This window comes from Nerophis ophidion, linkage group LG15, assembly GCF_033978795.1.
Source record: "Nerophis ophidion isolate RoL-2023_Sa linkage group LG15, RoL_Noph_v1.0, whole genome shotgun sequence".
In the NCBI taxonomy this organism is placed as follows: Eukaryota; Metazoa; Chordata; class Actinopteri; order Syngnathiformes; family Syngnathidae; genus Nerophis; species Nerophis ophidion.
In genome coordinates this window covers 53,316,071-53,388,159 of record NC_084625.1, presented here as the reverse complement: position 1 = coordinate 53,388,159, position 72,089 = coordinate 53,316,071, and positions in this window count along the sequence as shown.

Below are 72,089 nucleotides of genomic sequence, written 5' to 3'. Positions count from 1 at the left end.
CCAAGAACTAAACACTTTGCAACATTTGGTGGTGACAGGTGGACATGATGAAGACTTTGATGTCTGGCAGCAGGTGAGTGACGTCAGTGAGTGTGCGGGTGGGCAAGCAAGTGAGAAAGCGGTCGCTGAGGGCGGGGGAGAAATACATTGGCATCAAACTTCGTAGCTTGCTAGCTTTCTGAGACTCTTATTTTGTTAGCACAGGCAGGATGAAACAGGTCTTTTATGGTGAAGACAGGAACTGTGCAGTCGGTCTTTAGGATGGTTTCGCTTGGGATGGTTTCCTGCTGGCTCCGCTGTGAACGGGACTCTCGCTGCTGTGTTGGATCCGCTTTGGACTGGACTCTCGCGACTGTGTTGGATCCATTATGGATTGAACTTTCACAGTATCATGTTAGACATCCATTGCTTTCCTCCTCTCCAAGGTTCTCATAGTCATCATTGTCACCAATGTCCCACTGGGTGTGAGTTTTCCTTGCCCTTATGTGGGCCTACCGAGGATGTCGCAGTGGTTTGTGCAGCCCTTTGAGACACTAGTGATTTAGGGCTACAAAGTAAACATTGATTGATTGATTGATAGAGTTTTGACAGTAGGTACGGAGTCTCTAGAAATAAAATGTGTTTCTCTGCGTCCGCCCTGTTAGTGATTTTTTTCTTGAATATGAGCTCGCAGCAGCCAGCGTCATCTCACAAGATCCTCGGGTGCCGAGAATGTCAAACAACTGACGAAAGTGAAGTCTTGGTATGATTGATGATTGCTCATTTTTATGTCTATTTTTTAATGCCCGGCTTGAGATCGACTGACACACCCTCCGAGATCGACCAGTCGATCGCGATCGACGTAATGCCCACCCCTGCCATAGACCCTAAAACCGCACCACGGTCCTGTGACGGACATAAGTTTCAGCCGAGGCCTTGAACAACTGACGGACTCCCTCGTCAAGGTCACAGGACTCTGTTTTCACTTCCATCTCTTCGACCTCTGTAGATGTTTTATGCGTGAAGGTCAGACCGGGGAAAAACAAAGAAGAGCTTGTGCATTGTTTATTTGTGCAGGAACGTCGGAGGAGCTGACAGCAATCCCCCCGTCCTGTGCGCACATTTCCAGACTCCAAACTATGTATGAACTCCCACCTGACAAACGGTGGACATTGAAGAATGTGTCTGTTATTTACACTCGCGGGGAAATGACATTTGCAGCAGGAAGGCTGTGAAGAGCCGTGGCTCCTTCAGGGAAGTCGGCATCGTCTTGAGGTCATTGGGACAACATGGAATAAGTCTTGATTAAAGCAGCAAGGCCACTAAGCGCCGCTCCACAGTACGTGCGAATCAAAGACCCGTTGGTATTCTCCGGCCGGACTCTGGAGGAATATGTTGGTAACGAGATCGTTTCACGCCGGAGTCCGGTTGCACATACATCCAGGACCCTGTCAGAGATTTACGCTGACCTCGGGAAAAGGAACCCCGAATTGGTACATGTCATGTATCAGCCTGGTGTCGGGTTCACGGGTGGTGTTTCACCAGAGTCAGCCTCCGGATCTTGCACCACATGTAGTCCCAAATACCAACTCAGGGCCTGATCTACTAAGATCCTGTCGATACTTGGACTATGAGGTGTTTTTTTTCCCCGAGATGTAAGTGAACTTGGACCAGAGATGGCGTGAAGGTAGAGACATCTTTTATTTTAACACTATAACTACTAAAATAACCAGGAACAAACAAAAGGGCGCTCACAAAGAGGTACAAAAACTTGGCAGTGAAAACAAAAATTTCATTAAGGCAAAACTATGAACATAAAACAAAAACTTGCACTATGGCATGAATAACAAAAAGCTTACTTGGAACAGAACAATAACGGGACATGGATCGTTGGCATGGTTCATTACAGGTGCTGGATCAGGGGTGTCAAACTAAAATATAGAGTGGGCCAAAATTTTAAACGGAACAAAGCCGCGGGCCAAGGTTGAACACATTAACCTTTTAATAGGGACCCAAACACGTTTTGCATGAAATATTTAACAAGCAAGGCTTATATAACTTTAGTGACAGTTTCAAATAATAATAATAATAATAATAATTGAAAAAAATATCAATGGCATATCAAATTAAATTTAAATAAAAATGTTAGGCCTTTTTTTTCAATTTGCAATCTTCTGAGGTATAAATCAATTTTTTTCCACAGGCTAATAATACATTTGAAAATAAAATAACAATAATGAATCAACTAAACATTCAAGCCTTGAAGTAGCAAAAGAAAATGCATGAATAAAACGTCAATTATTGGTGAGTTTGCTGGAAGTTTCCCGGAAGAGTTAGTGCTGCAAGGGTTTCTGGGTATTTCTTCTGTTGTGTTACGGAGCGGATGTTCACTCGAAATGTGTTTGTCATTCTTGTTTGGTGTGGGTTCACAGTGTGGCGCATGTTTGTAACAGTGCTAAAGTTCTTTATACGGCCACCCTCAGTGTGACCTGTATGGCTGTTGACCAAGTATGCCTTGCATTTACTTGTGCGTGTGTGTGTGTAAAAGCCACAAATATTATGTGACACGCTGTTAGTATGGAGGAAAAGCGGACGTGACGACAGGTTGTAGAGAACGCTAAAGGCAGTGCCTTAAATGCACGCCCCCAATATAGTTGTCCAGGTGGAAATCGGTAGAAATTCGGGAGAATGGTTCCCCCGGGAGATTTTCGGGAGGGGCACTGAACTTCGGGAGTCTACCGGAATAATTAGGAGGGTTGGCAAGTATGAGTATTAGCGGTGAATGCGGTGTTACAGCGGCACCGACGCTGTATAACACCGGCGGGCCAGCTCTAATGCTAAATTGATATTGCCTCAAGGGCCAAATTGAATTACACGGCAGGCCAGATTTGGCCCGCGGGCCAGAGTTTGACACCCATGTGCTAGATGGTGGTAGAAGGTGATGTTGCCAGGACGAACAACAGAAACAGACAGGCTTAAATAGCAGTGACATGATTAGTGAAAACCCGTGCGAGTGCAAAACGTGAGACGGGTGGGTGACATGAGGACAGGTGAAAACTAATGGGTCGTCATGGAAAGAAAATAAATAAGGAAGTGCAAAAACCGGAACCGAGTGTCCAAAAAACAAACAGAACATGACTAAAAGAAAACATGATCACACAGACATGACAAGATCCAATTACCACGGGCTAAACAGCGTGTGCACACTGCGGAATGAGAAGGTGTGTACAAACTTTTGGCCTGCACTTTATTTTTATTATCTTGTTTTGGGTTTTTTGTCTTATGGTTTTAATTTGAAAAGTAACTCTCCTCTGGTTTCAGGTCACTTGCCCTTCCTTTTGTGTCATCAGTCTGACGTCATCCCTGTTCTCTGATTGTTTCCAGCTGTTCCCTATTACCTTCATGTGTTTATAAGCTCACTCCTGCCAGATTGTCTGGTTTATTGGTGCTCTCTAGCGTCCACAACTCTAATGCTTAAAGGCCGTTGCTATAGTTATTATCAATTGTGCTGAAATTGTACTATCGTCTTGTATCAGTGTTTGTGTCCAGACCTGGCCTGCCGACTGCCAAGGGCGAACATCGAGTACCGTGACGCAGACAAAGCAGAGACAGGGCAATATCACAAGTGTCAGCACATTTGCATTTCTGAATAATCATATATTGTGTGTAACTGGGGCTGCTGAAATTACCCCACACCTTATTTTGCCACACCTAGGGGGGGGGGGTTGCCCACATCTGAGGTCCTCTCCAAGGTTTCTCATAGTCAGCATTGTCACTGGCGTCCCACTGGATGTGAATTCTCCCTGCCCACTGGGTGTGAGTTTTCCTTGCCCTTTTGTGGGTTCTTCTGTGGATGTTGTAGTCGTAATGATTTGTGCAGTCCTTTGAGACATTTGTGATTTGGGGCTATATAAATAAACATTGATTGATTGATTGATTGACCTAGTGTGTGTGTGACAATCATTGGTTCTTTAACTTTAAGTTGGAACTGTAACTGAGCGTACAGCCCAATTACGTCTCTCCTCATTGAGCCAAATTTAACTCTGTCTCTGCATGATTCCTTGCTTCTTGTCTGTTTAATAGATGTCACCGGTGTTTGAACCTGACAGAAACGAAGGTTCTTGAACGCTGAAGCGGGTCGACATCGTTGAAGAGGAAATGGCATGAAGCACGAGGGACTTCCTTGTGGAAGCTGGAGAGGTCAGATGTCCCGGTAGACTTCCTAAAAGATGAATCAGCACCCTTCCGTATAATCTACGTTTTCTTCATTGTTTTTACCCGGTACGATTCATAATGACTGACACACACACACACACACACACACACACACACACACACTGACCTCTGCTTTCTGACGTCCGACAATGAATCATAGCTTGTCTAAATCCATGCTTGAGCAGATGTCCACTGTGGTCACATCTGGAAAGTCAAGCAGTGCTTGCAATTTATGTTTCCGATCAACACGCTCCAGTTCCAAGTAGCAAAAAGAAAGCTGTCATCGTACGTGGAATTGCCAACGCTACTTCTCTTAAGGCAATCTGGAAGGACACTTTTTCTGGTCCGTGACTACTCGACGTCCTTGTCGCCAAAACCCAACCATAAAGACTGAAGGTGTTGTTGAAAAGCTGGAAAATAGTCCCAGATCCAGGCTACTGGATGAGGTACTCGGCACAGACGGACAGTTAGCCTGTGTGCTCGTATTGGATGTAGCAATAAAGTAGTAGTATCGTGCATTCATGAGAACCAAGGTACTATCTAGACCCGACAGAGATCTCTAGAAAAAAATCGGTCAATAGAAGACGTACATGCTTTGAAAGAAGACCCAAAGAAACAAAAAATTGGATGTAAAGTACAAAGATAAATGATTATGAAAGTATTGATTCATGTGTCTGACAAGAACTGTAAAAAATAAAATACAATTTTAAAAAATGTAGGCAACGACAGGAACAAGTCAATTTACAAAACTTGGATGACAAATAGGATTAAAAAAAATGCTTCAAACACCGGTGACATCTATTAAACAGACAAGAAGCAAGGAATCATGCAGAGACAGAGTTAGATTTGGCTCAATGAGGAGAGACGTATTGGGCTGAACACTCAGTTACAGTTCCGACCTAAAGTTAAAGTAAAGTACTAATGATTGTCACACACACACTAGGTGTGGCGAAATAAGGTGTGTGGTCATTTCAGCAGCCCCAGTTAGACACAATATATGATTATTCAGAAATGCAAATGTGCTGACACTTGTGATATTATGTTTGTATGGAACGTTTTTAAAATCAAGTATAAAAGATCCAGAAGAGAAGCACAACAAATATACAAACTACATGATATCGATTATGATAAAAAAACATAAAAATGAATAATACAGTCAATTGTTAGACAAAAATAAAGACGACATAAAAGGTACACACAAAACGTCTTCAGCTCTCTAGAAGTGTGTTCGCCTATCTTCACGTGCTGCGTATCGGTCGTTGTATCGCAATAAGTATTTCTGGTGAAGTTTGAATTAAACTAGAAGTAGCAAAATAATACATGGCAGTAAAGATATGTGTGGAGGGGGCGTGTTCGGCATGCCTCCTGTGAGAATGGAGTGTGAAGCCCAGCTGACTGGTGAGTAGATTGCCCAGCTGGGCCTAATTATCTAATCACCTGTCGCCTTTATCAGCAGAAGCTGCGGCCATGAGCGGATGAGAGAGCGGATGAGAGCAGAGTGCGCACACCCGACGACAGAAAGAACAATCGACCACGAGCACACGAGACTGAAAAGTCCTGCACCCTGGTGTACATGTAAATAAAAGACTTGTTCAAACCTGCTACCCGGGCTCGAGAAGATCCAATGACCCGCACAGAGTCCTTCACAATATGCTAATAGTCGCCTGAGTACAGATGAGGAAGTTTGAAATCATTTGTAAAGTTGCTGGGTTTTAAAAGCCAGACTGTCAATGTATTAGTTTCATGCGGTACGGTCAAACTGTCTGTCTGCAGTTTTCTGGAAATAGATGTGTGCTCATGCTCTCATACGTGATGAAATCCTTGGGAAATTCTTGGCATTTGCTTTTCTGCAGTGACCTGCAGGGCAATTCAGTGATGAGCACTTCCTGCCAACACAATGCCCGATACTTCTCGGGTCCTCGCCCTCGCTCGGATCCTGTGACCGCCTTCCACGGTGGTGATGTCAATAAACACGTGTCAGCGCCACGCTTCCTTCTGGTCGCTAAATGTTCGGCAAGACCGCCTTGTTAGGGTTGAAGCGTGCCACGGGTCCAACATTGTTTCCTCAAGTCCTAGGCTCGTCTACGTTTTCCCAGACGGTGGACAGAAATACAACTTCTGTGACAAGACATGGGACAATCAGAGATTTGACAGCCATGTCCTCACCTTCCGGTTAGACTTGGACTTCCTTTTATTGTCATTCAAATTTGAACTTTACAGTGCAGATAAGAAGGAAATGTTGTTGCATTAGCTCAATCAACCATCAGTCAATGTTTATTTATATAGCCCCAAATCACAAATGTCTCAAAGGACTGCACAAATCATTACGACTACGACATATCCGGTAGAACCCACAAAAGGGCAAGGAAAACTCACACCCATTGGGCAGGGAGAATTCACATCCAGTGGGACGCCAGTGACAATGCTGACTATGAGAAACCTTGGAGAGGACCTCAGATGTGGGCAACCCCCCCCCCTCTAGGGGACCGAAAGCAATGGATGTGGAGCGGGTCTAACATGATACTGTGAAAGTTCAATCCATAGTGGCTCCAACACAGCCGCGAGAGTTCAGTTCAAAGCGGATCCAAGACAGCAGCGAGAGTCCCGTCCACAGGAAACCATCTCAAGCGGAGGCGGATCAGCAGCGTAGAGATGTCCCCAACCGATACAGGCGAGCGGTCCATCCTGGGTCCCGACAAGCGGTCCATCCTGGGTCTCGACTCTGGACAGCCAGTACTTCATCCATGGTCATCGGACCGGACCCCCTCCACAAGGGAGGGGGGGACATAGGAGAAAGAAAAGAAGCGGCAGATCAACTGGTCTAAAAAGGAGGTCTATTTAAAGGCTAGAGTATACAGATTTGTTTTAAGGTGAGACTTAAATGCTTCTACTGAGGTAGCATCTCGAACTCTTACCAGGAGGGCATTCCAGAGTACTGGAGCCCCAATAGAAAACGCTCTATAGCCCGCAGACCTTTTTTGGGTTCTAGGAATCACTAATAAGCCGGAGTCTTTTGAAGGCAGATTTCTTGCCGGGACATATGGTACAATACAATCGGCAAGATAAGCTGGAGCTAGACCGTGTAGTATTTTATACGTAAGTAGTAAAACCTTAAAGTCACATCTTAAGTGCACAGGAAGCCAGTGCAGGTGAGCCAGTATAGGTATATATGTATGTATATATGTATATAAAGGTATATACAGTATAGGTATATATATATGTATATATGTATATAAAGGTATATACAGTATAGGTATATATGTATGTATATATGTATATAAAGGTATATACAGTATAGGTATATATGTATGTATATATGTATATAAAGGTACATACAGTATAGGTATATATGTATGTATATATGTATATAAAGGTATATACAGTATAGGTATATATGTATGTATATATGTATATAAAGGTATATACAGTACAGGCGTAATGTGATCAAACTTTCTTGTTCTTGTCAAAAGTCTAGCAGCCGCATTTTGTACCAACTGTAATCTTTTAATGCTAGACATGGGGAGACCCCAAAATAATACGTGGTAGCAAAAAGGTGCAGATATAAATACATAGATTACTGTACTTTTGCATATGCATGCAGATTTATACAGTAGATGTATGTTATATTGTCTTTATATTTCAGACACTTCATCCATTTTTAGGGGGAATTGAGGGGATTATTCTAAAGAAATCGAGAGTCCTGAGGGAAGAAGCTGTTACAGAACCGGGAGGTTCTGCTACGGAGCCTGCGGAACCTCTTTCTAGAGTCCAGCAGTGAAAAGAGTCCTTGTTGGGAGTGGGAGGAGTCTCTGCAGATTTTCTGAGCCCTGGTCAGGCAGCGGCTTTTTGCCATCTCCTGGATAGGAGGAAGAGGAGCCCTGGTGATCTTTTCCGCCGGTTAAAAGAATGTATTTGATGGCATTTAAATCAAACTGCATTGCTATAAATAATGATTAAATAAAGTAAGTTATGTAATGCTGACAAGATTGTTTTGTTTACTTATGTTCTGTTAGTTTGGGACTCCCTCAGTTCCTGTTTTCTGCACCTCTGGATTTGTTTTGGTTTCACGTGCCTCTGGTTAGTGGTCGGCAAGCTCACCTGCTGCCGAGCACTAATCAGAGAGCTTTGTATTCACGTTGCTCGCCACCCTTGCTCTGGCTTCATTGTTTGCGTCATGCAATAAGCATGTGGGGTTATTTCTAGTTTCTGTGTTTCTGGATTCCTGTGCTAATTTTGTACCTTCGCTTCATTGGCGTTATTTCCTGTTTTTTGTATGTTGTGATTTACGACGATTAAATCATGTTCCTACCTGCATGCTTTGTCCGGAGTGGTCTGTCTGCATCCCGAGAGAACAAACCCCCCTGGAAGATGCGACCCCCACGTGACAAAACCCAACCTTCGGGCTGATGATTTTAGCTTGTCCTGAAGAATTTGGAGGTAGTCCTCCTTTTTCATTGTCCCATTCAAAGCAGCAGTTCTATTGCCACCAAAACCGGCCCAGAGCATAATAGTCAAAGTTAGTTTGTGACGAACCCCAAGATGCAGAGAAGGAGGCAGGCATTTTGCAGGTAAACATGATTTAATCTTTAAATACTAAAACAAGAAAAAAAACCAAAAGGGTGCAAACAAAAAGCGGATAACAAACTTGGCTATGAACAAACAAACTTGGAAGCAGGGAACAAAAGACAGTAAGCTACACAAAGCTACCAAATATAGCTCACCGCTACGCTGCAACGACACGACAGGACAGGAGCGACAATACATGACAATAATCCAGCACGCAGAGTGCAGGACAAAGCAGGTCTAAAAATAGGAGCGGGCTGATTGACACCAGGTGTGGCTAGGTGCCAATCAGCCGCAGCTGAGGGGAAAGAGCGCCCAGGGAGAAACACGGGAAACAGACAAAATAAGAGCGCTGACAAGGAAATACTACGCACACAGAGGAAACAAAGACAAACGCAGAGGAAAAAACTAAAACATAGCCAAACTGTCAGGGACAAGCCTGACAATAATACTACTACCACCACGCCATGTTTATGATTTACGACGATTAAATCATGTTCCTACCTGCATTCTTTGTCCGGAGTGGTCTGTCTGCATCCCGAGAGAAAGAACCCCGCTGGAAGATGTGACCCCCACGTGACAAGACCCAACCTTCGGGCTGATGATTTTAGCTTGTCCTGAAGAATTTGGAAGTAGTCCTCCTTTTTCATTGTCCCATTCAAAGCAGCAGTTCTATTGGCAGCAAAACCGGCCCAGAGCATAATAGTCAAAGTTAGTTTGTGACGAACCCCAAGATGCAGAGAAGGAGGCAGGCATTTTGCAGGTAAACATGATTTAATCTTTAAATACTAAAACAAGAAAAAAACCCAAAAGGGTGCAAACAAAAAGCGGATAACAAACTTGGCTATGAACAAACAAACTTGGAAGCAGGGAACAAAAGACAGTAAGCTACACAAAGCTACCAAATATAGCTCACCGCTACGCTGCAACGGCACGACACGACAGGAGCGACAATACATGACAATAATCCAGCACGCAGAGTGCAGGACAAAGCAGGTCTAGAAATAGGAGCGGGCTGATTGACACCAGGTGTGGCCAGGTGCCAATCAGCTGCAGCTGAAGGGAAACAGTGCCCAGGAAGAAACACGGGAAACAGACAAAATAAGAGCCCTGACAAGGAAATACTACGCACACAGAGGAAACAAAGACAAATGCAGAGGAAAAAACTAAAACATAGCGAAACTGTCAGGGACAAGCCTGACTATAATACTACTACCACCACGCCATGTTTATGATTTACGACGATTAAATCATGTTCCTACCTGCATGCTTTGTCCGGAGTGGTCCGTCTGCATCCCGAGAGAACAAACCCCACTGGAAGATGCGACCCCCACGTGACAAGACCCAACCTTCGGGCTGATGATTTTAGCTTGTCCTGAAGAATTTGGAAGCAGTCGTCCTTTTTCATTGTCCCATTCAAAGCAGCAGTTCTATTGGCAGCAAAACCGGCCCAGAGCATAATAGTCAAAGTTAGTTTGTGACGAACCCCAAGATGCAGAGAAGAAGGCAGGCATTTTGCAGGTAAACATGATTTAATCTTTAAATACTAAAACAAGAAAAAAAAAAACAAAAGGGTGCAAACAAAAAGCGGATAACAAACTTGGCTATGAACAAACAAACTTGGAAGCAGGGAACAAAAGACAGTAAGCTACACAAAGCTACCAAATATAGCTCACCGCTACGCTGCAACGGCACGACACGACAGGAGCGACAATACATGACAATAATCCAGCACGCAGAGTGCAGGACAAAGCAGGTCTAAAAATAGGAGCGGGCTGATTGACACCAGGTGTGACCGGGTGCCATTCAGCCGCAGCTGAGGGGAAACAGCGCCCAGGGAGAAACACGGGAAACAGACAAAATAAGAGCGCTGACAAGGAAATACTACGCACACAGAGGAAACAAAGACAAATGCAGAGGAAAAAACTAAAACATAGCCAAACTGTCAGGGACAAGCCTGACAATAATACTACCACCACCATGCTTGACAGTAGGAATGATGTTATTAGGACAAAGAACATCCTGCCTAGTTCTAGACATATTATCTGGGTATTGTGACCTAACATCTCCATTTGTGTGTCATCTGTGGTCAAAGATAAGACCTTCTGGAGGACAGTTCTGTGGTACTCATTTGGTATTCTCTGCACCCATCCCTAGTCCCTACTTTCTTCCCGTCTGTAAGAGTTTGCTGTCCAAGTGTGTTTGTTTCCACATGTAAGACGACCGAAGCCATTCCCAAGTTGACCGCTGCATTACTGAAACCCAGTCCGGGGTTTTACTGTGCCAGGTGTCCGCACCGCATGCAGCACATTCCTGCCCGGCTGCGGACGGCCCAGGCGCCCGAAACACTGAAACACTTCCAGAGGTTTCATGTTTGCAGCAAACTACAAGTGGAGCGGAGAACCCAACCTGTTTTGTTGGCCCTCAGGGACCCGAGGGCCCCCCTTTTCAGCCCCCAGCCCTGGTGACTCACCTCAAGCCAGGCTAACACTACTGAAATGCCTCTTTATTTTACACTTTGTGCTTCTGGGACTCACCCATGTGAAGTGAGGCTGTTTACCCTCAAATGTGACATTCCAGGGGAGGTGAAGTGCTGTGCAGATATCTGGAGTCTCCTCCTTTGCTGATGTCAGCGTTTTTTCTTATTTGTTGCATGTGTGTCAACAAAGATTTGCATTAGCCTTTGATAGTAGGCTAATATTGCTAACATAGACACTTGCATCATGGGTTGCCTTCATTATAACACTTATATAAGACTTTTAAAGTCATTTTGATAGTAGGCTAATATAGACACTTACATCATGTGTTGTTTTCATTATAACACTTATATAAGACTTTTAAAGTCATTTTGATAGTAGGCTAATATAGACACTTACATCATGTGTTGTCTTCATTGTAACACTTATATAAGACTTATAAAGTCATTTTGATAGTAGGCTAATATAGACACTTACATCATGTGTTGTCTTCATTGTAACACTTATATAAGACTTATAAAGTCATTTTGATAGTAGGCTAATATAGACACTTACATCATGTGTTGTCTTCATTGTAACACTTATATAAGACTTTTAAAGTCATTTTGATAGTAGGCTAATATAGACACTTTCATCATGTGTTGTCTTCGTTATAACACTTATATAAGACTTTTTAAAGTCATTTTGATAGTAGGCTAATATAGACACTTTCATCATGTGTTGTCTTCATTATAACACTTATATAAGACTTTTAAAGTCATTTTGATAGTAGGCTAATATAGACACTTTCATCATGTGTTGTCTTCATTATAACACTTTTATAAGTCTTTTAAAGTCATTTTGATAGTAGGCTAATATAGACACTTACATCATGTGTTGTCTTCATTATAACACTTTTATAAGTCTTTTAAAGTAATTTTGATAGTAGGCTAATATAGACACTTACATCATGTGTTGTCTTCATTATAACACTTATATAAGACTTTTAAAGTCATTTTGATAGTAGGCTAATATAGACACTTTCATCATGTGTTGTCTTCATTATAACACTTATATAAGACTTTTAAAGTCATTTTGATAGTAGGCTAATATAGATACTTACATCATGTGTTGTCTTCATTATAACACTTATATAAGACTTTTAAAGTCATGTTGATAGTAGGCTAATATAGACACTTTCATCATGTGTTGTCTTCATTATAACACTTATATAAAACATTTGAATCTTAGGCTGCAGCCCCCGTGAACCGACCTCAGATAAGCGGAAGAAGATTGATGGATGGATTACCATTTCGCGGGCCATATAAAAAAACGGGCCTTGAGTTTGACACCTGTGGTTTATCAGTATCAGTATGTGGAATAAAATTATGGGATGTATGAGGCAAAGGAGTCAAACAATGAACTAGTATGATGAAGAAATTGTTTAAAATCATAAACATATTCAACCTTATCAATAAGTCGGCCATAATCCACCACCCACCGGCTATTTATTCACCAAATGATATTAATCAAAATTGATGATCTACTCCTGTGAACTTTATGGGTATTTATTCAGTTTGTTGTGTTTTGGATTGAAACAAGAGTGTTGGAAATTCTTACGAAATAAATAAATAGTTTTGTCTTCCTACTCTTTTTTCTAAACATGCTGCAAATGTGAACTTGTTGACGAGAGATGTTCCATGTTTTCCACCTTTGAATGAAATAAATACTAAATAAAGTAGATGCAAACTTTGCGAGCTGACATGAAAAAAACAAAGGTATTTTAAAATCACAAGTTTATTGTCGAGTTGTAATAATGAATGCTAGCTTGCAAAGTTACGCCTGAAAGGAAAACCTGAAGGGGACTGTTGTGCTTTGCTGGAGTTTCCCAACAATAAACTCGAACTATAACTAGTCCATAGTTCTGTTGTCTTGCTGAAATGTTGAAATATATATTTTCTTGCATTGAATCATGCTCTTTCTCGCCACTGCCCGATGTATTGATCGCCCGCCACCTCATTAGGACTCAGAAAGCTCCCCAGTAGATTGGTCAAAAGGGAGAAACCACATTTCTGGCAAGTTGGGCCGCGGCGTTTAAATCCATACAGGTCAGCTCCTCATTTCTAATCATCTGAAGTCAAATACGAGCTGGGAACCGAGCGCTCAGGCAAAAACGGGGAAGTCGCCGAGCCTTTCCTGTTTCCCCCCGACTCTGAGGGTCTGGTTCGATACCGTTGAAAGTGGTCATTATCATCAATGTGGACCTTGTGGCTGAGCCGGACAAGCAGATAAATGCGAGACTGGACTGACTTGACAGCAGTTTGACTTCTTGCTTATTCTCTGCAGGATTCATTCACCTTGTGCACAACAACTGACTGCAAAGATCCATTGTCTCCTGGCTCAGTTGTTTGGGGGCGGCAGTAACGTTAGAAGGCTGGCTGGAACTGGGTTTGGATGACACGGGGGTCTACCAATGTGGGTTTTCTTTTCTCGGACACAGGATGTCAGGTTCAGACACGGATGGCATCTATTAAACAGACAAGAAGCAAGGAATCATGCAGAGACAAAGATCAATTTAGCTCAATGAGGAGAGACGTATTGGGCTGTACACTCAGTTATGGTTCCATTCAGCTGCCTCTTAAACAGCTGCACGAGGAACGACGCAAGCTCCGCTCATGTCTACAGTAAAAGCTGACTTATTACCACAATTTTCTCACAGGTTGACATGTGGTCGAGAACCATGTTCGCTTGACCGCTCTGTTCCATAGTAAAGCTTCACCTTCGCGAATGTAAATAAGGAAACACCGGCTGTGTTTGTGTTGCTAAAGGCAGCCGCAATACACCGCTTCCCACCTACGTCTTTCTTCTTTGACGTCTCCATTATTAATTGAACAAATTGCCAAAGTTTCAGCAACACAGATGTCCAGAATACTGTGGAATTTTGCAATTAAAGCAGACTACTTATAGCTGGGATCGGGCAGGAAAAAAATGTCCGCTACAACCTGAGACACGTCATCATAATAATGTTTTGAACAGGATAATTCGCGCGAAATTTTAAAAAAAAGGCCGTATTGGCATGTGTTGCGATATTAATATTTTATTATTGATATATAAACTATCAGACTGCGTGGTCGCTAGTAGTGGCTTTCAGTAGGACTTTAAACTATTCTTACATTCATACTACATTCTGTCAGCATTTCACTTCAACTTCAGCATTGCAGCATTCAAATTTGGTTTATAATGCACTTTCTTTTTGATATCAAATCTCAAAGTGTTACATATTAAAAAAAACATAGCTGGAAAAGCATCCGGTTTTGCAAGTTTATGTGTTAAAAGGAGACGTGACAGAAACAATTGGATCTGTTGAAGGCTTTATAATAAGGCGTGTTTACTTTTTTCTCCTGTCTGTAGAAAACTTCCATCAATGGCCGGAACAAATGTGAGCAAGTGTAACAAAAGAGGAGTGAGCTTTATTTAGAAAAGCACTTATTGAATGTGCTCACATGACAAATGTAAAGCCATTCAGTTTCTAACTCTCAAAACAAGGTTGTTTCTTGGATACCAAGACCGTAAACAAAGTGAGGGACTCGGGTTTCATCCCCCGTCTTGTTGTGAAGTTTCCCAGGAAAAGGGCGAGTCTCCCAAAGAGTTCGGCGTCCCTTTGGTGCAAAGACCCAGCGAGCTTAGAGTTTGACAAAACGTAAAAGAGCTGAAACACAACAGGGTCAAAAGAGCAGATCCGCTCCTGTCTTCTCCTTCCTTTTATTGAGCTTTTCACCAGGTGAGCTGAGGTCTTCTTCACGCCGCAGTGAAAAGAAACTTCCTTTTCACAAAAACAGGTGTGTCTCAGATATAGTTTCCCTTTTTTCCCCGACAAAGGCCGCTCCCTCGCCGCCTGATCCGGGCGATTATTGGGATTTCAATGAGAAGTTCAGGTGATCTGCATCTCTTGTTGTGGTTTCCGTTTTTTCTTCACGCTGGTCTTCTGAAATTGTGTGGCTACTGAAATTGCCAAAAAGACATTCATCACCCAGGAAGATGAGCCGTACCTTTTTTTTTTTTTTTTTCACTGCCGTAACCTCACCTTCTGCTTAAAGGGGAACTGAACTTGTTTTTTTTTTTTTGCCTATCATTCACAATTAGTATGGCAGACAGTAACGAGAGAATATATATATTTATATACATATACCTTTTTATTTATTTATTTTTTTTTTCCGGACCATAAGGCGCATTAAAAAAGTCATATGATTATGATTTTTTTTGGAGATCTGACATTTTTCCAGCTGAATGTTAACACTGGTCTCCATCCTTCTTTCATAGTGATTGCAAACAATAGGCAGAATTCCCAATTAAAAGATATATTGTGACCACTAAAATTTGCCAAAAACTAATTACCATATTTTCCAGACCATAAGGCGCATTAAAGAAGTCATATTATTATGGGTTTTTTTTTAGATCTGACGTTTTTCCAGCCAAATGTTAACACTGGTCTCCATCCTTCTTTCATAGTGATTGCGAATAATAGGCAGAATTCCCCAAAAAAAGATATATTGTGACCACTAGATGTCGGCAAAAACAATTACCGTATTTTCCAGACCATAAGGCGCATTAAAGAAGTCATATTATTATGATTTTATTTTTAAGATCTGACGTTTTTCCAGCTGAATGTTAACACTGTTCTCCATCCTTCTTTCATAGTGATTGCATGATAGGCAGAATTCCAAAAAAAAGATATATTGTGACCACTAGATGTCGGCAAAAACAATTACCGTATTTTCCGGGCCATAAGGCGCATTAAAGGAGTCATATTATTATGATTTTTTTTTAGATCTGACGTTTTTCCAGCCAAATGTTAACACTGTTCTCCATCCTTCTTTCATAGTGATTGCGAATAATAGGCAGAATTCCAAAAAAATATATATATTGTGACCACTAAATGTCGACAAAAACAATTACCGTATTTTCCATCAAGCGCTGTGGCTTGATAGCTTACCAAAGTCCTACTCAAACATTTTGCTAGACTTTCAAGAACCATGTGTAATGTTCTATGTTTTCAAGGGGAACATATAACATGTTGGTGTTGTTTACTTGAGTCATCATGCAGTCTACACATATCTCTTATGTGTGAATGCCATCATATTGCAGTCTACACATATCTCTTATGTTTGCCTGCTTTCATATTGCATTCTACACGTATCTCCGAATTAAATAAAATAAAACAATAGTACCGGTATTTTACAGAGGCAGTATAGTACTTCTTTTAATTCATCAGTACCGCGGTACTTTATTAGTACCGATATACCGTGCAACTTTATCTCAAATACAGAATGTTCTGTCAGGACCAAAGGGACCTAAAAGCCCCCCTAAATTGAAATAATATTTAGGGACCTGAACATATTTATTTATCTGCACAAACCGTTATTACTTGATGCAGGCAGAAACAAGACCAGAGACACAAGACCAGAGAGACACAAGACCGGAGACACAAGACCAGAGAGACAAGACCAGAGACACAAGACCAGAGACACAAGACCAGAGACACAAGACCAGAGACACAAGACGAGAGACACAAGACCAGAGACACAATACCAGAGAGACAAGACCAGAGAGACCAGACCAGAGACACAAGACCAGAGACACAAGACCAGAGACACAAGACCAGAGACACAAGACCCGTCACGTCCAGCTGACTTTGTCTGACCCCCCACGGAACATGCGGACGTCTGTAAATAAACTTTGGCGAGGAAAGGACATCTCTAAATGTTTGTTCAGACTCTTATCTCAAACTGTACATTTCCTTTTGGGTTTCCTTTTTGCGCTAAATGAGTCGCAATGTTTAGACCCCCGGGTTTATGGATAGACTCAAAAGTCACTTCCCGTCAAGACCTCTGACAGCACAATACAAGCGCAGTCTATTAAGAACTACAATGGATTGTGTTCTACTTCCTGTATTTCATCACTTTTACACGAGCTTTGCGTGTACTAAAACATGTGCACACTATAATATTGCACGCACAGGTGATCTGCTAAGGACTGTCTCTTGAATCTTTGGCCTGTCTGTCTTCATGTGTATGCAGAATATCAGCTGATTATCAGAAGATGCCAATATAATCATTTGGCACCCTCAATGTGATTTATCAATACTCAACCTATTCTGCGGCAGCTGTTTTGTGTCTCTCTATTTAACATTTTTTGAATATAAGTGAAAACTGGCACAAGTTTGACACCTGCCACTCCCGTCCTTGCACGCTACACCGCTACAACAAAGATGACGGGGAGAAGACGCTGCTAAATAAGACTCGCCCACAAAAAGGCGCATTCTGAACAGACTGTCAGAGAGCGACTTGAAGATGTATAAAACATCATCTACGCAACATTTTGAGCAGAGAACCACCATCACATGTTATGTAGACCACAAGGAAGTCTTTCACATTTAGAAAATATTTATAATAATATGACTCCTTTAACCTCTTAAGGCCCAAGCTGATTCCTTACATGCTTTTTTTTTATTATTTCTCTTTGCTATTTGGGCTTATTGGACCATAATAAGAATAAAAACTAAGAATCATCTTTTGATATGATATACTTAGTCCATAAGTACACAAACGTGTACTTCATGTTGAGTGACATGCTGATTCTTATTTTTACACTTTTTTTTTCCAAATTCCATTGTATGTTATACTCTTCTGACACCACCAGATGGCAGTATGAGTGTCCACATAAGCGGCCTTAAGACCCCAATTCAGTAGTGTACACCATTTTGGAAATAAGAGCTAAAAGGTGCTGTCTACACATGTGGCCACTAAGCCTTTAAAAGGTTTTAATGCGCCTTATAATCCAGTGCGCTTTATATGTGGAAAAAGACCAACAATAAACCATTCATCTGCAGAGCGCCTTATAATTGAAAAAAGATCGACAATAGACTATTCATCGGCAGTGCGCTTTATAATCCGGTGTGCCTTGTATATAAAAAAGGATCGCCAATAGACCATTCATTGGCAGTGCGCCTTATGTATGAAAAAGACCGACAATAGACCATTCATCTGCGGTGCGCCTTATAATCCGGTGCGCCTTATATATGACAAAAACTGACAATAGACCATTCATCTGCAGTGCGCCTTATAATCCGGTGCGCCTTATATATGAAAAAAGATCGACAATAGACCATTCAACTGCAGTGCGCCTTATGTATAAAAAAAACCCACTAACAATAGACCATTCATCGGCAGTGCGCCTTATAATCCAGTGCGCCTTGTATATGAAACAAGATTGACAAAAGACTATTCATCGGCAGTGCGCTTTATAATCCGGTGTGCCTTGTATATAAAAAAGGATCGCCAATAGACCATTCATTGGCAGTGCGCCTTATGTATGAAAAAGACCGACAATAGACCATTCATCTGCGGTGCGCCTTATAATCCGGTGCGCCTTATATATGACAAAAACTGACAATAGGCCATTCATCTGCAGTGCGCCTTATAATCCGGTGCGCCTTATATATGAAAAAAGATCGACAATAGACCATTCATCGGCAGTGCGCCTTATAATCCAGTGCGCCTTGTATATGAAACAAGATTGACAAAAGACTATTCATCGGCAGTGCGCTTTATAATCCGGTGCACTTTATATATGAAAAAAGATCGACCATAGACCATCGACAGTGCGCCCTATAATCCGGTGCGCTTTAAATGAGAAAAAATATCGGCAATAGACTATTCATTGGCAGTGCGCCTTATATGTAGAAAAAGATCGACAATAGTACATTCATCGGCAGGGCGCCTTTTGTATGAAAAAAGACAGACAATAGACCATTCATCGGCAGTGCACTTTATAATCCGGTGCGCCTTATGTATGAAAAAATATCGGCATTAGACCATTCCTCGGCGGTGCGCCTTATAATTCGGTGCGCCTTATATGTGTAAGAAGATCGACAATAGTCCGTTCATCGGCAGTGCGCCTTTTATATGACAAAAGATCGACAATAGACCATTCATCGGCTGTGTACCTTATAATCTGGTGCGCCTTATATATGAAAAAAGATCAACAATAGACCATTCCTTGGCATTGCGCCTTATAACCCGGTGCGCCTTAAATGTGAAAAAAGATCGACCATAGACATTCATCGTCAGTGCGCCTTATATGTGAAAAAAGATTGACAATAGACCATTTGTAGGCAGTGCGCCTTATAATCTGGTGCGCCTCGTATCTGAAAAAAGATCGACAAAAGACTATTCATCGGCAGTGCGCCTTATAATTTGGTGCGCCCTATGGTCCGGAAAATACGGTAATGATTGTTTCTTCAGAGAGAAACACACTTTGAGACTGTTTTGTTATAATTTAGGGTTAAGCAGTTATTTTGAAACCTTGTTGATATTTCAGCAGTACTTTTGCTATTTAGTACTTGTTATTTGGATTTTAGTCGCTGGTATTTTCATCAAATGCACCGCAGAAACTGAAATCTAGGATTAAATATCTCAAATAAGGCTGATATTTGCTTATTTCCTGTCTGATAAGATCGTTCTTCTCACTAAGCAGATTTTAAGTTAGTGTGTTTTACTTGTTTTAAGTGTTTTGGTCCTAAATGATGTCAGTAAGATATTCCAGCTTGTTGCTGAGATGTGATGACATATGTTGAGTAAAAGATGCGTGAAAGTAGAATATCAAGTGTTGGAAAGCTGTGTCATCAACACTAACAAATATAAAACTACTTCTTTTAAAGTAATCATTTCTTATATCAAGGATGAAATAAAAAATCATGACTTTGACACAATTGTGTCTCATATTAAAACAGTCAAATGGACTTTGCTATTTTATTTTCAATAAAACATCACAAAATATGAACTCATATAGAAGTACAGTTGTTTGTCAGGCTTGCCCCTGACATTTTAGTTGTGTTTTAGCTTTTCCTCTGTGTTGGTTGTATTTCCTGTCAGTGCTCTTGTTTTGGTTCTGTTTCCTGTTTGTCTCCCTGAGTGCTGTGTCCCCTCCGCTGTAGCTGATTGGCACCTGGGCACACCTGGTGTCAATCAGCCAGAAACTATTTAAACCTGCTTTGTCCTCCAGTTGGCGTTGGAGTATTGTTGTGTGGTGTCGTTGCTAGCTGTATGCTGTAAACTATTCCCTGGATCCTGATACCTGTTCCCTGCTTCCAGTTTGTTTGTTCCTGGTTTGATTTTCTTCTTTATTTTTACATTTTTGGACATTAAATTATGTTTTCTCATTCAATGCCTGTCACTGTCTCTGCATCTTGGGGTTCGCCAAAAATTCAACCTGACAGTTGTTATTAGTGAGAATATACCTATTTTAAGGTATTTTATGGTTCATTGAGGTTAGCTAATTAGGGTCCTTGGCCCATGGCAAAGGACTTCACAGGAGTCTTTTGCCATGGGCCAAGGACCCTATTGAAACTGGTGCGTTTTATTATTATTCTTTCTTTCTTTCTTTATTCCGGACATATGCGCTGTAATTTGACCCCCTTAACATGCTTCAAAACTCACCAAATTTGACACACACATCGGTCTGGCATGCCTTCCCAACTTATTAGGCAGCCAAACCAGAAAAATCCAAATTGCGCTCTAGCGCCCCCTAGGAAAAAAAAAACAGACTGCTTGTAACTTCCGTCAGGAATGTAGTAGAGACATGAAACGAAAACCTCTATATAGGGCTGACTCAGACCTAGATTTCATAATTGTACCTTCTAGGGCAAAAATCAACAAAAATTTTGCAAAAACCCATTCAAAGCAAAATTGTCGCAAAAAATGCTATTTTTGCCTCTTTGAGCTGTAATTTGACCACCTTAAAATGCTTCAAAACTCACCAAACTTGGCACACTCATCAAGACTGGCAAAAATTGAGATCTAATGAAAAAAACAAACCCCAAAATCAAAAAATGCGCTCTAGCACAATTTTTTAATAAAACACAGAAAAAACTGTTTCCAGGAAGAAAACACAAATGAAACTGCTTGTAACTTCCGGTAGGAATGCCGGAAAGACATGAAACAAAAACTTCTATGTAGGTCTCACTTAGACCTACATTTAGATGATTGACATCCTTTGGCAAAAATCAACAGGAAGTTAAAGATTGCCCCTTCAAAATAAAAGTTTTGTAAAAACCCGTCACCTTTTTCAAATCGAAAATCCTCCCAGTGCGTTTGTCGTTTCGGCTTCAAACTCACACAGGAGAGAGATTGAACCCTTTTGATTAAAACAGTCCAACAAAGTTTTGATTACTGCTCCGGTTTGGATTTTACGTGCCTTCAAAGAACCCCTGGGCAAAGTTTCCTAAAAAATGTCATTTTTGCCTCTTAGAGCTGTAATTTGACCCCCTTAAAATGCTTCAAAGTGTAAGTTAAAGCTCTACTAAGCAAAGCGAAAGCCATTTATCAACAACATCCAGAAACGCTGATCTGTAATTTGACCCCCTTAACATGCTTCAAAACTCACCAAATTTTACACACACATCAGGACTGGCGAAAATTGCCATCTAATAAAAAAACCAAACCCCAAAAGTCAAAATTGCGCTCCAGCGCTCACTAGGAAAAAACCCAGACAAAACTGCTTATAACTTCTGTTAGGAATGTCGTAGAGACATGGAACAAAGACCTCTATGTAGGTCTGACTTCGACCAGGGCTTGGCAGCGGCCATAGGCGGACCCGACCAACGCTGCTTGCAGCTTTAATTTTACTTGTTTTGGAAAGTCTTGACAAGCCAAATTTTCTTGTTCTTTTGGCAAATCATGTTGTTTAGTTCAAATAAAATACGCCTAATTTGTGTATATTTTAATTAACATTTTTGAACACGGACTTTTTGCGGTGTGGAGTAAACATTGACACTTGGATGTCTATTTTGGAAATAAAAACACCACCGTGAGCGCCTGCCAATTTTAGACACTGACGTAAAGGACTATTTTTTTTATTTTATTACACTAGTCCCCCTAACTCAATCAGGACAAAGTAAGGCCGTGAAGTCACCACCAATGTGGGACTGTTGACATTACAAGCGCCACAGAAAGGTGTTTTCTATTAGTGGGGATAAACACTGCGAGCTTTGACTTACCCTGCTTCGTTTTTACCCAAAAAGATGGAGCTGATGGCCATAAAAGGCGAGCTGGATGTGTTTTAACGTAAATATTTCCAGTCCACGGTTACGTCATTGTTTGCTTATGCGGGACTGGAGCGGGGAAGGAATCTAATTAGAGGAGATGTAAACATGATGAGTGGAAGCCTCGCTGTCGTCTTCCAGGTGGCGAGGAACGCTCCCGCCTCGCCACTTTGCAGCCCAGCGTTGCAGCCTCAGTGACGTCCACACCTCCGGCCAGTTCTCTCCTCCTGCAAAAGGCGAGCTTTAATCACACCGTATCAAAGTCACATCCCATTTCCTCGAATCTAAAAAAAACACTTCTGCAATAATTGCTTCTTTTACTCGTGTTTTCCTAAAAAGATATTCCCTCATGTGGGCTTTTTTACATCTGCTGCGTTGCACACCTGATTGGACCCCCGGGACAAATATGGTTTCCATTTTTAACATATCTACCAGGAGTTGAGGAGCCCACACCCTCTGCATGTCCTGCAGCATTTGGACAGACAAAAGCCACAAAAGACCCTTTTCCACTAAAACTTGAGGAGCCGTCGGTTCCTGGAACTATGTGTTCCTGTGGACGTGTGTGGTGTGGGTCTCCACCACGTTCCACAGTCCAGGTAGTTTCTACAAATCAGGCTGATAGTATAATATTTAGCAGTGTGTTTCCCACCTAGGCCTTAAGTGATGTCCGACTTCATGATTTCCTCTCAAAATACCATGATTTATGTCCCCACATGACCGTTGCTGGAGAAATACTGAACAGAACCACATTTACTGGTCATAGAAACACCTCAACGGTGTACAAAATGGGCTATTTGTGACCCAATGCAAACAACCTTCCCTAGTCATGGTGCAAAAAAATATTACAAATTTAAATTCCAACCAACACAAAATGTCAACAGACATGGTCACACATAACACAACCTGCTCATTGAGCTTTGTGGATATTATATCAAATGTATATGCACCATTAAAAATTCTAAATTACACCCAATTAAATCAATTACGAAGCATTATGGGAAAAATGCAAAACACTTTCCACCCTTATCCATGTTTGGCGCCTTTTAGCTGCGTAATATTGCTGATTCACTGCAAAACTTTAAGAAAGTAAAGAAGTCAAACTTTCATGTACTCTTCACACCCAATTATATTATTTATTATTTCATATCCATTATATTAATACAATAGATACACACACACATAAAGTGTATATATATATGTGTATATATATATATATATATATATATATATATATATATATATATGTGCAAGTTCTCCCACTTCAAATGACGACAGAGGTGTGTAATTTTCATCATAGGTACACTTCAACTGTGAGAGACAGAATGTGAAAAAAAAAAATCCAGGAATTCACATTGCAGAAATTTTAAAGAATTTATTTGTAAATTATGGTGGAAAATAAATATTTGGTCAACCATTCAAAGCTCTCACTGATGGAAGGAGGTGTTGGCTCCAAATCTCAGGATACATGGCCCCATTCATTCTTTCCTTAACACGGATCAATCGTCCTGTCCCCTTAGCAGAAAAACAGCCCCAAAGCATGATGTTTCCAACCCCATGCTTCACAGTAGGTTTGGTGTTCTTGGGATGCAACTCAGTATTCTTCTTCCTCCAAACACGACCAGTTGAGTTGATACCAAAATGGATACATGGATGATACAGCAGAGGATTGGGAGAATGTCATGTGGTCAGATGAAACCAAAATAGAACTTTTTGGTACATACCGTACATACATACATACATATATACAGTATATATATACTGTATATATATATATATATATATATATATATATATATATATATATATATATATATATATATGTGTGTGTGTGTGTGTGTGGTAGCTAATTTCCTTCTGCAGTGCCCGGCAGGTTGATGGTGAGTCCATAAAAAGTTAAATTAGACAGCACATACATCAACAGCCCAATAAAATACAAAAACTCAGATATAACAATAACAAAGAGACTCAATACAGTATCATAGGTAAATAAAGTAATAAAAAAGTATTTTTAATTAATAAAAAAATAAAAAATAAAAAAAATAACTAAAGCTAACAAACACAGCTTCATTGAAACCCGCCAGATATTTAAAAACATTTTTTTGAGTAACGTATAAAATACTTCCCCTAGTAATTAATGACATTGATTAAAGGGTAATGTTGTTACTTTTTTGGTGAAGTAACAAATAACTATAATCAATAACTTATTAAAAGTGAGAAAAGTGTAACTATTAATGCCATCACATACTGTATATGACATACATATTGGTACTTAATTTCCTTGCATCAAAGACCAACAAGTGTTGCAGTGAAGCTTTGCATGTTGGCCCTCTATCCAGGGAGTCCTTAGCCAACACCTGTCTTTTCTTTCCGGTGGTTGGTGGGATCCGGCTGCACCGGGGGCCTTTTTTCCCCCAGCAGCCGCCAAGCTGCTCAGGACATTAGTCGATGTTTGGGATGATTTTCAAGCTCGGTGCCCTTAGGTCGTGTGGAGAGGATTGTTTTTTTGTTTGTTTTTTTTATTTCGAGGAAAACCGATTTCCCACACGTAATTGTGTCCTGTAAAAACATGTCCAGCAAAAGTTCGAGTTGATGGAAGTCTGAGCGACATTGAAATGACTTTCAAAAATTCAACAGTATTATGCATGAAAGACTTTAGCACCTGCCTTGAACAAAGTATAGGCACACAAATATAGGAATGTGGATGATATCGGGTCGGGTATATTAATCGTATTGGTATCAGTTCTATATTTTGTTTACATGCAGTAATGTATTATTAATGTTGACCTTTTTCCTCAAACAATTGTGTAAAGAGAATTATTTGTTTTTATTTATATGCTATCACCTTGTTTCAGGATGATGTACTTAATTAAAAAAAAAATTTGGCCTCTGATTTTTGGGGGCTTAAGGGGTCTGATTTTATGCTTTGACAATAGATTATACAACTGACAATGTTTCACAGCAAGTAACACATTCTTATCAAGTGTTAGAATAATTATGTGTAAGTTATCACACAACTCTTATGCTTAAGGGCCTTTGCTATAGTTATTATCAATTGTGCTCAAGTTGTACTTTTCTATTTATGCAAAGGGACAACTTGCAATATTGGACTGCGAGTTGTCTCGTATCAGTGTTTGTGTCCAGAACATCTAGTACAGTGACGCAGACAAAGCAGAGACAGGGCGATATCACGAGTGTCCTTCTTGAGACGTCAACAAAGTAAAGTAGCTTCTATATGAGGAGGTGATGACATAAATCATGGTCCCAATACAGAAACCTCCCATGAACCAGTGAGGACATAAACCATGGTCCTGATACAGAAAACCATTGCATTGAATAGAGAGCCAAATACCAGAGTCCGTGAACATTGCTCCAAAGTCAGGATTTTTGGTTGTGTGTGTGTGCGCGTTGTTGTATTTCTACCCTTCTTCCGACATCAAGAAGGAAACGTACCTCCGATGAACAAGTGAGGGCATAAATCCTGGGCCCAATAGAGAAAACCATTGTATCGAATAGAGAGCCAAATACTAAAGTCCGTGAATATTGCTCCAAAGTCAGGATTTTTGGTTGTGTGTGTGTGTGTTGTTGTATTTCTACCCCTTCTTCCGACATCAAGAAGGAAACGTACCTCCGATGAACAAGTGAGGGCATAAATCCTGGTCCCAAAAGAGAAAACCATTGTATCAAATAGAGAGCCAAATACTAAAGTCTGTGAATATTGCTCCAAAGTCAGGATTTTTGGTTGTGTGTGTGTGCGTTCCTTTATTTCAACCCTTTTTAAGACATCAAGAAGCAAAATTGAACTCTGTCTCTGCATGATTCCTTGCTTCTTGTCTGTTTAATAGATGTCATCAGTGTTTGAACCTGACATCAAGCTTATCATACTATAAGTAGAATTTGCTATTTTTGTTGTAAATAAGTGTAATAAACATACTAAATAAAAGCAAAAACTACTGTTGGTGTCATGTCTGTGTGATCATGTATTGTTTTAGTCATGTTCGGTTTTGTTTTTGGACTCTTTGTGCACTAGTGTTTGTTTTGTCACCATAGCAACCCATTAGTTTTAAGCTGTCGGGTCACGCACCTGTTTTCACTGATCACGCCACTGCTATTTAAGCCAGTCTGTTTCTGTTGTTCGTCCTGGTGACATTACCTCTCTTAACCCATCCATACTACCTCTGCTACCCATGAGATTTCTGTTTATTATAGTTCATGCTTCATGCTCAAAGTAAAGGAACTCAAAGTAAAGCCGCTGCTCCTCCACATGGAGAGGAGCCAGATGAGGTGGTTCGGGCATCTGGTCAGGATGCCACCCGAACGCCTCCCTAGGGAGGTGTTTAGGGCACGTCCAACCGGTAGGAGGCCACGGGGAAGACCCAGGACACGTTGGGAAGACTATGTCTTCTGGCTGGCCTGGGAATGCCTCAGGATCCCCCAGGAAGAGCTAGACGAAGTGGCTGGGGAAAGGGAAGTCTGGGCTTCCCTGCTTAGGCTGTTGCCCCCGCGACCCGACCGCGGATAAGCGGAAGAAGATGGATGGAGATGGATGGATGCTTCATGCCAGGCCACAGTAAGAGTTTTTTGTTTCGTGTTTATAGTTAATTACCTTTGTACTAGTCTTTTGTTTTTCATTAGTCGAGTTTGTTCTCCGCCATTGTGCGCGCCTTTTTATTGCTTCCTTTTTTGTAGTTTGTTAGTGTTAAAATAAATGATGTCCTTACCTTCACGCCGTCTCCGCTCCAATCACTTTGCACCTGGGGAAAACAACCCTCACCAAAGTCCACGCCTTGACAGTTGGCTCTTATTTAAATTGTTAGAATTTTGCTCTCAAAGCCTGTTTCTATAGCTTTTCTCCCTAACTTTGTAAAAGTTAGGGAGAAAATGCACCCTTCATTTTGTGCACCAGTAAAAAAAACATGGTAACACTTAAGTACGGGGAACATATTAACCATTGATTAGTTGCTTATTAACATGCAAATTAGTAACATATTGGCTCTTAACTAATCATTATTAAGTACTTATTAATGCCTTATTATAACCCTAACCCTCTAACCCAGTGGTTCTCAAATGGGGGTACTTGAAGGGATACCAAGGAGTACGTAAGATTTTTTAAAAATATTTCAAAGATAGCAACAATTAAAAAATAATTATTTATATTCAGCAAAATATGAATGTAAGTTCATAAACTGTGAAAACAAATACAATACATACATGTTATTGTAAATATTACTACATGACACATTTACTTACATTATGTATATATTACATGTTATTATGAATGTTACTAGATACTACATATATACTTACATCATGTATATATTACATGTTATTATGAATGTCACTACATGACATATATACTTACATCATGTATTTATTATATGTTATTAGGTATGTTACTAGATACTACATATATACTTACATCATGTATATATTACATGTTGTTATGAATGTTACTACACTACATATATACTTACATCATGTATATATTACATGTTATTATGAATGTTACTAGATACTACATATATACTTACATCATGTATATATTACATGTTATTATGAATGTTACTACATGACATATATACTTACATCATGTATTTATTATATGTTATTAGGTATGTTACTAGATACTACATATACACTTACATCATGTATATATTATATGTTATTATGAATGTTACTAGATACTACATATAAATACTTGAACCATGTATATATTAAATGTTATTATGAATGTTACTACATTACATATATACTTACATCGAGTATATATTACATGTTATTATGAATGTTATATTCACCATTAATTAGTTGCTTATTAACATGCAAATTAGTAACATATTGGCTCTTAACTAGTCATTATTAAGTACTTATTAATGCCTTATTCAGCATGGTCTTATTATAACTCTAACCCTCTAACCCAGTGGTTCTCAAATGGGGGTACGCGTACCCCTGGGGGTACTTGAAGGGATACCAAGGGGTAGGTAAGATTTTTAAAAAATATTTCAAAAATAGCAATTAAAAAATAATTTCTAAATATATTTATATTCAAAAAAATATGAATGTAAGTTCATAAACTGTGAAAACAAAAATACAACAATGCTATTAATATTCAGTGTTGACAGCTAGATTTTTTGTGGACATGTTCCATAAATATTGATGTTAAAGTTTTATTTTTTGTGAACAAATGTTTAGAATGAAGTTTATGAATCCAGATGGATCTCTATTACAATCCCCAAAGAGGGCTCTTTAAGTTGATGATTACTTCTATGTGGAGAAATCTTTATTTAGAATTGAATCACTTTTTTATTTTTCAACAAGTTTTTGGTTGTTTTTATGTATTTATTTCCAAGAAAGACCACAATATTTTGCACTGTTATACAATCAACCTTTCTATTATGTTGAGGGTCAATTTGACCCATTTCAATTTTTGTGTTTATCAAAGTACTGGTTATCCTTTCTTTTTCTTGCTGAAATTGGGTGGCTTTTCCTCATCTAGGTTCATGAACTGGTGTGTAAAATCTGGACACTTTGTTGAGTAGTGGAATATCTTGCAGAGTTTGTATACAAAGATGATGTTGGGGGTCATTTTGACCCGGACATTTTAATGTGGGTAAATAGTCAAAATAAACAAGTCTCTTTGATGTACTTTTTACTTTGATGTACAACTGTTTTTATTTTGATTGCCTCTGAGACCCAGAGCCAGGTGTGTGAAGAGAGGGAACTTTCTCAAACGTGTCCTTGTCACTGTCCTCATGTCATCTCTTTGACAAACTGACCAAAAATGAGCTCCAGAAGGATGACACCTGAGGAGACATGGACAAGTGTGAAAAAGTTCCCTCTCTTCACACACCTGGCTCTGGGTCTCAGAGACAATCAAAATACAAACAATTGTACATCAAAGTAAAAAATACATCAAGGAGACATGTTTATTTTTGGATATGAACAGCTATTTACCCACATTAAAGCGCCTGGGTCAAAATGACTCGCAACATCATCTTTGTATACAAACTCTGCACAAACATTCTACTACACAACAAAGTGTCCAGATTTACACACCAGTTCATGACCCTAGATGAGGAAAAGTCACCAGATTTCAGCAAGAAAAAGAGGGGATAACCTGTACGTTGATCAACACAAAAACTGAAATGGGTCAAATTGACCCTTAACATAATACAATTGGAATAAAAAATGTATTGTATGTCACTTTTCTAAATGTTTATATCACCTCAAATAAAATTGTTATTGGTTTAACCTGTTTGGCCCTGCGATGAGCTGGCGATTTGTCCAGGGTGTACCCCGCCTTCCGCCCGATTGTAGCTGAGATAGGCGCCGGCGCCCCCCGCGACCCCGAAAGGGAATAAGCGGTAGAAAATGGATGGATGGATGGGTTTAACCTGTTTTCGTGACTGTTTTGGGTGCATTTACACAGTCCGGGTCAAAAGGACCCGCAACATAACCAATGTAATTTTTTTCCAACATAATACAAGGGTTAAATAAATCCGAAACTGATGACATAGTGCTGTATTTTACTTCATTATCTCTTTCTTCCAACCAAAAATGCTTTGCTCTGATCATTGGGTACTTGAACTAAAAAGAAATGTTCACAGGGGGTACATCACTGGAAAAAGGTTGAGAACCACTGCTCTAACCTCATAATTTCATATCATTTCTTCATCATTAGGGGTCTCTCTGGGCCCCCCTCCATCATGGGCCCCTAGAATCCGTCTCCTTTACCCCCCCTTTGCCCCTGACCCTAACCCTAACCAAATAACTCTAAAATAAGTCTTTATGACTTAGAATATGTTCCCCTAGTGTCCAAATAACTCTAAATTAAGTCTTTGTTACTTTGAATATGTTCTCCATACTAAAGTGTTACCAAAAACATAAAACCTTGTCTTGAATTTGAAAAAAATATATATATTTTATTTTTCACTGGTGGGGTTCGGTACCTCCAACGAGGTTAAGAACCACTGGGCTGGAGCAAGAGAACTTCCAAGCCATGAAGTCAATCTGTCGCACGTTCTCTTGAGTAGCGATCCAGAACCCCCCGGCTGAGACGTTCCTAACATCCGAGGCCATGGAGAACCGGGTGAGGGGACTTCAAACCAAGCCTCCAGAGACCTCCTCCAGAGGAAGGTTCTTTGCACTGGATTGACAGTCTGTTTGACCACATGTGCACCTCTGCATCCACGCACACTTCCATGCCGAGCCGAGGAAGCAGAAGAACAAAAGAAGAGTGGAAGGAGAGAGAGAGAGCCAGCGTTGGAGATGAAGAGGATTCCAAGGCCGCTGCTGAGCAGAGTTCTGAGAGTTGCATCAGGTTTATGTTTTTTTCATAAACAAGCTGTCAGTGGAGGTGAGGCGGCTTACAATCTCTCTCTCTCTCTCTCTCTCTCTCTCTCTCAGCCCCGAAGCTCCCCACTGGGCTAAAAAATAGAAGCAACAATGATGTCCTCCACAACCGAGAAAAAGCAAGTCATCCGTCATCTAATTTCTTATTCAAGTTGGAGATGTAGAAGGCAGATTGCAATTTAGAAGGTTCTTCCACGGCTGACATCATCACGTCAGAGTTCTGCACCCAGAAACGGCTGAAATTCCTCCCCAAAATAGACAAAAGTTTCAGCACTTTGGGTTTCAAAATGTGGGCGTGTCTTTATCAGATTGATGACATCACCCACAGAAGAATGGAAACGTTTTTTTTTTCGTGTCAATGTGCATACAGTCACATTATTATTATTATTAATATTAATATAATTATTAGTAGTAGTATTATTATTACTGTTATTACTATTATTATTATTACTATTACTATTATTATTATTATTAATCAATCAATGTTCACTTATACAACACTAAATAACAAGTGTCTCAAAGGGCTGCACAAGTCACAACGATTATTATTATTATTATATTGTGTAAATGCCTAAACATTCACACAAATACAAATGTACACCAAAAGTCATCTGTTCATTATTATTATTATCATTATTATTATTATTATTATTATTATTATTATCATTATCATTATTATTATTATTATTATTACTATTATTGTGTAAATGTACAAAAAGTCACGCAAATACAATTTTACACCAAAACATTTTTATATTTATTATTATTATTATTATTATTAATATTATTATTATTACGTAAATGACATAAAAACAATTTTAAACCAAAAATGCATATTCTTCTTATTATTACTAGTAGTATTAATATTGTTATTATTACAACTAGTAATATTATCATAATTATTATTGTGTGACTGCCCAAACAGTCACACAAATACAATTCTACAACAAAACAATTGTCTATTTTTATCATTAACATTATTATTATTATTATTATTATTATTATTATTATTATACGTGTGAATGTCCGAGAATTCACATATACATGGTAATATGCTTATATTACATGTTCTTGTAAATGTTACTAGATAGTACATATATACTTACATCATGTATATATTACATGTTATCATGAATGTTATTAGATACTACATATATATTACATGTTATTATAAATGTTACTACATGACATATTTACTTACATCATGTATATATTACATGTTATTATGAATGTTACTACATGACATATATACTTACATCATGTGTATATTACATGTTATTATGAATGTTACTAGATACCACATATATATACTTGAACCATGTATATATTAAATGTTATTATGAATGTTACTACACTACATATATACTTACATCATGCATATATTACATGTTATTATGAATGTTACTAGATACTACATATATACTTACATCATGTATATATTACATGTTATTATGAATGTTACTACACTACATATATACTTACATCATGCATATATTACATGTTATTATGAATGTTACTAGATACTACATATATACCTACATCATGTATATATTACATGTTATTATGAATGTTACTACATGACATATATACTTACATCATGTGTATATTACATGTTATTATGAATGTTACTAGATACCACATATATATACTTGAACCATGTATATATTAAATGTTATTATGAATGTTACTACACTACATATATACTTACATCATGCATATATTACATGTTATTATGAATGTTACTAGATACTACATATATACTTACATCATGTATATATTACATGTTATTATGAATGTTACTACACTACATATATACTTACATCATGTATAAATTACATGTTATTATGAATGTTACTAGATACTACATATATACTTACATCATGTATAGAAAACCTTGATAGAGGTGTTTGGATGTTTTTTAAGGGCTTTTTAGGCTTTGTAAGCGGAGTTTTGATCGCATTTATCCAATATTTAGAATGCCAAAAATTAAATAACATCCATGCATTCATCCTGATTGTGAACGAAAGGCAACATTCCCAAAAAGTGCAGTTCCCCTGTGAGTGCTGATTATGTATATATGTGATGAAGACGTAGACGTACGACCGGAGCCGCAAAGGTCGGCGCTCACGTCCGCTGGGAAGGTCAAGAAGGCACATTTGGCTGAATTTAACTGCGAGACATCCATCAGCAGGGCCATACCTCACCGGGCTTCTCTTGGTCTCCGGCGATGAAAGACGGCGGATGTCGAGGTCTGGAGGCCCCCACCTCCCCCGCGTCCCCCCGCGTCCCCCCGGGTCCCCTCCACCCGCACCGCTCATGCGGGGGGAAAACTCTCCAAAAATGTTTGGACGTGAGCCCCCAGGCTATAAAAACATAATTGACCGTGCATTTCCTGTGTTTGTTTGGAGCCGCCCGTTCATTCATAACCAGATTATGACGGCTTATTTTGCACTCTGGATGCGTGCGGGAGTCAGGCGGCTCTTGTGTAAATAGAGCTGTCAGCCCGACTGTTACAGGCCGGGCTGGGAGTCGTCAGGAGGCCCTGGCAGCCTCCCGGTCCCTGGGCTCCGGGTGATTCATCGCTGGCTGCGGGACAGGGGGGGACTGGGGGGGACAGGGGGGGACAGGGGGGAGTCCAGGTCTGCCCCAATCCAAACACTGGAGAAGGAGCGAGGGATGGATTGGCAGTTGGTGGAAAAGACGACTGCAGCGGCAGTTTGGGATGGATGCAACTCCTCAGTCAGTCACTGTCACTCCCGTCATGGCGGCGGTTTATCCCGCCCTCATTAGACTCTCTTCCTGCACGTCTCCCTTCCCTCCGCCCCCACCCCAACATGTCGATTGGCACGGACCAATTTCTGGAACTTGAATTTGCTCTCAAGCCCGCGGAATGATAGCGGTGTTTGAATGATATCAACATTAGCTGGAGGTGAGGTTGGAATCCACCGCTGAAGATCCCTTTAATTGCAGCACAGCTGAGGTTTCTGGCTCCTAAATTATGATCAACTAGACTAGGGTTTTCAACCACTAGTTGAAAACTAGTTGTGGAGAGGCGGAGCCAACGGTCCGACAGAGCGGCAGGATGGCGGCGAGGAGGCGGAGATGGCGAGCGAGCGGCGAGGAGGGGCGTGCCGGGAGCGACGTCACAAGCGAGATCAGGTACGTGGATGGCGTACCTGGACACAATCATGCAATCCTCTCGCACTGGTTAAAAGGGCAGCAGCGGCGAACGTCGGGGGGAGAAACGTAGAGACGGGAAGGAGCAGGAGTGCAGCTGACGCAGAGAGAGAGAGGAGGAGAGCCGAAGACAGACAACGAACAAGCGAAAAAGTGGAGCGGAAAAGCGATCTGGACTGAGGTGTTTATTGAAAAATAAACAGAGTCAAACTGCTCGAAGTCATGCCCTTTCTTGGTGGTCCATGTAACCCACAAGGCGACGGTTTGAGACCGTCACACTAGTGTTTTTCAACCATTAGCTGAAAACTAGTGTTTTTCAACCATTAGTTGAAAACTAGTGTTTTTCAACCACTAGTTGAAAACTAGTGTTTTTCAACCATTAGTTGAAAACTAGTGTTTTTCAACCACTAGTGTGCCGAGTCAGCAAGACACTTCACCCTTGCTCCTGATGGGTGGTGGTTAGGGCCTTGCATGGCAGCTCCCTCCATCAGTGTGTGAATGTGTGTGTGAATGAGTGGAAATAGTGTCGAAGCACTTTGAGTACCTTGAAGGTAGAAAAGCGCTATACAAGTATAACCCATTTACCTTATTCGTTTTGGTATGAAATGCCACATTTATAGGTGTTTTGTATAATGTAAATATTTTGTATAGTAATTATCGTATTTTGTATTAGTGGTTACTACATTTAGAGGTGTTAGAATCGCCATGTAAAATCGCTAATGACTATCCAATGCATTCTTTTTTTGTTTGATAGTCACAGAAGTTTTGTGAGCTACTGACATGTTTAATTAATGTATTTGCAGTTCTGCAGGGTTTTCCAGCAAAGACCCATGGAGGCAATTTGTCATCCGTCTGCTAATCTTGAAGAAGAGACGTTAGCGGAACAGACGGCTTGCATCGGCGGACATCGTTTTTTTTTTGCTGATATCAGACCAATATCAATCCCCGACTCATCCCATATATGGAGTGATGGATGCAATTACCTCTCAGTTGGATGAGAAACGGTGCGAGGGCGGTTTGATGACGGCCAGTTTTGATTAATCAGCGAAGACCTGCGGAGACGGCCAGCGAGGCGTCTCGAGAGGCGAGAGGTTTGACTTCAATGCCTTCAGCCCGCATTTAAGAAGGCGAGAGGAAACGGCCAATCAGCACTTTATCTGCGAGAGCGAGGCAGGTGCCAGGTGTTCGCCGACACCGACCCCGCTGACCCGGCTCTTCACAGACTCTCCTTTTTATCATCCGAGTACGCGCTTTTTTGTTGTTTTTGTTCCTCGAAGGCCCAGCAGGAGGCGGTGTTGCGTGGTCGCCGGACTGGAAAATACCAGAACTATGATTTATTTGAAACCTTAAGAGCAACTTCTTAATTAGTAAGTGAGTACTTTTTGGCCGGAGCTGCAGTGAAGGCATCACTGCTTAACATTTCCAACAAGTGGTCGCCCACTTTGGTTCCCTTCCCTCTTTTTAAGCACACTAAACAAAAAAAAAGTGTGCAATTTGAAGGAAAAAACATCTCCAATGTTTGAACAAGTGCAAACAAGCGGCCATACCGCAGCATCTCAGGGTTTTATCCCGACAAAGGTCGGTCCAGCAGCGTCCTGCTGTGGTTTTAAGTCCCTGCAATAATACCCGCAGCCTCCTGGGCTATTTTCAGATTTCCCAGAGTGCATTGCTGGAATACAACACTTAGTGGTCAGAGCGCCGTCCTTCTCCTTCAGCCGTGTTTGTTTGTGCAGGTAACATCTGCTCAAATTAGACCTGCGTACATTTGTACTAAGCGTAAGGATGCTTTAAAAAGTCATCCGAGAAACACAAACTATGCTTGTGCAATAATAATAATAGTATTCTATTCCAAAACAGACGTGTGTGTGTTCTTGTATTTCTACCCTTCTTGAGACGTCAACAACGTAAAGTAGCTTCTATACGAACAAGTGATGACATAAATCATGGTCCCAATACAGAAACCCATTGCATTGAATAGAGAGCCAAATACTAGAGTCCGTGAACATTGCTCCAAAGTCAGGATTTTTGGTTGTGCGTGTGCGCGTTCTTGTATTTCTACCTTTCTTGAAACATCAAGAAGGAAAAGTACCTTCCATGAACAAGTGAGGACATAAACCATGGTCCTGATATAGAAAACCAATGCATTGAATAGAGAGCATAATACTAGAGTCTGTGAACATTTTTCTAAAGTCAGGATTTTTGGTTGTGTGTGTGTGCATTGTTGTATTTCTACCCTTCTTCCAACATCAAGAAGGAAATTTACCTCCGATGAAAAAGTGAGGACATAAACCAGGGTCCCGATAGAGAAAACCATTGTATCGAATAGAGAGCCAAATACTAGAGTCCGTGAATATTGCTCCAAAGTCAGGATTTTTGGTTGTGTGTGTGCGTTCCTTTCTTTCTACCCTTCATGAGACATCAAGAAGGAAAAGTACCTCCCAAGAACAAGTGAGGACATAAATCATGGTCCCAATAGGGAAAACAATTGCATCGAATAGAGAGCCAAATATTAGAGTCCGTGAATATTGCTCCAAAGCCAGGATTTTTGGTTGTGTGTGTGCGTTTGTTTCTTTCTACCCTTCTTGAGACATCAAGAAGGAATAGTACCTCCACTGAACAAGTGAGGACATAAACCAGGGTCCCGATACAGAAAACCATTGTATCGAATAGAGAGCCAAATACTAGAGTCCGTGAATATTGCTCCAAAGTCAGGATTTTTGGTTGTGCCTGTGCGCGTTCTTGTATTTCTAACTTTCTTGAAAGATCAAGAAGGAAAAGTACCTCCCATGAACAAGTGAGGACATAAACCATGGTCCTGATACAGAAAACCAATGCATTGAATAGAGAGCCAAATGCTAGAGTCCGTGAACATTGCTCCAAAGTCAGGATTTTTGGTTGTGTGTGTGCGTTGTTGTATTTCTACCCTTCTTCCGACATCAAGAAGGAAACATACCTCCAATGAACAAGTGAGGACATAAATCATGGTCCCAATACAGAAAACCATTGTATCGAATAGAGGGCCAAATACTAGAGTCCGTGAACATTGCTCCAAAGTCAGGATTTTTGGTTGTGTGTGTGCGTTCCTTTCTTTCTACCCTTCATGAGACATCAAGAAGGAAAAGTACCTCCCAAGAACAAGTGAGGACATAAATCATGGTCCCAATAGGGAAAACAATTGCATCGAATAGAGAGCCAAATACTAGAGTCCGTGAATATTGCTCCAAAGCCAGGATTTTTGGTTGTGTGTGTGCGTTTGTTTCTTTCTACCCTTCTTGAGACATCAAGAAGGAATAGTACCTCCAATGAACAAGTGAGGACATAAACCAGGGTCCCGATACAGAAAACCCTTGTATCGAATAGAGAGCCAAATACTAGAGTCCGTGAATATTGCTCCAAAGTCAGTATTTTTGGTTGTGCCTGTGCGCGTTCTTGTATTTCTAACTTTCTTGAAAGATCAAGAAGGAAAAGTACCTCCCATGAACAAGTGAGGACATAAACCATGGTCCTGATACAGAAAACCAATGCATTGAATAGAGAGCCAAATGCTAGAGTCCGTGAACATTGCTCCAAAGTCAGGATTTTTGGTTGTGTGTGTGCGTTGTTGTATTTCTACCCTTCTTCCGACATCAAGAAGGAAACGTACCTCCGATGAACAAGTGAGGACATAAATCCTGGTCCCAATACAGAAAACCATTGTATCGAATAGAGGGCCAAATACTAGAGTCCGTGAATATTGCTCCAAATTCAGGATTTTTGGTTGTGTGTGTACGTTCCTTTCCTTCTACCCTTCTTGAGACATCAAGAAGGAAAAGTACCTCCGATGAACAAGTGAGGACATCCCCCATTGGTCCACATATGAAATAACAAGTGTGTGTAAGAATTTGAAATGCGCCCACTTTGCCCAAAAATAATTTTAAAAAATGAATAAGTATGTAAATAGAAATATACTGTAATACCTTAAAGTAAATAATGAAGATTAAAAAACAATTACTAATAAAAAATAAATATATTTTAAAAATACCTAAAAGCAGTCTTTTTCTCACAATGTGTCAACTTTTTTCTTACAAAATTGGGAACAATGTATCATATTCTTTCTGTTTCTGTAATATTGCAATATTTTCTCGTAAAATTATTTTTTTATGTAAAATTATTACTTTTTCATGCAAAATGGTGACATTTGTCATGTACAATTCTGACTTTTATCACAATACTGCCAATTTGTTGTTGTCCTTGTAAAATACTGACATCTATGACTTTTGTCATAATTTTGCCAAGTAATATTCTGATTATTATTATAATATTGCCAAAATGTTAAAGCATTTATTTTTTTTATATAAAATTGTGACTTTTACCGAGTAAAAATACGACTCGTCTCAAAAATGCCAAAATTGTAAGCTTTTCTTGTAAAATTCTGACTGTTATTGAGTAAAATTCCAAGTTGTATCATAATACTGCACAAATGTTCAGTTTCTGGAACATTGCAATATTTTCTGGTAAAATTATTATATTTTTATGTAAACTCATACTCAATTTTTTGAGTAAAATTGTGACTTTTGTCATAATTTTGCCTGGTAAAATTCAGATTATTATTATAATATTGCCAACATGTTTAAGTTTTATTACAAATATTGTGACTTTTGTCAAGTAAAAATGTAATTGTTTATATATATATATATATATATATATATATATATATATATATATATATATATATGTATATATATATACATATATATATATATATATATATATATATATATATATATATATATATATATATATATATATATATATATATATATATGTAGGTGTGGGAAAAATCACAAGACTACTTCATCTCTACAGAACTGTTTCATGAGGGGTTCCCTCAATCATCAGGAGATTTTAATGGAAGCATTCACATACAATGGTTTATATAGGGCACAGAGTGGGTGGGTACAGGCAGGCGTAGGGGCGTGGTGATTGGCTCATGTGTTACCTAGTAGGTGTTTCCGTCTGTGGCGGCATGTTGAAATGATTTCATTGCGCTTGTTGAGGGTTGATAGCTCTGGATGATATATAATAAACAGTTTCTCTTTTAAGCATAGGTTGCATCTTTTATTACCAATGTTGTAAGGTGTGCTGGATGCAAGAATTTGCCATGTTATTGAATATTCAACATTATTGTCTTTGAGGTTCCAAATGTGTTTGCTGAGTTCCGTAGAATTCCGCAAAGTCTGGTTTCTAAAGGAGGCCTTGTGATTATTCCATCTTGTTTTGAACGCTCCTTCGGTTAATCCTACGTACGTGTCGGATGTGTTAATGTCCTTGCGTGTTACATTTGCTTGGTAAACGACTGATGTCTGTAAGCACCCTCCGTTGAGAGGGCAATCAAGATATATATATATATATATATATATATATATATATATATATATACATATATATATATATATATATATATATATATATATAGATAGATATCTATATATATATATAGATATATATCTATATATATATATATATAGAGAGAGAGAGATATATATATATCTATATATATATAGATATATATATATATATATATCTATATATATATAGATATATATATATCTATATATATATATTTATATAGGAAGTCCAGCTCCTGAAACAAGACCCTGGGCTTCGGTCGGCCCTCATCGCACAGGTGTGCCCACAAAAGCTCCGAAAGGATCGGACCGCTGACCCTTGTTAGAGGTCGCGTTCGACTCCAATCTAAATTCCTGTCGGACAAAGCCCACGGAAGGCCGTCAGAAAAGGCAGCAACGCGAGGCCTTGAAACGAGTCTTTAGCAAGTGAGTCTTTGGTCTAGACATGCGGAATGTGTTTCTCCGGGAAAAGGTGGAGCGCTGGGTTTAGGTTTTTTGGATGAACTGTGGTCTTAGCTACTGTACAGAAGGACTAGAGTGGTCTGAAAAAACCCAGAGGATTGTTTTGCCCTAAATTCTTTCTCAGAGGTGCCCTTAAGCCCCCCCTTGCAATTACTTTGGTATGCTCATTTATTGGATTCTAACGTTGGTTAAAAAAAAATTAAAAACTATGAAAAAGAATGTATAAATCCATATACTTGGTCAACTATACTACATAGATCACACAAAAACGTTTTTTTTTAGCATTTAAGAACATTTATACCAATATGACCCTCGCATACTTTGACAAGGTGGAAGATGCTTGGACAAACCTCAACTAAAGTATCAATATTTTGATTCGAGGATCAATATTATTGCTTAAAGATCTGGTATCACGGTATCAATACACAATACCAGATCTTTAAGCTACTTAGATACTGTACATAATGTACTGCAGGACTAGAGTTGTCTGAAAAACCCAGAGGATTGTTCTGCCCTAAATTCTGTCTGAGAAGCCCATAAGCCGCCCCTTGCAATTACTTTGGTACGCTTTGGTATCACCAATGTGCAGACTCCCCTCTCGGAGCCCTTGTCTTCCCCTCATCGCCACAGTCTCTCCTTCCCTCTTGCATCTCAGTCTCTCTTTGGCCTTCAGCGGTTTCGCCGCATGCAGAAAAGCGAGGAGCTGGCCAGAAGGTGTTTGGAGGGCTTGAGCCCTTTCAGTCCTTGACAAGCATGTCTGTGGAAATGCGGAGCTGTGACCTTGGCAACAGCTCTTATTCTGCTCCACTTCCAGGCGGAGGGGAGGGAATGTTGCTCTTCATTTGCAGACCTCTCCAACTCCTCCTAAAAAAAAAACGTAGAACACTTCCGAAACTCTGAAGGGTTCCCATATGGCAGCGTTAATCTTTGATTGAAATAGAATAAATTGATGTATGAAAGGAGTTGTATGCAGTGGAACCGGACTAAATCGTTTTTTTGTCGGCAATCCATCCATCGACCAATTTATTGAGTTCTGGTCCGCTGCGTTCTTCTCATTAAGTCCTTCCCAGATTCTACAGATTTTTTTTTTTTAACGATTAATCTCGTAAAATGTGTCAATCTGCTCCAGCTTTTTCAGAAAACTCGCAAAAACCCTGCGAAGACCCAAGTCTGCTCGTTCCATCTCAGGAACCGGGATGCGGACTGATCTCTTAACATCAAATGGTCTGGAACACCACTTGAGAACTGTACCAACCCTGTCTACCTTGGTGTAACCCTGGACCGCACCTTCTCCTTCGAAGAACGCATCAAAAACACCAAACTGAAAGTCAGCAGCCGAAACAACAGCTTACGGAAACTGACAAATTCCAAATGGGGAGCCACAGCACACAGACCAAGAAGTACTGCTTTGGCCCCGTGCTATTCCTCGGCGGAGTATTCATGTCCTGTCTGGGAGAGATCAATCCATGCCCAGAAACTCGACCCAGCGCTGAACAACACCTGCCGCTTGATCACTGGTTGCTTGAAGTCTACCAACCTGGACAACCTACACCTCCTCGCTGGCATTGCCCCTGCAGACATGAGACGGGAAGTTGCCAGCCGAGTAGAGTTCACAAAAGCTACCAGTGATGAACGCCACCTCCTCTGTGGACGTGAACGGATCAACCCATGCCAAGAAACTCGACCCAGCGCTGAACAACACCTGCCGCTTGATCACTGGTTGCTTGAAGTCTACCAACCTGGACAACCTACACCTCCTCGCTGGCATTGCCCCTGCAGACGTGAGACGGGAAGTTGCCAGCCGAGTAGAGTTCACAAAAGCTACCAGTGATGAACGCCACCTCCTCTGTGGACGTGAACGGATCAACCCATGCCAAGAAACTCGACCCAGCGCTGAACAACACCTGCCGCTTGATCACTGGTTGCTTGAAGTCTACCAACCTGGACAACCTACACCTCCTCGCTGGCATTGCCCCTGCAGACATGAGACGGGAAGTTGCCAGCCGAGTAGAGTTCACAAAAGCTACCAGTGATGAACGCCACCTCCTCTGTGGACGTGAACGGATCAACCCATGCCAAGAAACTCGACCCAGCGCTGAACAACACCTGCCGCTTGATCACTGGTTGCTTGAAGTCTACCAACCTGGACAACCTACACCTCCTCACTGGCATTGCCCCTGCAGACGTGAGACGGGAAGTTGCCAGCCGAGTAGAGTTCACAAAAGCTACCAGTGATGAACGCCACCTCCTCTGTGGACTCGAACCCTCAGCCCAACGTCTGGAGTCAAGGAGAAGCTTCCTCAGCAATGTCCAGCCCCAAACAACAGCTCAGGAAAAAAACAGACTCCAGCTTTGGACACAAAGACTAGAGAAAGACCCCCCTCCTTTTGACATGGGAATCCCCCCCTTCTGAAAACCTGCCCCCTGGGTCAGAAACACCATGGGTCCAGTGGAAGACACTAAGAGAACAGGGCAATCAAAAGATGAAATAGCCAGATGGGGCTACAAACCGAACCACCTGCGAATGCGGAGAAGAAGACCACAAGATGCAGCATCACCTGGTCTGTCCTCTGCTACACAACCAGTGCAGCTTAAAAGAACTCGCAGAGTTCAACGACAAAGCAAAATACTTTGTAAAGAAATGGGAAACTGTTAAATAACCACATGGTTCAAAGACACAAAATAAAGCCCCCTTTTAGACCAGTTGATCTGCCGTTTATTTTCTGCTCTGCCCCCCTCTCCTTCGTGGGGGCGGGGGCAGAGGTTCGGTAGCCACGGATGACGTGCTGGCTGTCCTTAGTCAGGACACGGGGTGGACTGCTCGTCTGTGCATCGGTTGGGGACGTCTCTGCCCTGCTGACCTGTCTCCGCTCTGGATGGTGACCCTGCTGGCCCCTCTATGGACTGGACTCTCACTATTATGTTAGATCCACTATGGACTGGACTCTCACTATTATGTTAGATCCACTATGGACTGGACTTTCACACTATTATCTTAGATCCACTATGGACTGGACTCTCACACTATTATGTTAGATCCACTATGGACTGGACTCTCACACTATCATGTTAGATCCACTATGGACTGGACTCTCACTATTATTTTAGATCCACCATGGACTGGACTCTCACAATATTATGCTAGATCCAATCGACGGTCATAGCACTGGTCGCTAAGGGGGGTTTCCACATCTGCGGTCCCCTCCAAGATTTCTTATTGTCCCATTGGGTTGAGTTTTTCCTTGCCCTGATATGGGATCTGAGCCAAGGATGTCGTTGTGGCTTGTCCAGCCCTTTGAGACACTCCTGATTTAGGGCTATTTAAGTAAACGATTGATTGATTGATTGATTGGTTTGAGGCTTATTATTTTCAGTCAAATCGAGCCTAATTGGGACTTTAGGAATTTGCTATCAATATTTCAAGTGGTCTTTGTAACTCTGACCTCGAAAAACACATAATTGTTCATACCAAATTGATGTTTTACTCGTTTTATATCACTTTTATAGTAAACACTATGTTCATACTACAAGGTCAGATGTCCAAATAGTTAGTTTTTTTTGTCAAATCTGATCTTTTTAGTGGCCGTTCACTTTACCAAAAATAACGCGGTTTCTAATGTGAATGCAATCCGACCCGCATGCGGACCTTCAGCTCCAGTCGCTGTCAGTACAGGCACATTTGTGGCAATTTTGAGTATTTTCTGCAATCAAAGTCAACATTTTCCCAACCAAATTATTGCGCGTAGAGGATTAAAAGTATTTTGGCTGGGATAATTTGCTTTGATGTCTGTGGGCGAGCAGTCGGGAACAGGAGTGGTTCTCTGCTTCTGACTTTATAACCGTCTATTTTGGCAAATTATATTATATTTTGATGACGTTCTGGGCGGATGAATGTGATCGGAGAGCGGGAGTGTCCACATTGAGGACATGTCTTGCATACATCCGATTTTTTTGCCGGATGTGAAAAATCTATGAAAATTTCGGAATTGCACTGTTCACACATTTTACAATCAAAAAGTCCGGTTTCATATGTGGTAAAAATGGCGGACTATTGAATGGACATACCAATATTTGACTAACTTAGTCCCACCACCAAGTTCCACCACCAAGTCCCACCACCATGTCCCACCACCAAGTCCCCCGCTCTGTTGACTCTAGGGATGATCTCGACTCCCAGAAAAGTCCTTAAAGCAGCTGGCCACAAACCTTGAGCTTGCATACAACATCTCCCTCCAGCCCCGAGGTTGTTTTTCTTTGTCCTCCTCCGATTCCTTCCCTCTCCTTGCTGCACTTGTCCAGCGAGCCAACATATCTGGGAGCAAAAAGAAGGATTTGGAAGGGCAAGAACGTGCCAAGATCAACAGACCTCCTATCTGCAGCCAATGGGACCCAAGTCCCTGGGACCTGTGCGGGCCCCAAAGTGAGAACTGCATGTGAGCATTTCAGGTTTTAAGGGGGAACAAATAAAGTCAAGTTGTCCACATTGATCTCACCTTGAGAGAGTTGGTTTTGGTCCACCATCTTGTTTATTTGTGGTTTCCTTCTCTCTCAACCACAAACAACATATTGCAGGAGTGCACTGGTTCTTGGACACAGGATTCGGTTTTTGACAAATTTGCCTCGGTTTTCAAATCACTTTTTGGTTATTGTACAGCCAAAAACTGCACAGCTAAACTTATGAATGTTCTCATTCATCAGGTCTTTGTCATCTCAGGGCCTTCAATCCTTCAAAACTGAACTGTTTGGTTTGTCTTGGAAGATGTTTGGACTCTCAACTGAGTAGACTTCATAATCATAGACTTAGTTTGCTACATCCAGTCTTAGACTTATTTTGCTACATCTAGTTTTAGGCTTAGGTTCTTCATATCTAGTCTTAGATTCGTCACATCTAGTCTTAGATTGGTCACATCTAGTCTTTGACTTAGTTTGCTACATCTAGTCTTTGACTTAGATTGGTTACATGTAGTCTTAGTCTTAGATTGGTCACATCTAGTCTTTGACTTAGATTGGTCACATCTAGTCTTTGACTTAGTTTGCTACATCTAGTCTTGGATTTATTTTGCTACATCTAGTTTTAGGCTTAGGTTTGTCATATTGAGTCTTAGATTGGTCACATCTAGTCTTAGATTGGTCACATCTAGTCTTTGACTTAATTTGCTACATCTAGTTTTAGGCTTAGGTTTGTCACATCTAGTCTTAGATTGGTCACATCTAGTCTTTGACTTAGTTTGCTACATCTAGTCTTTGACTTAGATTGGTCACATCTAGTCTTTGACTTAGTTTGCTACATCTAGTCTTGGATTTATTTTGCTACATCTAGTTTTAGGCTTAGGTTTGTCATATCGAGTCTTAGATTGGTCACATCTAGTCTTAGATTGGTCACATCTAGTCTTTGACTTAGTTTGCTACATCTAGTTTTAGGCTTAGGTTTGTCACATCTAGTCTTAGATTGGTCACATCTAGTCTTTGACTTAGTTTGCTACATCTAGTCTTTGACTTAGATTGGTCACATCTAGTCTTTGACTTAGTTTGCTACATCTAGTCTTGGATTTATTTTGCTACATCTAGTTTTAGGCTTAGGTTTGTCATATCGAATCTTAGATTGGTCACATCTAGTCTTAGATTGGTCACATCTAGTCTTTGACTTAGTTTGCTACATCTAGTTTTAGGCTTAGGTTTGTCACATCTAGTCTTAGATTGGTCACATCTAGTCTTTGACTTAGTTTGCTACATCTAGTCTTTGACTTAGATTGGTCACATCTAGTCTTTGACTTAGTTTGCTACATCTAGTCTTGGTCTTATTTTGCTACATCTAGTTTTAGGCTTAGGTTTGTCATATCTAGTCTTAGATTGGTCACATCTAGTCTTTGACTTAGTTTGCTACATCTAGTTTTAGGCTTAGGTTTGTCACATCTAGTCTTAGATTGGTCACATCTAGTCTTTGACTTAGTTTGCTACATCTAGTCTTTGACTTAGATTGGTCACATCTAGTCTTTGACTTAGTTTGCTACATCTAGTTTTAGGCTTAGGTTTGTCACATCTAGTCTTAGATTGGTCACATCTAGTCTTTGACTTAGTTTGCTACATCTAGTCTCTGACTTAGATTGGTCACATCTAGTCTTTGACTTAGTTTGCTACATCTAGTCTTGGATTTATTTTGCTACATCTAGTTTTAGGCTTAGGTTTGTCATATCGAGTCTTAGATTGGTCACATCTAGTCTTAGATTGGTCACATCTAGTCCTTGACTTAGTTTGCTACATCTAGTTTCAGGCTTAGGTTTGTCACATCTAGTCTTAGATTGGTCACATCTAGTCTTTGACTTAGTTTGCTACATCTAGTCTTTGACTTAGATTGGTCACATCTAGTCTTTGACTTAGTTTGCTACATCTAGTCTTGGATTTATTTTGCTACATCTAGTTTTAGGCTTAGGTTTGTCATATCGAGTCTTAGATTGGTCACATCTAGTCTTAGATTGGTCACATCTAGTCTTTGACTTAGTTTGCTACATCTAGTTTTAGGCTTAGGTTTGTCACATCTAGTCTTAGATTGGTCACATCTAGTCTTTGACTTAGTTTGCTACATCTAGTCTTTGACTTAGATTGGTCACATCTAGTCTTTGACTTAGTTTGCTACATCTAGTCTTGGTCTTATTTTGCTACATCTAGTTTTAGGCTTAGGTTTGTCATATCTAGTCTTAGATTGGTCACATCTAGTCTTTGACTTAGTTTGCTACATCTAGTTTTAGGCTTAGGTTTGTCACATCTAGTCTTAGATTGGTCACATCTAGTCTTTGACTTAGTTTGCTACATCTAGTCTTTGACTTAGATTGGTCACATCTAGTCTTTGACTTAGTTTGCTACATCTAGTTTTAGGCTTAGGTTTGTCACATCTAGTCTTAGATTGGTCACATCTAGTCTTTGACTTAGTTTGCTACATCTAGTCTCTGACTTAGATTGGTCACATCTAGTCTTTGACTTAGTTTGCTACATCTAGTCTTGGATTTATTTTGCTACATCTAGTTTTAGGCTTAGGTTTGTCATATCGAGTCTTAGATTGGTCACATCTAGTCTTAGATTGGTCACATCTAGTCCTTGACTTAGTTTGCTACATCTAGTTTCAGGCTTAGGTTTGTCACATCTAGTCTTAGATTGGTCACATCTAGTCTTTGACTTAGTTTGCTACATCTAGTCTTTGACTTAGATTGGTCACATCTAGTCTTTGACTTAGTTTGCTACATCTAGTCTTGGATTTATTTTGCTACATCTAGTTTTAGGCTTAGGTTTGTCATATCGAGTCTTAGATTGGTCACATCTAGTCTTAGATTGGTCACATCTAGTCTTTGACTTAGTTTGCTACATCTAGTTTTAGGCATAGGTTTGTCACATCTAGTCTTAGATTGGTCACATCTAGTCTTTGACTTAGTTTGCTACATCTAGTCTTTGACTTAGATTGGTCACATCTAGTCTTTGACTTAGTTTGCTACATCTAGTCTTGGTCTTATTTTGCTACATCTAGTTTTAGGCTTAGGTTTGTCATATCTAGTCTTAGATTGGTCACATCTAGTCTTAGATTGGTCACATCTAGTCTTTGACTTAGTTTGCTACATCTAGTTTTAGGCTTAGGTTTGTCACATCTAGTCTTAGATTGGTCACATCTAGTCTTTGACTTAGTTTGCTACATCTAGTCTCTGACTTAGATTGGTCACATCTAGTCTTTGACTTAGTTTGCTACATCTAGTCTTGGATTTATTTTGCTACATCTAGTTTTAGGCTTAGGTTTGTCATATCGAGTCTTAGATTGGTCACATCTAGTCTTAGATTGGTCACATCTAGTCCTTGACTTAGTTTGCTACATCTAGTTTTAGGCTTAGGTTTGTCACATCTAGTCTTTGATTGGTCACATCTAGTCTTTGACTTAGTTTGCTACATCTAGTCTCTGACTTAGATTGGTCACATCTACTCTTTGACTTAGTTTGCTACATCTAGTCTTGGATTTATTTTGCTACATCTAGTTTTAGGCTTAGGTTTGTCATATCGAGTCTTAGATTGGTCACATCTAGTCTTAGATTGGTCACATCTAGTCTTTGACTTAGTTTGCTACATCTAGTTTTAGGCTTAGGTTTGTCACATCTAGTCTTAGATTGGTCACATCTAGTCTTTCACTTAGTTTGCTACATCTAGTCTTTGACTTAGATTGGTCACATCTAGTCTTTGACTTAGTTTGCTACATCTAGTCTTGGATTTATTTTGCTACATCTAGTTTTAGGCTTAGGTTTGTCATATCGAGTCTTAGATTGGTCACATCTAGTCTTAGATTGGTCACATCTAGTCTTTGACTTAGTTTGCTACATCTAGTTTTAGGCTTAGGTTTGTCACATCTAGTCCTAGATTGGTCACATCTAGTCTTTGACTTAGTTTGCTACATCTAGTCTCTGACTTAGATTGGTCACATCTAGTCTTTGACTTAGTTTGCTACATCTAGTCTTGGATTTATTTTGCTACATCTAGTTTTAGGCTTAGGTTTGTCATATCGAGTCATAGATTGGTCACATCTAGTCTTAGATTGGTCACATCTAGTCTTTGACTTAGTTTGCTACATCTAGTTTTAGGCTTAGGTTTGTCACATCTAGTCTTAGATTGGTCACATCTAGTCTTTGACTTAGTTTGCTACATCTAGTCTCTGACTTAGATTGGTCACATCTAGTCTTTGACTTAGTTTGCTACATCTAGTCTTGGATTTATTTTGCTACATCTAGTTTTAGGCTTAGGTTTGTCATATCGAGTCTTAGATTGGTCACATCTAGTCTTAGATTGGTCACATCTAGTCTTTGACTTAGTTTGCTACATCTAGTTTTAGGCTTAGGTTTGTCACATCTAGTCTTAGATTGGTCACATCTAGTCTTTGACTTAGTTTGCTACATCTAGTCTCTGACTTAGATTGGTCACATCTAGTCTTTGACTTAGTTTGCTACATCTAGTCTTGGATTTATTTTGCTACATCTAGTTTTAGGCTTAGGTTTGTCATATCGAGTCTTAGATTGGTCACATCTAGTCTTAGATTGGTCACATCTAGTCTTTGACTTAGTTTGCTACATCTAGTTTTAGGCTTAGGTTTGTCACATCTAGTCTTAGATTGGTCACATCTAGTCTTTGACTTAGTTTGCTACATCTAGTCTCTGACTTAGATTGGTCACATCTAGTCTTTGACTTAGTTTGCTACATCTAGTCTTGGATTTATTTTGCTACATCTAGTTTTAGGCTTAGGTTTGTCATATCGAGTCTTAGATTGGTCACATCTAGTCTTAGATTGGTCACATCTAGTCTTTGACTTAGTTTGCTACATCTAGTTTTAGGCTTAGGTTTGTCACATCTAGTCTTAGATTGGTCACATCTAGTCTTTGACTTAGTTTGCTACATCTAGTCTTTGACTTAGTTTGCTACATCTAGTCTTGGATTTATTTTGCTACATCTAGTTTTAGGCTTAGGTTTGTCATATCGAGTCTTAGATTGGTCACATCTAGTCTTAGATTGGTCACATCTAGTCTTTGACTTAATTTGCTACATCTAGTTTTAGGCTTAGGTTTGTCACATCTAGTCTTAGATTGGTCACATCCAGTCTTAGATTGGTCACATCTAGTCTTTGACTTAGTTTGCTACATCTAGTCTTTGACTTAGATTGGTCACATGTAGTCTTAGTCTTAGATTGGTCACATGTAGTCTTAGACTCAGATTGGTCACATGTAGTCTTAGACTCAGATTGGTCACATGTACTCTTAGATTGGTCACATCTAGTCTTAGACTGAGATTGGTCACATCTAGGCTTAGACTGAGATTGGTCACATCTAGTCTTAGACTGAGATTGGTCACATCTAGGTTTAGACTGAGATTGGTCACATCTAGGCTTAGACTGAGATTGGTCCCATCTAGACTTTGACTTGGATTGGGCACTGTTACACCCCCACACCATCACAGATGCTGCCTTTTACACTTTGTGCCTAGAACCATCCGGATTGTTCTTTTCCTCTTCGTTACGGAAGACACAACATCCACAGTTTCCAAAAACAATTTGAAATGTGGACTCGTCAGACCACAGAACACTTTTCCACTTTGCATCAGTCCATCTTAGATGAGCTTGGGCCCAGCGGGGTGTTGTTGATAAATGGCTTTGGCTTTGCATAGTAGAGTTTTAACTTGCACTTACAGATGTAGCGACCAACTGTAGTTACTGACTGTGGTTTTCTGAAGTGTTCCTGAACCCATGTGGTGATATCCTTTACAGACTGATGTCGGGGTTTTTTTCATGCAGTACCGCCTGAGGGATCGAAGGTCTGTAAAATCATGGCTTATGTGCAGTGATTTCTCCAGATTATCTATAATCTTAGAAGGTGAAATCCCTAAATTCCTTGCAATAACTGGTTGACAAATGTTGTTCTTAAACAATTTGCTCAGGCGTTTGTTGACAAAGTGGTGACCCTCACCCCGTTCTTGTTTGTGAATGACTGAGCATTTCATGGAAGCTGCTTTTATAGCCAATCATGGCACCCACCTGTTCCCAATTAGCCTGTTCACCTGTGGGATGTTCCAAATAAGTGTTTGATGAGCATTTCTCAACGTTCTCACTCTTTTTTGCCAGTTTTTTTTTAAACATCAAATTCCAAATGAGCTAATATTTGCAAAAAACTACACATTTTCCAGTTCAAAGGTTGAATATTTTGTCTTTGCAGTCCTTTAAATTGAATATAAGTTGAAAAGGATTTGCAAATCATTCACTGGTTTTTGGGTTTTGTAGATGAAACTACAGCACATTGTGACGACAAAGGACATAAACATCGGGATTGCTGAAGGAACTAATAGCATAAATCCCGTGAGTGACAGGAACGCATGACGTGGTGTCAGGACTGCGCCAACTTCCAGCTTTACACCGGAACTGTGGACATGGAATGTGTTTGTTTGTCTAACTTCTTGTCACGAATGTGTTGCAGAATAAAGAAAAACGATGCATTCAAAGGATTGTTCCGTGATAACATTTTTTGAGGACAGAAAGGAACGCTATGATTATAAATCTCGCAACTTTGACCGCAAAAGGAAAACCCTGTTTTTACACGCCTGAAACTGAAGCCTTGCTGTTTGTTGTGTTGTGCCATAGCCTGAACGCACGCAGGAAACAGACAAGGTCTCGGTTTTCATTCAGGCCTGGCCTGGGCTTGTTTATCAGCCTCTCACGTCTCGTCCTTACAAGTCAGACTTCCTGAGAAGATACCAGTTCCCCGGTCACTTTGTAGACCTGTCAGGGAGGTGCCAGTCGGTGGAGAATGACTCCATGTGCATGAATTAATTGTCAATAACGTCATGTAAGGTCGGAATACTTCAATCGTTGTCTTTGGTCTTGGTTAGAGATGTGTCCATTAACATTTTTCAACAGATTTCTTTTTTTTGGGCCTAATATTCAATCCGTGATTCAGTCTTAATCCGATACTTTGACAAGAGATTGGATAACCGATTAATACATACTGACTGGTATACACACATAATACATACTGACTGGTATACACACATAATACATACTGACTGGTATACACACATAATACATACTGACCGGTATACACACATAATACATACTGACTGGTATACATACATAATACATACTGACTGGTATACACACATAATACATACTGACTGGTATACACACATAATACATACTGACTGGTATACACACATAATACATACTGACTGGTATACACACATAATACATACTGACTGGTATACACACATAATACATACTGACTGGTATACACACATTATACACACTGACTGGTATACACACATAATACATACTGACTGGTATACACACATAATACATACTGACTGGTATACACACATAATACGTACTGACTGGTATACACACATAATATATACTGACTGGTATACACACATAATACATACTGACTGGTATACACACATAATACATACTGACTGGTATACACACAAAATACACACTGACTGGTATACACACATAATACACACTGACTGGTATACACACATAATACACACTGACTGGTATACACACATAATAGACGCTGACTGGTATACACACATAATACATACTGACTGGTATACACACATAATACACACTGACTGGTATACACACATAATACACACTGACTGGTATACACACATAATACATACTGACTGGTATACACACATAATACACACTGACTGGTATACACACATAATACATACTGACTGGTATACACACATAATACATACTGACTGGTATACACACATAATACATACTGACTGGTATACACACATAATACACACTGACTGGTATACACACATAATACATACTGACTGGTATACACACATAATACATACTGACTGGTATACACACATAATACATACTGACTGGTATACACACATAATACACACTGACTGGTATACACACATAATACACACTGACTGGTATACACACATAATACATACTGACTGGTATACACACATAATACACACTGACTGGTATACACACATAATACATACTGACTGGTATACACACATAATACACACTGACTGGTATACACACATAATACACACTGACTGGTATACACACATAATACATACTGACTGGTATACACACATAATACACACTGACTGGTATACACACATAATACATACTGACTGGTATACACACATAATACATACTGACTGGTATACACACATAATACATACTGACTGGTATACACACATAATACATACTGACTGGTATACACACATAATACATACTGACTGGTATACACACATAATACATACTGACTGGTATACACACATAATACATACTGACTGGTATACACACATAATACATACTGACTGGTATACACACATAATACATACTGACTGGTATACACACATAATACATACTGACTGGTATACACACATAATACATACTGACTGGTATACACACATAATACATACTGACTGGTATACACACATAATACATACTGACTGGTATACACACATAATACATACTGACTGGTATACACACATAATACATACTGACTGGTATACACACATAATACACACTGACTGGTATACACACATAATACACACTGACTGGTATACACACATAATACATACTGACTGGTATACACACATAATACATACTGACTGGTATACACACATAATACATACTGACTGGTATACACACATAATACATACTGACTGGTATACACACATAATACACACTGACTGGTATACACACATAATACATACTGACTGGTATACACAAGCTTTAGAGATATCAGTAGAAAAACAACAATTAATGTAGATAATAATGAGTCATATATTGGAATATGATATCCATTGTCTAAATGTGTATTAACTATTAAATGAACCTGAAATAAGACTTATTTTATCTTTGTAGAAAATATTGGACACAATATGTCGTCAAACTTAAGAGATGTGACACTCTTGTTCATTGTTTTATTGTTTGAACTTTTTCATAAATCACTGTGTTAATAATGTCACTGTTTAATAACTGTTATGTTGAACTTATTATTATTATTGATACTGTTTTTGCTATTGTTCATTTTTGTTTGACTGTTTGTTTTGTGTCATGTTTGTGTGTCCTCTCAATGACTCTGTTGATTGCTTTTCTGAGAGTTGCTGGGTCGAGTTCGGTTTTGGAATTGGAATTGTACTGTTATGGTATTATTGTGTATTATTTTGTTGGATTGATTAATAAAAAAATGAAACATTCAATAAAACTAAAGCTTTAACACATTTTCTAATCTAATTAGAAAATGTGTTAAATTTGTGGTATTGGATATCGTTTTTTTGTGTGTGTGTTTTTTTTAACAAAATAATGTGACAAATAAACAATAACGAACCAAAAGCAAAAAAATAAACACTGTTGGCTCCGAGTTAGTCGCCAATTAATCACAGGGGAAAATAGAAAGAAATTATTGACACACTTGTTCGCAATTACTGACAATTCTGAGTCATGTGTGTTTTGAGGAAGGGCGAGCGTATTGATTGATTGATGGACTGATTGATTGATACTTTTATTAGTAGATTGCACAGTTCAGTACATATTCCGTACAATTGACCACTAAATGGTAACACCCCAATAAGTTTTTCAACTTTTTTAAGTCGGGGTCCACGTTAATCAATTGATGTTATTAAATTCATGGTAGAAGTTGGAGTCATCAGAGGAAAACTACACTATGAACACCCAGGGAAATATTTCAATGTAGATTCAGACTGAGGTTGAAGTGCAATCCACTAACCCACCGCGTGGTCCTTGTTCGCTAAACCATTGATTACATTTGTTTCCAATTGTGACTCATTAGCATTTTATGCGAACGTTACAGCAGGAGTGCTTGATTCTTCTATGGCTGCTTATCTCCTGACCTGGGGCTTCCGGGTTCCACCTGGAGGAAGACAGGCTCCAGCACACCAGAATATCACATCTCCTTACGTAAGACATTCCATTGTTGGATACAAGGTCAACACGAGGGTCAACCTGATAGCTTCCCCAACATACTTTGAAGGAGCAAGACGCCATCAGTCATCTGTCGTCCAATTAAAACATCCCCCTCGTCATATTTCTCACTCGGACCCGCCAGGAAAATGGAGTTTCGAGCGTTCCACTTTGGAGTTATCTTGCCGCGGGAGCAGAAGAATGTAGGAGGGAGTTGTCCTCTGGTGAATATGATGTTCCATCTGCTGGCTTTGTTTTCACAGGTGCTCCACAGTCCTGCTTTACAATCCATGCATCATCAACACACAAGCAGCAAATACTGTTTGCCAATGTTGGCACACGCTTTAACTTTATTAGCAAAGCTGATGGTTTTCTACTCAATGGCAAAACATCCTTTAAAGGGGAACATTATCACCAGATCCATGTAAGCGTCAAAATATACATTGATGTTGCAGAAAAAAGACCATACATTTTTTTAACCGATTTCCGAACTCTACCTGGGTGAATTTTGGCGAATTAAACGCGTTTCTGTTTATCCCTTTCTGAGCGACGACGTTAGAACGTGACGTCACATCGGTACTCAACGCCATTTTTCCCTACCACATCACACGCATCGAGTCAAAGCAGCTCTGTTATTTTCCGTTTTTTTCGACTATTTTCCGATACCTTGGAGACATCATGCCTCGTGGCTGCGTTGTCGGAGGGTGCAACAACACCATCAGGGACGGATTCAAGTTGATTTACGTAGAATGTGCATCGATTAGCACGGCATGCTAATCGAGGCTAACATGCTATTTAGGCTAGCTGTGTACATATTGCAGCATTACGCCTCATTTGTAGCTACATTCACATCCAGCCTTTCCCTCCATCCACATTTAATGCCAAACAAACACTTAACAATCGACGGATTTAAGTTGCTCCAGTGTCAAGAGATGCGAAAGTTCCTCGTTTGGTTTTTACCGGCGATGCTACGACAGAGATGGTACAGAGATGGCAAGAATGTCTGGATAGCCTGCGACACTCAAAGCAGATGCATTCCCAACGATAAAGTCAACAAAATCACAAAGGTGAGTGTTGTTGATTTTATTGACTTATGTGCTAATCAGACATATTTGGTCGTGGCATGACTGCCAGCTAATTGATGCTAACATGCTATTTAGGCTACCTGTATGTACATTTGAAACTATATTTACATCCAGCGTTTCCTTCCTTCACATTTAATGCGAAACAAACACTTACCAATCGACGGATTTAAGTTGATCCAGTGTCAATGCAAAATTCCTGATCGTTTGGTCCGCACATTTTACCGGCGATGCTAAGACAGACATGCATGGCCGAATAGCGTCAATAGCTATTCGCTCAATAGCTTCAGTTTCTTCTTCAATTTCGTTTTTGCTATCTGCCTCCACACTCCAACCATCTGTTTCAATACATGCGTAATCTGTTGAATCGCTTAAGCCGCTGAAATCCGAGTCTGAATCCGAGCTAACGTCGCTATATCTTGCCGTGCTATTCGCCATTGTTTGTATTGGAATCGCTATGTGACGTCACAGGGAAATGGACAGTAGCTTAGGCAAATAGCGAAAATCAAGCACTTGATATTCGAGCCAGGACCAAATTTTATAAAAAAAATTGGATCCAAATGCTACCAAAACCATGTTATTAAAGCCAGAACTAAATTGTATTAAGAATATTGATCCAATTACTACAAAAACTGTGTTATTAGAGCCAGAACTAAATTTTATTTAGAATATCGATCCGAATGTTACAAAAAACGTGGTATTGGAACCAGAACTAAATTTTATTTTTTAAAAAATGATCCGAATGCTACAAAAACTGTTATTAGAGCCAGAACCGAATTTAAAAAATATATATTGATCTGAATGCTACAATTCTGTGGTATTGCAGCCAGGACTAAATTGTATTAAAATATTGATCTAGATGCTACAAAAACTGTTATTAGAGCCAGCACTAAAAAAAAAAAATATATATATATATTGATCCAAATGCTACAAAAACCGTGGTATTGCAGCCAGAACTAAATGGTATGAAACATATTGATCCGCATGCTACAAAAACCATGGTATTAGAGCCAAAACTAAATGTTCTTTAAAAATATTGATCCAAAATCAGTTTGCAGAGGTGGGCTGCACACCTTGGAATCAGTCGTTCACACCGCAAATTCGGTACAAAAAGCCAGTCCAATTTTCTCGAAGATATTTGACTGCGACCTCAATTAAAAAGTGCAGATAAAGTGGACATCTTCGGGTTTTTTCAACGGAAATTAAATTCCGTGACATACGGAACAGAAGCTTGGTTGCTTTGTCGAAACAATGTCCGCGACTGAGATTGTGAAAATGAAAGACAGGTATGAGTATTTATCGACACATCACATGGTATGTCGTGGTTGGGTCTGTCCCGGATCCATGGTCATCTGTGGCGTGAGTCCAGCACGGGGAGACAGCTTCCTCCTACTTTCCAGGCTCTTCTCTGCGAGCGCTTCAAAGAGCAGGTATCCACAACCCCCTGGGGCTCGGTGATTGAAAGCTCAGAAGGAAGGACCGAGTGCCAAAGTCTTATGAAGAATGCAACAGAGCAGCCATATTTTATTCAGATGACATTCTCGCACTTCCCGTCTGTCAGCGGGTGAGAAAAACCCAGAAATAATTTCAGGATTTCACGGGTAAATTGATGAAGTCCGAGGTAAAAAGTCAAGTAATAAAGCGTGTAATGGGCTAAGTTTAGAGGGAGCAAAATCCCGGGGAGGCCCAAAGACCGCATGACATATTCCTGAGATGGGAGGGAAGGAAAATCCAATTTGAATGTTTACCGTCCTGGAAGATTTCAAAACACAAGTCTGGTTTCCTCTCTGAATGTCCAAACACCGAGTGATTGGCATGGATCTGACGTTCAGAGGACATACTGCATGATAGCATAATAGTGTGAGAGTCCAGTCCATAGTGGATCTAACATAATAGTGTGAGAGTCCAGTCCATAGTGGATCTAACATAATAGTGTGAGAGTCCAGTCCATAGTGGATCTAACATAATAGTGAGAGTCCAGTCCATAGTGGATCCAACATAATAGTGTGAGAGTCCAGTCCATAGTGGATCTAACATAATAGTGTGAGAGTCCAGTCCATAGTGGATCTAACATAATAGTGTGAGAGTCCAGTCCATAGTGGATCTAACATAATAGTGAGAGTCCAGTCCATAGTGGATCCAACATAATAGTGTGAGAGTCTAGTCCATAGTGGATCTAACATAATAGTGTGAGAGTCCAGTCCATAGTGGATCTAACATAATAGTGTGAGAGTCCAATCCATAGTGGATCTAACATAATAGTGTGAGAGTCCAGTCCATAGTGGATCTAACATAATAGTGAGAGTCCAGTCCATAGTGGATCCAACATAATAGTGTGAGAGTCTAGTCCATAGTGGATCTAACATAATAGTGTGAGAGTCCAGTCCATAGTGGATCTAACATAATAGTGTGAGAGTCCAGTCCATAGTGGATCTAACATAATAGTGTGAGAGTCCAGTCCATAGTGGATCCAACATAATAGTGAGAGTCCAGTCCATAGTGGATCTAACATAGTAGTGTAAGAGTCCAGTCCATAGTGGATCTAACATAATAGTGTGAGAGTCCAGTCCATAGTGGATCCAACATAATAGTGTGAAAGTACAGTCCATAGTAGATCTGGCATAATAGTGTGAGTCCAGTCCATAGTGGATCCAACATAATAGTGAGAGTCCAGTCTATAGTGGATCTAACATAATATTGTGAGAGTCCAGTCCATAGTGGACCCAACATAATAGTGAGAGTCCAGTCCATAGTGGATCTAACATAATAGTGAGAGTCCAGTCCATAGTGGATCTAACATAATAGTGTGAGAGTCCAGTCCATAGTGGATCTAACATAATAGTGTGAGAGTCCAGTCCATAGTGGATCTAACATAATAGTGTGAGAGTCCAGTCCATAGTGGATCTAACATAATAGTGTGAGAGTCCAGTCCATAGTGGATCTAACATAATAGTGTGAGAGTCCAGTCCATAGTGGATCTAACATAATAGTGAGAGTCCAGTCCATAGTGGATCTAACATAATAGTGTGAGAGTCTAGTCCATAGTGGATCTAACATAATAGTGTGAGAGTCCAGTCCATAGTGGATCTAACATAATAGTGTGAGAGTCCAGTCCATAGTGGATCCAACATAATAGTGTGAAAGTACAGTCCATAGTAGATCTGGCATAATAGTGTGAGTCCAGTCCATAGTGGATCTAACATAATAGTGAGAGTCCAGCCCATAGTGGATCTAACATAATATTGTGAGAGTCCAGTCCATAGTGGATCCAACATAATAGTGTGAGTCCAGTCCATAGTGGATCTAACATAATAGTGAGAGTCCAGCCCATAGTGGATCTAACATAATAGTGTGAGAGTCCAGTCCATAGTGGATCTAACATAATAGTGTGAGAGTCCAGTCCATAGTGGATCTAACATAATAGTGAGAGTCCAGTCCATAGTGGATCTAACATAGTAGTGTAAGAGTCCAGTCCATAGTGGATCTAACATAATAGTGTGAGAGTCCAGTCCATAGTGGATCTAACATAATAGTGTGAGAGTCCAGTCCATAGTGGATCTAACATAATAGTGTGAAAGTACAGTCCATAGTGGATCTAACATAATAGTGAGAGTCCAGTCCATAGTGGATCTAACATAATAGTGAGAGTCCAGCCCATAGTGGATCTAACATAATAGTGAGAGAGTCCAGTCCATAGTGGATCTAACATAATAGTGTGAGAGTCCAGTCCATAGTGGATCTAACATAATAGTGAGAGTCCAGTCCATAGTGGATCTAACATAATAGTGAGAGTCCAGCCCATAGTGGATCTAACATAATAGTGAGAGAGTCCAGTCCATAGTGGATCTAACATAATAGTGTGAGAGTCCAGTCCATAGTGGATCTAACATAATAGTGAGAGTCCAGTCCATAGTGGATCTAACATAATAGTGTGAAAGTACAGTCCATAGTGGATCTAACATAATAGTGAGAGTCCAGTCCATAGTGGATCTAACATAATAGTGAGAGTCCAGCCCATAGTGGATCTAACATAATAGTGAGAGTCCAGTCCATAGTGGATCTAACATAATAGTGAGAGTCCAGTCCATAGTGGATCTAACATAATAGTGTGAGAGTCTAGTCCATAGTGGATCTAACATAATAGTGTGAGAGTCCAGTCCATAGTGGATCTAACATAATAGTGTGAGAGTCCAGTCCATAGTGGATCTAACATAATAGTGTGAGAGTCCAGTCCATAGTGGATCTAACATAATAGTGTGAGAGTCCAGTCCATAGTGGATCTAACATAATAGTGTGAGAGTCCAGTCCATAGTGGATCTAACATAATAGTGAGAGTCCAGTCCATAGTGGATCTAACATAATAGTGTGAGAGTCTAGTCCATAGTGGATCTAACATAATAGTGTGAGAGTCCAGTCCATAGTGGATCTAACATAATAGTGTGAGAGTCCAGTCCATAGTGGATCCAACATAATAGTGTGAAAGTACAGTCCATAGTAGATCTGGCATAATAGTGTGAGTCCAGTCCATAGTGGATCTAACATAATAGTGAGAGTCCAGCCCATAGTGGATCTAACATAATATTGTGAGAGTCCAGTCCATAGTGGATCCAACATAATAGTGTGAGTCCAGTCCATAGTGGATCTAACATAATAGTGAGAGTCCAGCCCATAGTGGATCTAACATAATAGTGTGAGAGTCCAGTCCATAGTGGATCTAACATAATAGTGTGAGAGTCCAGTCCATAGTGGATCTAACATAATAGTGAGAGTCCAGTCCATAGTGGATCTAACATAGTAGTGTAAGAGTCCAGTCCATAGTGGATCTAACATAATAGTGTGAGAGTCCAGTCCATAGTGGATCTAACATAATAGTGTGAGAGTCCAGTCCATAGTGGATCTAACATAATAGTGTGAAAGTACAGTCCATAGTGGATCTAACATAATAGTGAGAGTCCAGTCCATAGTGGATCTAACATAATAGTGAGAGTCCAGCCCATAGTGGATCTAACATAATAGTGAGAGAGTCCAGTCCATAGTGGATCTAACATAATAGTGTGAGAGTCCAGTCCATTGTGGATCCAACATAATAGTGTGAGAGTCCAGTCCATAGTGGATCCAACATAATAGTGTGAGAGTCCAGTCCATAATGGATCTAACATAATAGTGAGAGTCCAGTCCATAGTGCATCGAACATAATAGTGTGAGAGTCCAGTCCATAGTGGATCTTACATAATAGTGTGAGAGTCCAGTCCATAGTGGATCTAACATAATAGTGAGAGTCCAGTCCATAGTGGATCTAACATAATAGTGTGAGAGTCCAGTCCATAGTGGATCTGACATAATAATGAGAGTCTAGTCCATAGTGGATCTAACATAATAGTGTGAGAGTCCAGTCCATAGTGGATCTAACATAATAGTGTGAGAGTCCAGTCCATAATGGATCTAACATAATAGTGAGAGTCCAGTCCATAGTGGATCTAACATAATAGTGTGAGAGTCCAGTCCATAATGGATCTAACATAATAGTGAGAGTCCAGTCCATAGTGGATCTAACATAATAGTGTGAGAGTCCAGTCCATAATGGATCTAACATAATAGTGAGAGTCCAGTCCATAGTGGATCTAACATAATAGTGTGAGAGTCCAGTCCATAATGGATCTAACATAATAGTGAGAGTCCAGTCCATAGTGGATCTAATATAATAGTGAGAGTACAGTCCATAGTGGATCTAACATAATAGTGAGAGTCCAGTCCATAGTGCATCGAACATAATAGTGTGAGAGTCCAGTCCATAGTGGATCTAACATGATAGTGTGAGAGTCCAGTCCATAGTGGATCTAACATAATAGTGTGAGAGTCCAGTCCATAGTGGATCCGACATAATAGTGTGAGAGTCCAGTCCATAGTGGATCGTACATAATAGTGTGAGTCCAGTCCATAGTGGATCTAACATAATAGTGTGAGAGTCCAGTCCATAGTGGATCTAACATAATAGTGTGACAGTCTAGTCCATAGTGGATCCAACATAATAGTGTGAGAGTCCAGTCCATAGTGGATCTAACATAATAGTGTGAGAGTCCAGTCCATAGTGGATCTAACATAATAGTGTGAGAGTCTAGTCCATAGTGGATCCAACATAATAGTGTGAGAGTCCAGTCCATAGTGGATCTAACATAATAGTGTGAGAGTCCAGTCCATAGTGGATCTAACATAATAGTGAGAGTCCAGTCCATAGTGGATCTAACATAATAGTGAGAGTCCAGTCCATAGTGGATCTAACATAATAGTGTGAGAGTCCAGTCCATTGTGGATCCAACATAATAGTGTGAGAGTCCAAGATGTTTAAAAATGTTAATCAAACTTAGTTTTTCCTCAAAATATTGTATGTATTAAAAAGGAAAACCGGTGGTATTGGAGCCAAAACTAAATCTTATTAGTTATTGATCTGAATGCTACAAAAGTTGTTGGGGTATCAGACTGTCTGATTGTGGTGGTCCTCTACCTGAACGATCAGTGTCAGATGCATGCTAACGTTAGCAGGCTAGCATTTTAAAAGTATTTTTTCAGGTACACGCCTCAGAATAATATATATTGGTACTTGAAGTATGTTGCAGTTAGCATTTTAGCATGTTATATATTTTAGCCAATTTATATTGTGAATGTGAGTGTGAATGTTGTCTGTGTTGGCCCTGTGATGAGGTGGCGACTTGTCCGGGGTGTGAGTTTTCCTTGCCCTTATGTGGGCCTACCGAGGATGTCGTAGTGGTTTGTGCAGCCCTTTGAGACACTAGTGATTTAGGGCTATATAAGTAAACATTGAATGATTGATTGATTGATAAGCGGTAGAAAAATGGATGGATAGGTTAAGTGCAATAAGTGTTCAATTTCAGCCTAAAGCAGGGATGTCCAAAGTGTGGCCCCGGGGCCGTTTGCTGCCTGCAGCTAATTGTTTACCAGCCCGCCACACATTCTGGAAATGCTATTGCAAAAATAAAAAAGAACATTAAAAATATTAGAATGAGGTGAAATCTTTCCAGAAAAATGTACAATGTTAACACAAAGCTGCCATGCAGGCTGTTTTTTTTCTTTTGTCTTTCGTTATTTTTGATTTTTTTACCATTGCTCAAAAACAAATTATGAAAAAAAATGCATGTTATAATGAATTATTCTCAAAGCCCCAATTAGTTGAAATATTTAATGTTTAAATATTTTATGTGGTAAATATTGCATATATTTTGTAGTTGCCATATAAAAACAACGTTTTCTTTGACAAAACAAACAAAATAATAGTTAAAACGTAAAATCGACAGATATATCTGAAGTTGATCTCGTAACTTAAGTGTTGAAAGTTTAAAAAAAAAAAAACTAATAAAAATGTATCACTTTTTGAGTGGGGTATCTTTTGGATTCCAAATATACTTAGTGGTATTTTATTTATCTTTTCACTGTGATTACTCAAAAATATAAAATTTTTCAAATCAATCGTGTCCTGCACAGGGGCGTCGCCAGACATATTTCACTGGGGCATGTGCCCCACTGTTGATCTGCAGTGCCCCAGTAAAAATTTCACCAATTAAAAAAAGTTTTAAGTCTACATAACATAGACAACAGCGCACATACTACTTAGTATGGTAATTGATTGCTTCTGTATTCACTCCACGTAGCAATGAGCACATGGCTAATTAATATGGTAATTTATTCACGTGTGGATCGAGACTTCAGTTGAGAGAGAGAGAGAGAGGGAGAGATTTGAGTCAAACTGTAACTCCTAGATGGATATCAGAAAGTTATTCTCCCGCAGCAGAGAAGAAGCAGCAGGAATGAGAGATGTAAGTGAAGTCCTCGCTAGCTAGGCAACATCATTGTCTTAAGTTGATGCTAAGTTAGCTAACGTTATTCCTTGTATCAAGACAAACATATTCATTAAGTTGATGCTAATTTAGCTAACATTATTCCTTGTATCAAGACAAACATATTCATTTGCTGTACGAGCTGTCGGGGGAATTTCCAATGAACATGAAACATCATGTTGGTTATTGTCTGCTGCTTCTGCATCAATGATGATTTGGAGTCAGCATGTGTGAGTTGAGTGCTTCTCAAATGCTTTTATCTTCAGGAAGAAAAACATTTTTCCATATCATCAAATTTTTAAATCATTCAAGTTTATTTGACAGAAAAATAGCACAGTAGACTTGTCTTGTTAATCGCTGTGACTTTGACTAAAATAATCTTGTTATGTCAGCAGAAAAATGGCTACAGCTAAAGCATCTGCTTTTGTTTGCAGAAAAAATAGTAACATTTCTGTATTTGTTTTCAGAAAGATGGCTGAAAATATCGGGTTTTGTTGCCCCATTTAGATTTAAAAAAAATATATTTCCATGTCTGTCCTGAGTCCTCCTCCAACTTGTTAGTCGCTTTGCCTTTTGCTAAAATACTCACTAATAGTCACTAGAAAAATGGCTAAAAATATCTGGTTTTGTTGCCACAATTTGATTTTTTTCTCCATAAACTTTTTTTTTCATGCACGCATGTGACTGAAAATGACCCACAATCCACTTTTATGTGAGGAGCCAGCAGTTGGGAACCACTGGTCAACTGTATAACAGTTACTGTAATATTTCCATGTCCGTCCAAAGTGATTGACCACTTTGCAAAAATGAAAAAGAGACGTTCCAGTTTACTTCTCAGAAAATGATTCCCTGAACAGACACACAACAGTTGTTCATTTATTCTACTACTGTGGCTTTATTGTTTTGTGTATATTTGATAGTTTTGTGTATCTGAAATAGGATTAGCCACATTGCCAGAAATGGAAATGAAATAATATAAAAGAACCCAGGATGTAGGGCTGCTTTATTTATTGTTTTACTTTTGTAGATGTTAAATTTGCAGATGATTACTGCAATAAATATTTCAAAAAGATTCATTGCTCTTCCTTTTTGCTTTTACCAGTAGCAGTTTAGAAGTCTGGAGTAAAAAAGTGCACAATTAGTTAATTTCAGGTGGTTCATCAAAGATCCATACAACATCATCTGACATGATTTCATAGTTTAAAGCACTATTTATGTATTTTTTATGATAAATAAGTGCTAAAAATGTTTTTGCTTGCGCGCTTTGCACGCTCACATGAATTATTTGTGCCCCAGGTGTGCCCCAGTAAAGTATTAGGTCTGGTGACGCCCCTGGTCCTGCATTATTGATCATTTAGGGCTTTAATTACTAAATACTGCATATTTCAGTTTTACTATGAAAAACAAAAATGTTTTTGACAGAAAATCCATAAAACCTTCTTTTTTTTTTTTTTTTTTAAGTTAATATAGAGATTTATTGTAAGCGAAAATAATAATAAAAATTTGACTTATTTTTAACATTTTATTAACTGAGTCCCTTTATGGTCCCCGGGACCCCTAAAGGTAAAACGAATTTTAAAAATCCATATATTTTGTTATGGTTTGAAAATGAAAAATATCAAAATGGCCCCCGCATGTTTAAATATTTCCGTGTGGGGCCCTCAGTGGAAAAAGTTTGGACACCCTTGGACCCTTTCGGTCTGCAACATTTTCAAATTATGAACGTACAAATGTTTGTTTATGCAAAACTGTTTCTTTATGTTGCTGACCACAGACCGAAGAAATAATAAACGAAGTAAACTAACTAACATATAACAGGACGCTGATTATAATTCACCATCGATAAGCTGCTTAAATCTGCAGTTGTTTTCCTATTCATGGCACAAAGTTGTGAGTCAGCACTTTAGTTGCCTCCTAAGGTAAGTTTAAGGGGAAATGTGTGTGCTGTGCATGATAAATGTGGAAGTTATACATCCGGATGAAAGTCAACCAAGTAGAAATGCTTTACAATGTGGTTGTAATTTGTTGTATTTTTCCCGGTAAGACAAACAAGAACGGAAGCTCCTAGAAGCAAACAAGCACATGTCAAACTTTCTTACCTTGACTTTCCAGAAGTCCTGACACACACGAACACGTGCGGACCGGGGCCGACCCCTCGCTGCAGCTATTCTTTAATTATTGATTTTCCTGCTCCCCGTCCTCAGAAATCCTCCAATTATATAACCGCCAGGATTTCCATTGACGGCTCGGAGACCGCTTGTCTGGCGCTCCCTCCAATGGCGAGCCCGGGCCCCGCAAACAAACCTTGAGGAAGTGTTTGTGGGAGGGTTAATGAATTCCGATCAGGGTTGTGCCGCAAACACAGAGTCGGGTCGTCCCCGAGACAATGGGGCTGATTAGGAGGGCAAACACCAGGGACGGGGGGACCGGCGACTCTCAATTCAAAGCCGGAGTCAGCCATGACAAACCCGGCAGCCACTGGTAGAACCAAGAAAATAACTTTGCCAGGGAAGAATCCGATGTGAAGGTTAGGGACAAACAGTAGTTTCAAACTTGGCTTTGTTGACCCAAAATACTACGACTACAACCTCAGTCCTCATATTCCATCAAACACACAAAACATTATCAGCAGACCTATGTAAGCGTCAATATATACCTTGATGGTGCAGAAAAAAGACCATATATTTTTTTAACCGATTTCCGAACTCTAAATGGGTGAATTTTGGCGAATTAAACGCCTTTCTGTTTATCGCGCTGGAGGCGATGACGTCAGAATGTGACGTCGCCGAGGTAACACACCCACCATTTTCATTTTCAACACATTACAAACACCGGGTCTCAGCTCTGTTATTTTCCGTTTTTTTGACTATTTTTTGTAACCTTGGAGACATCATGCCTGGTGGGTGTGTTGTCGGAGGGTGTAACAACACTAACAGGGAGGGATTCAAGTTGCACCACTGGCCCCAAGATGCCAAAGTGTCTGCCGCCAGACCCTCATGGAATGTGCCAGAGTGTCTCCACATTTGACCGGCGATGCTAAGACAGACATGGCACAGAGATGTATGGATAACCTGCTGATGCATTTGCAACGATAGTCAACAAAATCACAAAGGTGAGTTTTGTTGATGTTGACTGCCGGCTAATCAATGCTAACATGCTATGCTAATCGATGCTAACATGCTATTTACCGGCGGTGCTAAAGCAGAAATGGCACAGAGATGTATGGCAAACATGTAGATGCATTTGCAACGATAGTCAACGAAATCACAAAGGTGAGTTTTGTTGATGTTGACTGCCAGCTAATCGATGCTAACATGCTATTTACCGGTGGTGCTAAAGCAGACATGGCACAGAGATGTATGGATAACCTGCTGATGCATTTGCAACGATAGTCAACGAAATCACAAAGGTGAGTTTTGTTGATGTTGACTGCCGGCTAATCGATGCTAACATGCTATGCTAATCGATGCTAACATGCTATTTACCGGCGGTGCTAAAGCAGAAATGGCACAGAGATGTATGGCAAACCTGTAGATGCATTTGCAACGATAGTCAACGAAATCACAAAGGTGAGTTTTGTTGATGTTGACTGCCAGCTAATCGATGCTAACATGCTATTTACCGGTGGTGCTAAAGCAGACATGGCACAGAGATGTATGGATAACCTGCAGATGCATTTGCAACAATAGTCAACGAAATCACAAAGGTGAGTTTTGTTGATGTTGACTGCCAGCTAATCGATGCTAACATGCTATGCTAATCGATGCTAACATGCTATTTACCGGCGGTGCTAAAGCAGAAATGGCACAGAGATGTATGGCAAACCTGTAGATGCATTTGCAACGATAGTCAACGAAATCACAAAGGTGAGTTTTGTTGATGTTGACTGCCAGCTAATCGATGCTAACATGCTACGCTAATCGATGCTAACATGCTATTTACCGGTGGTGCTAAAGCAGACATGGCACAGAGATGTATGGATAACCTGCAGATGCATTTGCAACGATAGTCAACGAAATCACAAAGGTGAGTTTTCTTGATGTTGACTGCCAGCTAATCGATGCTAACATGCTACGCTAATCGATGCTAACATGCTATTTACCGGCGGTGCTAAAGCAGACATGGCACAGAGATGTATGGATAACTTGCAGATGCATTTGCAACTATATCACGTTTCCTTCCACCCACATTTAATGCGAAACAAACACTTACCAATCGACGGATTTAAGTTGCTCCAGTGTCAAAAAATGCGAAAGTCCTGATCGTTTGGTCCGCACATTTTACCGGCGATGCTTACGCAGCTATTCGGCCATGCCATGGCTATGAATAGCGTCAATAGCTTCAGTTTCTTCTTCAATATTTTCATACTCCAACCATCTGTTTCAATACATGCGTAATTGAATCGCTTAAGTGGCTGAAATCCGAGTTTGAATCCGAGCTAATGTCGCTATATCTTGCTGTGGTATTCCCATTGTTTGTTTACATTGGCAGCACTGTGTGACATCACAGGGAAATGGATAGTCGCATCGCAAATAGCCAAAATCAAGTACTTTAAAGCTTTTTTTAGGGTTATTCCGAGATCGGTAAAAAAAAATTTAAAAAATCAAAAAATACAACAAGCCACTGGGAACTGATTTTTATTGTTTTCAACCCTTTTGAAATTGTGATAATGTTCCCCTTTAACTTTAACTTTAAAAATCGGCGGTTAAAGTTCCTGTATTTTGGTACCAGAACCAAAATTTATATCGATGCTTTTTGAAATAATAGAGACGGCAAAAAAATTGCATTATTGTCTTTATTTAAACAAAAAATCTTAGTGTACATGAAACATATGTTTATTATTGTCATTTAGTCCTTCAATAAAATGTTGAACATACTACACAACTTGTCTTTTAGTAGTAAGTAAACAAACAAAGACTCCTAATTAGTCTGCAGTAACATATTGTGTCATTTATACACCTATTATTTTGTACACATTATGAGGGACAAACTGTAAAAATGCATTATTAATCCACTTGTTCATTTACTGTTAATATCTGCTCATTTTCTGTTTTAACATGTTCTATCTACACTTCTGTTCAAATGTAATAATCACTTATTCTTCTCTTCTTTGATACTTGACATGAGTTGTGGATGATACCACACTTTTAGGTATCGATCCGATACCAAGTAGTTACAGGATCATACAATAAAATATAAAACCTCGTAAACTAATAATATTTTGTAAGAAATACTGATATAAAGGGTAGGTGTCGCGCTGTTTTCTGTTTTAACATGTTCTATCTACACTTCTGTTAAAATGTAATAATCACTTATTCTTCTGTTTTTTAATACTTGACATTAGTTTTGGATGATACCACACATTTATGTATCGATCCGATACCAAGTAGTAACAGGATCATACATTGGTCATATTCAAAGTCCTCATGTGTCCAGGGACATATTTACTGACTTTATAAACACAATTTTAAAAAATAAAATGAAAAAAGATGTTGTGATGCCAAAAAATCTCGATGTGATCATAGTAGTATCAACTAGATACGCTCTTATACTTGGTATCATTACAGTGGATGTCAGGTGTAGACCCACCCATGGCGGTTGTTTACATTGTGACGCCGGTGAGCTATTGTATCCTCCTAGGGTGTGTAGTGAAGCATGTTTAGCTATTCCTCGTCCTCCAGTGATAATGCTACATGGAAGAAACATACTTTATTTGTCGCCATGGAGGCCAGGATCAGTGATTTAGAAGTAGCTAATGATTGCAGACTGGACTTTAGCCGCTAGCTATGTCTTAATGCACCTCTTCCTTAAGGATGTTGGTTTTCAGACATGGACTTGTTTCTTCAGCATTGTCCACACGTTTAAGTCAGGACTTTGGGAAGACCGTTCTAAAACTGATTTAGCCATTCCTTGACCACTTTTGATGTATGTTTGGGGGTCATTGTCCTGTTGGAACACCCAACTGCGCCCAAGACCCAACCTCTGGACTGATGATTTTAGCAATTTGGAGCTAATCCTCCTTTTTCATTGTCCCAGTTAAAGCACAAGTTCCATTGGCAGCAAAACAGGCCCAGAACATAATACTACCACCACCATGCTTGACGGTAGGGATAGTGTTCCTGGGATTAAAGGCTTTACCTTTCCTCCTCAAAACATATTGCTGGGTATTGTGGCCAAACAGCTCCATTTGTGTTTCATCTGACCACAGAACTTTCCTCCAGAAGGTCTCATCTTTGTCCATGTGACGTCAGACCCCAACTGGGTCTGCCAGTTGAGGACCATGAGGTTCCATCCTAACCCGAATCCTAGATTACTAACCCAGTAATCAAGTAGCAGCCTCATGGTCACAGACGTGTATTGCATCGCCCTACGATGATTCAGCGGTGCTCAGTCCAACCTCTGGTCCAGGGGGACAATCCACTTGGGAGCCCCATGCCTCCACCCGGGTGAACAATGAGCCCGTTGTGCTCTCCCAGCAGCGAGGGCAAGTCCTGGGAGACCGCAGAGGCAGCTGTGGTGGGATCCTGAGACCAGGACCGGCGCTCGAGGAGGAGGGGGAGAGCATCGGGTGGGGGTTTATGGAGTCTGTGTTGTACAAACCCCGGTCTCCCCACCCAACCTTGTCCTCCCCTCCAGCCACCCCCCATCCTTTCTGACTCCAAAAATGGGACAGAACCTCCATTTGCAATGCAGATCCTGTCCAGGAGTAAGTATAAAAGAAGTCGGGAATCAATGGTTCTGGATCAGTCCGCTGCCTGCTAATGTCCCTTGCATTCTGATTCTTGACCCTTCCCTGCCATTCCCAAGACAAACCGCCATTGTTCCCCCCGGCCCCGAAGGCCCCACCTCTCACCGTACACTCTTTTGACGGCCAAAGATGCCACATTAGGCGTGGAAAACCCACAATTTAAGGTTTCTTTGAGCCCGGTCGCACTAAGTGTCATTCAGAAATGTGTTAAGCAGGTTTGGGTCGGCGACATAATGGGCTGAAAAGAGACGAGGGGTGAGAAAGGGGTGGGTGGAAACGCGGGGGGTGTGGGGGGGGGGGAACCAGGCAGTGTTTAGCGAACAACATTTAACCCTTGTGGTCATTGTCATAATATTCCAATTTGTGTCACAAATCTGGTTGGAGTGATACGGTAAATCAGAGGAAGAAAGGAAGAGTGTCAGGTGACATTTCTCAGGGACAAAAAGGAGAGAAAGGGCTTTGGGAGATCTGGACATACCTGCCGATGTCGCTTGACCACAACCCTCGTCTCCCTTTAGCTGTGACCTTGGCGGACCAGGATAGTCCTTTGAACGGCTCTGCGTTGAGAACCGATCCGGTTGTTTGAGTCAAAAGGAGACGTAGCGGCACCATTTAGATAAGGGGTGTCAAACGTACGTTTTATTCAGCCCGCAAGATCAGAATCAGAATCAGATTCAGAAATACCGTATTTCCTTGAATAGCCGCTGGGTATATAGTATGCGCCTGACTAGAATTACTGTTGGGTCAAACTCGTTTGGCAAAATAATTAGCGCATGCTTAGCATTAGCGCCGGCTCAGGATTAACTCCGGGTCAAACTCGTTTCGCAAAATATTATTTTTATTAGCGCATGTCTAGAATTTCCGCCGGGTCAAACTCGTTTCGCCAAACAATTAGCATATGCCTAGAATTTCCTCCGGGTCAAACTCGTCACGTCACAAGTGACACTTCACCTGTCATCATTTTCAAAATGGAGGAGGCTGATTTCAATCATTTGAAATCGCATGAAGGGAAGATGATTAAGAGCTATTCAGTAGGATTTAAGGTCCAAGCTATTGAATATGCTAAAAAGAACAGTAAGCAGCTATGTTTTATTAATATACCGTAGCTGCGTGTGTCAAATATGAGTCATTAAATGACTCCCGCCTCCTGGTGGTAGAGGGCGCTAGTGATCCTTCTTGCGACTACTCGGCTGCAGAAGAAGTGACAACAAGCAGCAAGAGTGAGCAGCGATCATTTATTTTTCCTCGCACTTTTACATGGAGGATTACATATCTAAAATAAAACAGTTTTCTAAACTGGACTTTCAATCAAAGCAGGAGGTAATAAAGGAAGATCTCCATCGAGACAGAGAGACTTTTAAAACTGAAGAAAGATAAGGAAGACTTCTATAAACAAGTTATCGATGCTTTTGGTCAGAAGGAGCTGCGCATGGACTTCATTTATAAGTAAAGGTAAGACCATAATAACGATTTTTATATTAAATGTGCTTTTCATGATGGTGTCCTTACATCACAACCAAACTTATAAGCGCAGGCCTAAATTTACTGCATGCCTTTGGTAAGCGCAGGAGCAAGAAGAGGTTTTAAAATAATTAGCGCCCCGGCGGCAATTCAAGGAAATACGGTACTTTATACCCCATTCAAGATCAGACCAACATTACAAGGAGACAGAACCGGTTCAATGACAGTTCAAACCCTGGCCGAGTCATACCAAAGACTATAAAATGGGAGCCATTACCTCCCTGCTTGGCACTCAGCATCAAGGGATGGAATTGGGGGTTAAATCACCAAAAATGATTGTTGGGCGTGGCCACCGCTGCTGCTCACTGCTCCCCTCACCTCCCAGGGGGTGGACAAAGGGATGGGTCGAATGCAGAAGACAAATTTCGCCACACCTAGTGTGTGTGTGACAATCATTGGTACTTTAACTTGAACTTTAGGGAGGTGTTTAGGGCACGTCCAACACGTTGGGAAGTGTATGTCTTCCAGGACATCTGGGAGACATAAAGGTAGTCTCGGGATCCTCTGGGAGGAGATGGACGAAGTGGCTGGGTAGAGGGAAGTCTGGACTTCTCTGCTTATGCTGCTGCCCCCGCGACCCCACCTCGGATAAGCGGAATATATATATATACATATATATATATATATATGTATGTCTGTATGTGTATATATATATATATATATATATATATATATATATATACACACATACAAGTACAACCCATTTATTTATATGTATATATA